Source organism: Capricornis sumatraensis, chromosome 11, assembly GCF_032405125.1.
Source record: "Capricornis sumatraensis isolate serow.1 chromosome 11, serow.2, whole genome shotgun sequence".
Taxonomy (NCBI): Eukaryota; Metazoa; Chordata; class Mammalia; order Artiodactyla; family Bovidae; genus Capricornis; species Capricornis sumatraensis.
Window position 1 is genome coordinate 47931017 of NC_091079.1, and position 72089 is coordinate 48003105.

The window sequence follows — 72089 nt, forward strand, 5'->3', positions numbered from 1 at the left end:
TTTTTGCATATCATAAATTTTCTTGAGTTTTGTTTGGGAATGTAGTTATGTTACTTGAAAATATTTTTATCCTTTAGATCTTGCTTTTATGATTCAGTATGGACACCCAGTGTGGAGTTCAGTCTAACTATTCTTTACTATCTAGACTTATCCTTCTGATAATTCTACTTGGTTTTCTGTGAATTATGTTTCTCCAGTCTTACTAATGTGAATGGGTAGATTCTCAGCCCTCCGTCAGCTTGAAGTTACTGTTCTCTCATTTCCCTTCAGCTGCCTCTTTCCCTAGCCTTGGGTAATATTCTTCGCAAACAAAGAGTCTGCTTTATTTGTTTGGGGAATTATATATAATTGATATCACATAACATATTTTTCTGGAAGACTTCTTTCACTCAACATTATGTTTGTGAGATTCAGCCATGTTATTGCATGTGGAAACAGTTCATCCATTTTGTTATTTTGCCCTATTCCATTGTATGAATATTTATCTATTCTACTAGTGGAGAACATTTGGTTGTATCCAGTATTCTCTTACCAGATATACTGCTGTGAAATTTTTGTACATATATCTTGGTAAACACGTTCACACATTTCCGTTACATATAAAACAAGGGTTGGATTTGCTGAGTTCTTAGGGTATGCATATATTAAACTTTACTGAATAATTTCAAAAGATTTTCCAAAGTTGTTATATCATTTCATATTTCCACTATAAGTGTATAAGAGCAACAACTCCCCCACATCTTCAACCAACTCTTTCTAGTATTAGTTTTCTAATTTTAGCTACTTTGGCAGATGTGTAGTAATACCTCATGTAGGCTCAATTTATACTTCCCCGATGGTGAATGTAGTTGAATGCTTTTTATATAGCAATTAATTGGTCATTTGGATAGCTTCTTTTGAGAAGTACCAGTTTAAGATTTTGCATATTATTTTATTGCATGCTCTTTTTATTAATTACTTGAAAGAGCTCCTTTATCTTGGCTATGAGCCTCTTATTATATGTATGAAAATATCTTCTACTTTGCTATTTGCTCTTCCACTCTCTTTTGAAGCACAGCCATTCTTAAGTTCATTTATATAGTTTTTCTTTTATGAATAATGTTCTCCTTAGGAAATTCTACTTCAGATTATGATGATATGGTCATATTCAAGATTATCTAGATACAAAGTCAAGTTTGTTTTGACTTTCAGGTAAAGAGGTACAGTCCAGCTGCAATTAATTTTTATGTTCAGTGTGATACAGGGATTAGAATTAATGCTTATTCTATATGGAAATCCAATTGGCCTGGTATCATTGAAAAAAATTATCCCACTACATTATAGTACTATCTCAGTGCTACCTTTTTAGATAGATATTTACCCCTAAGTGTTTGAAATATTGATAATGTTTTAAGTGATATTGTCCCTTAAATTTTGTTTCTTAGTTATTTCTTATATTTAAAAATGCAATTTATTTTTTAACCTAAATGATATCCAAAATCTTGCTAATTATAACAAATGTCAATTCTGGAGAAGTTTCAATGGGCTGATTATCTTCTTTATTATGGTCCGTGTTTTTATGTTTACTTGTATGCTTGGTAATCTACACCTGAATGACAAATATTGTGAATTTTACATTGATGCTAATTTTGTATCTCAATTTTCTTTGTATTTATACATATAGTTCTTCTGATTCTCTCTTTATGAGTGAGTAAGTGAGTGTGAAGTTGCTCAGTCATGTCCAACTCTTTGTGACCCCGTGGACTGTAGCCCACCAGGCTCCTCAGTCCATGGGATTCTCCAGGCAAGAATACTGGAGTGGGTTGCCATTTCCTTCTCTCTTTATATTGTTTACTAAATCTTACTTTGCATTTCTGTTTGCAAAATGACCTGCTTTTCAGTTTTGTGAATTTTCATTCATTTATTTATCCCCAGTTGTTTAAGGTCTCTTCTGTTTCTGTGTGTTTTCCACCTCAGACTCTTTGCCTTCCTAACCACCTTATATATAGCTGCTAGAACACATGCATGCATATTATATATAATGTGCTTACACACAGGATTACTCTAGTAATCATCATAGTCATAATCAGCAACTAGGCACTTAACACATATTATACGCCAGATGCTAAAAATATAGTATTTCTAACATTCACAAAATCTTTCAAAATGATTCTGTTCTCATTTTATGAGTGAGAAGACTGAGTCTCAAAAACCTCTCATTTGTGTAAGGTCTCAGTTCTCATATAAGGAAAACATGAATCTAACATCTCACATTAAGAGTTAAATATAAGACCTCAAGTACTGTATGTTTAGTGTGTCTGACTCTTTGTGAGCCTATGGACTGTAGTCCACCAGATTCCTCTATCCATGGGATTATCCCAGCAAGAATTGTTGACTGGGAGGCTACTTCCTCCTCCAGGGGATCTTCCTTACCCAGGGATAGAAGCTGTGTCTCTTGCATTGGCAGGCAGATTCTTTACCACTTGAGCCACCCAAGGAGCCCAACTTACATCTGCTTAGTCCCAAAGATTGTAGTCTTGAAGGTTCCATAGCTCACTTCTATAGGGTGTGTTTTATATTGTGAATGTTGTTATTTTTAAAGTCCTTTCGAATGGACTGTAAGCTTTGTGAGGTCTTTGAGTGCTTTTATATCATCCAAGCACAAATTGCCTCAGCAGCCAATAAATATTGAGCAACTGGTTGAATTTTTGTGACAGAATTCCTCAAAATAAGAATAAGCAGGTAGCAGAGGTGAGTTCAACCCAAGAGGCAATAAGGCTCTTTTGCTCCAAGATTGTACTCACTGGACAATGGCCCCTTGATGAGAGAAAATAGCTCTAGAAAAATGAGTTAGTAACAATGAGGTCATTTTCTCCTTGAAAAAATAAATGGCTTCAGTTCAGTAACACCTGGACATTATATTTTACTGATATCCTCTGAAAAGTCAGGGAATAGGAGACCATCTCCAAGGTTGTTTCACAACTAATTCAGTGAATTTTCAGCCTTCAGTCAAGGTTACAGTCACAATATGGGGCATCTATCAAATTACTGGACAATGCAGACTGAAAGAACTTCCCCTAACCCTATACACATCCACCCAAAAGAAAAAAACATGAAAACTTTGATTAAAGGAAAAGATTTACAACCTACTTTGTGCTCTCTACTCCATATATCTTCCATATATTCATTACAGAATTGTTCAGTTCTTTCCTTTACCTTGGTTAAGGTGATGTGATAGCTTCATTATGAAGTGTAAGCGTTTCCCTCTCTGGCTATTACTAGATTGAAGAGATTAGATAGAAATACAAGTAAAGTGGACATAAATACAGAAAAGGAATAGCTAACCTAGGGAAACCTATGTATCTTCCTGAATTTGACAAAAGATTTGGGGATTTACAAACAACTATTATTAAGCTATAAGTGGTTGTAAAAACATGTGTTTGGATGTTGCAGGAATGTTGTTGTTGTTTTTCAATCGCTCAGTTGTGTCCAACTCTTTGCAACCCCATGGACTGCAGCACACCAGGCTTCCCTGTCCTTCACTGTCTCTGGAATTTTCTCAAACTCCTATCTATTGAGTTGATGATGTCATCCAACCATCTCATCTTCTGTCATCCCCTTCTCCTCCTGCTTTCAATCTTTCCCAGCATTAGGGTCTTTCTCCAACACTTTGGCCATCAGGCTCTTCATATCAGGTGGCTAAATTATTGGAGCTTCAGCCTCAGTATCAGTCCTTCCAATTAATATTCAGGGCTGACTTCCTTTGGGATTGAGTCTTTGATCTCCTTGCTGTCCAAAGGAAGTTCAAGAGTCTTCTTCAATACTATAATTTGAAAGCATCAATTGTTTGGCACTCAGCTTTCTTGATGGAAGAAGGAATGGTGGAATGTAACCATTGAAATACATGAACAATGACTTTTAAATAGAGTCAGATTACTTCGTCGTGACTTTACTGATGAGTAAAATTTATTAAACTGTTGCTTTCTGAACACTCATTCTAAGAATAAAATGGGATTAGATTTGATATTTTAAGCTTTAGCTACTGTGACTAGTGGCATTTAATTGTGTGCAATATATTCAAGTAAGCAAAATTGCAAATAGAACTGAATGATCTCTTAATGTTAACTGCAGTTTTTATTGACTCATTTCCCTCTATGTTCCTTAAATATTTTATCATTCTGTTTCCCTGTTGCCTTTTATGCATATTTTCAAGCAAGAGTTTTCTTGTCCTACACTGTTTTAAATTAGATCACCCTGTTACTGTACCTATCAATATTGTAAGTAAACACTATTATCCCTGTTAATATAAATTGATCAGCATTTCATTTATGGTGTAAAATTCTATTACTGTCCATTAAATTCCCTGAAAAAGAAGACCTTAATCTGTGAGACATCTTTCTTTTATATGTAGCTAGAAAATACCACCAAATTCTCTTGGCAATTTAGGGTTTGTGTTTAGAAACTGGATGTGATTAAAGAAAAACACTAAATGGAAATGATTTGTAATAACAATTGACAGGGCTTTAGAAAACACTCATAAAATGGTATATAATAAATTCCCAAATAATGGAAAGATTTTCTTTTAAAGACTAATGCTAATTATTTTAAACTATTATAAAAATAGTTTATAATCAACAAAGTTCCTATTTTATATTTTTAAGCTGAAATCCGAGGATCAATTTTTTTTAAAAACTACATGGGCATTTTTCTGGCATTTATATAACCTATAAATCAAACTCTTTGAAAGTTCCTGTTATCTAGATTGATGCTGATCCCTGTAATACTGATCCTTTGTTTATTCTTAACATCATTTTATTTTTCTCAGATATAAAAGTCACTGGACAGCTCTTCTTATGTGGCTTTGTTCTTATAAGGAACGTGAAACTAAGAGACTCTCTGGATAAACCCAGGTGTGATAGGAAACTGATTTCTGTATCAGAGTGGCTTATTGGATCTGTTTCTATGTTTGTTTTCTGGATTCAGTGGCTAATTTGGTTTCTAATCATGCCTTTGACCCCATTTCCAGCCTGTTTGTGGTACGGGTAAAAGAGAGACCCTGCAGTAGGTAATTAAGTCTGCAAATGCAAGGCTGCTTACTTTTCATGGCAGCAGATAATCAGAGTGCTGCTGCTCAAGTGTAAAATGCAGAAATTAATGATCCTATATAATACAGATTAAGGCTTTCATTTTAAAAACTATCAGTGCAGAAGAACAAAGGTAGGAAGAACAGCATGATATTTGGAATTCCAATATATAGTAAAGCTTGCAAATTTTGAAAAAGCTTTTTAAGCATGAAACTAATCAAAATTCGCCTTGTGTTCTAAGGTGATTGATGAGTTCAGAACGCAAATATGTGACTGCCCCATTGCATCTTTGAAAAGGCACAATTAGACACATTTGTCCATGTCTTTTCACTTGTAAACATGCTCTATTGTTCACTCAGATCAAATGGTTTATGTGGAAGCATTTAGCATACTGAGTGCCACATAGTAGGTACTCAGTAAATATTAGTGTTTTTGAGTAAAAAAATTCATAAAGAAATAACAAAGCAATATCCAAGAGTCATGAAAATAACATGCACATGTTTAAAAAAACACATAATCTCATAAAAATGTTTATGTACTATTGTTTATCCCAGTCTAAGGGGCCACAAAGAGTCAGACATGACTGAGCACACACACACACACACCTTGTTACCCAGATATTTTTCACTGTTAGGGCTCGGTAAATCACAAAAGGACTCCTGCCATAGAAGGGTATAAGTTTACAGAGTATCCTTCATACAAAGAAAACTAATTTCCAACAAAATGCCAATATTTGTTGATACAAAGCTTACCTATGCCCCCAAAAAATGTATACATGGCACCACATGATCCAATGATTTAATTTTCACTGAGTCTAAGCATACTGATATAGCTGATATAGCAACATGATCAATTTAATCCAAGATTAAATCTATAGATTTTCCCTGTTCTTTCCTAAATTGTTAGATCATTATGATAATATGCTTCCCCATGATTCACTATTAACCATTTTGTCAATGATTTTTTTTCCTACAAAGTTATTTTTCATTTGTCACTGATAATAAACTGGTTAATCTGATAAATACTTCATTAAAGTAACAACAATGGTGCTATACTGTTTGTGTTCCATACTGAGAAATTTAGACACAGAGTAAAAACAGTAGAACTTTCTCAATGGTACAGTGGGTAAATAATCTACCTGTAATGCAAGAGACATAAGACACACAGATTTGATCCCTAGATTGGGAAGATCCTCTGGAGAAGGAAATGGCAATCCACTCCAGTATTCTTGCCTGGAAAAATCCCATGGACTGAGGAGCAAGGCAGACTACCGTCTTTGGGTTCGTGAGGATTCAGACATGACTGGGCGACTAAGTACAAAAACAGTGACAATTGTCATTTATAGGAACAGTCCTTATCAATAAAAATGTATCATTTTGTTCTCTAATTTATACAGATTCTCACCAGGTCATGCTCAGTGACACTTAAAGATTGGAAAATACATTCACAGTGCCTCTGAAATATTGCTTTAAAAGGTAGTCAACAAGAGAACTCCAAGCTAAGTGACTCATAAAGAGACAGCACCAGTCTCTTTCAGCAGTTGGGAAGACATTTGGTGTGTTGATCTGGCATGGTTCTAAGCTTGTATTAGAAAAATCATGAACACATGAAGAGCAGCATTTGTTGAATATTGGTAACCATTCTAATCTATTTATAAAATATGCTAGGCAGCATTGTTTTCTAAACAGAGAGAAGTGGATTTCTGGCATGTCTTCTCCATCAGATTTTAAATGGCAAGAACATGGTTTGAAGCAAGCCCAGAAGTTACAATAATGAACTCTGTAGTCAAGCCCTTGTACTTTGCAGTTCAACATTCACATTGGCCAGAACACACTCAAGGGTTTAGTGTTTATTCATTGTTTATTCAATAAATAGTCCATAGCAATACAAATTTGCTAATTTACGTTCAGTAACCGTAATGCTGTCACCACCAACAATAGGAGAAACCAGAGTCTCCTTGCACTAACATTGCAAGATCATGCAGATATTTACAGCCTAATTGATCTATTCCTTTTGCAACAAATTATGTAGATATGTGTTTCATCTTAGAATTTTCCTGAAAGCAAAAATTAAAATCACTGCTTGGTTATCTTGAACCAAAATGATGCTATTTAAAGTGGGATACTACAACTATTGAACAAGCTGGTTTCTCAGGAGGGTCTCTTATTGTGCTGCTGCCTGGAAGTGGATATCTGGCCTCTGACCCACCGAATAAAAGCCAATAGGGGGAACTCCAGTGCTGATGCTCTCATGATGAAGGGATGAGGACCCAGGGTCCTGACTGACTACTTCAACATTTTCTCTTTTTTGAAAGATTTTTTTGATGTGGGCCATTTTATAAGGTCTTTATTGAATTTATTGCAATATTGCTTCTGTTTTATGTTTTGCTTTTTGCTATGAAGCATGTGGAATCTTAGCTCCCTGACCAGGGATTGAACCTGCTCTCTCTGTAGTGGAAGATGAAGTCTTAACCTGCACTGCCAGGGAAGTCCCTCAACATTTTACTAGGCTCAGTTTCATGGTTTTGACATCTTTGAAAGATTTTTTATCCAAAAAAAGCCCCCAATTCACATGCAATGTGAACTGACAAAATCAGAGTGGGTACAGGAGATAACAGAGGACTACAAGCCAAAGATAAAGGATTGAGCAAGAAAAATCATTCCTATTTCCTTCTCTTTAAAGAATCAGTTTATTCACATCATTTGGTTTTAGATTCAGGCTTATTTATTTAGTTACCAAAAAATAAGAAATAAAAGCAAAAAAAGAAAACTGAACTATGATATTGGGGCTGTTGTTTTGTTTTTAATGTCCACTAGTCTTCCCAAGTAGTGCTAGTAGTAAAGAACCTGTTTGGCAATGCAGGAAACCCAAGAGACCCAGGTTCTATTCCTGGGTGGGGAAGATCCCCTGGAGAGGGTAGGGCAACCCACTCCAGTATTCTTGCCTGGAGAATCCCATGGACAGAGGAGCTTGGCTGGCTACAGTGTACATAGTCGCAAAAGAGTTGGACATGACTGAAGTGGCTTAGCACACACACACGTCAAGGTTTTGTGTTTCTTAGAGCTAAGAATCCTTACAGGTTGACTTTATATTGCTACCTTGCAGATGAGGATAAAAAGAATTAGAATAAAGGACTGGGGAATGTCATTCAACCATAAATAGAAAAGCTGAGGCTCAAATGCTCAGTTGGAAAACTGAACTAGTACAAATAAAACTGAACATCTTTAAAAGAAGCAGAATCTAGCTTAATTTAGCTTTGAAGCATATATATTACCATATGTAAAAGAGATAGCCAGTGGGAGTTTGCTGTGTCACACAGGGAACTCAAAGCTGGTGCTCTGTGACAATCTAGAGGGTTGGGATAGGGAGGGAGGTTCAAGAGACAGAGGACATATGTATATCTATGGCTGATTGATAATGATGTATGACAAAGACAATCACAATATTATAAAGTAATTATCCTCTAATTAAAAATAAAAAGAAGCAGCAGCATGGCAGAAGGGTAATGTCCAGTTTTGTTGGTATTTATAACCATTTCCCACTCTCCCATAATAAAGGCTACAAAAAGTATACTAAACTACTCTTTTTGACTCTTGCTATTTATCCTGAATATTCCTCTGATTCTTAGCCTTGAATCCTTTCCTTCTTTCTTATCAATTTGTCTGCTTTCCACATCTAACCCTATGAGTTTATGCCAAACTTGAATAGTTTTCCTTTTCTTTTCTGTCTCAATTCCAGATGAAGTTCCTCAGATTAACTGTTCTTTACTCCATGCAATTCAAATGAAAGTAAGAGGCTCCCTAGATTGGACCCAGAATCCAGAAGCCAGAAATGCAGAATTCTGTGTGAGATTCCTCAGGCTTAAACGTTTGTAATTCTACAATTCTAAAAATATGTACAGCCCCCAAACATCTGTAGACTGATCTAGCATTCTAGATCTAGTCTAATTCTTATGACTTCTGTACTGTAACAAAAAGACAAGGAAAGGGGAAATATGATAGAAACTTAAGAAAATTTATCACTCTAGAATGCCAATATATAACAAGAGGAATTCTAGAAAGAAATGATAGTTTTTCCAATTATGTAGATTACGACATATTTACCACATAGCCCTTAGGCATGATTTACAAGGGGAAAAAAAATGGAGCTATTCTAGTAGGGAAACTATTCCCAGAGAATATCAAAGACTTCTCAAGACTTTTTTTTCCAAAAAGAAAATAGATTTTATTCCAAATGTTTTGTGAAAAATAAGCTGGGAGATCTCCATAAGATGATAAAGAAAGCACATACTTTTCCTGTCAGTTAAAAAACTTGGATATTGGAAATGCCAGGGGAAAAGATTTGTTCCATAAAGCCGTGGTCCAAACATGAAGTGAATGAACTTCTGCCAGAATAATGGTGGTCAATAATAAATGACTGCATAGATTGCATGCTCAGTTGTATCTGACTCCTCACAACCCGTTGGACTGTAGCCCGCCAGGCTCTTCTGTCCATGGAATTTCTCAAGCAAGAATCCTGGAGTGGGTTGCCGTTTCCTTCTCCAGGGGATCTTCCTGATCCAGGGGATTGAATCTGAGTTTCTTGTGTCTCCTGCATTGGCAGGGGGATTCTATACCACTGCACCAAGGGAAATAGGTAATATGTATTTGAATATATATTATCTTTTAAAATAGAATTTAATTCAAATCAATTAATGTAATTGATTTAAGAATATAACTAGTTTTAATAATTGTCCTGTTTAACAATTAGCTCACAAAATTCATAAAAAATTAACAATTGGCTATTAAGGGGCATCCCAGGTGGCATTAGTGGTAAAGAACCTCCTGCCAGTGCAGGAGACATAAGAGACACAAGTTAGATCCCTGCGTTGGGAAGATCCCCTGGAGAATGAAATTGCTACCCACTCCAGTATTCCTGTCTGGAGAATCCCATGGACAGAGGAGCCTGGCAGGCTGCACTCCATGGGGTGGCAAAGAGTCAGACATGACTGAAGCGACTCAGCATGCATGCATCAAGAAGCCACCTGAGCTGGCTCCCAGGGCTCCTTTACGTCCTATTATTCAGTGTCTAGCTCCGGAAAGTACAAATCTATACTGAGCCTTCATCACTTTGGTGGAGGGGTTCCTTTATTTAAAATGATTAATTAATTGTTTTAATTGTGGTGAAATACAGATAGCATGGAAAAGGAAATGGCAACCCACTCCAGCATTCTTGCCTGGAAAATCCCATGGACAGAGGAGCCTGGGGGCAGGCGGCAGCTACAGGGGTCGCAAAGAGTCAGACACAACTGAGCAACTGAGCACAAGAACACAGATAACATAAATTTTACCATGTTAACCATTTTAAAGTGTACAGTTCACTGACACTAAGAACAACCATTGTCACCATCCATCCACATAACTCTTCATCTTGCAAAACGGAAACTCTGTACCCATTAGACAGTAATTCTCCATCCCCTTTCCTTACAGTCCCTGGTAGCCACAATTCTACTAGTCTGTGTGAATTTGGTTTCTCAAGGTACTTCATATAAGTGAAAGAATACAGTATTTGTCCTCTTGTAATTGGCTTACTTCACCTAGCAAAATGTCTTCAGAGTTAGTCCATGTCACGGTGTGAAGAGAGGTTTCTTTAAGGGTGACCAGTGGTCCTGGGAAAACGTCAGAAACACCAGGTATTCCCTCTGCAGGCTCCTCGTCCTGCTGGTCCTGCCTGCTAGAGGATCCTGTCAGACAGTTTTCTGCTGTGAGTCAGGGACCAGACATTGTGGAAAATATACATGCCAGGACTTCCCTGCCAGTCCAGTAGTTCAGACTCTGCGCTTTCAAGGAAGGAGGCACAAGATCAAATCCTGGTTGAGGAGCTAAGATCTCGCGTGTCCCTCACCAAAGCTAAAAGAGAAAGAAAGAAAGAAAATACACTTGCCAAGCTCTCCAAGTTCCCTTCACTTGGGTTAGGGTTACCCTCAAAGAAACCCTATATTGTCCAATATTTATATAATAAATACTCATCTTCTCCCATATGGTCTGGAAGGGGTTAATGAATGACAAAAATCCCTTTGGGATTATATTTGCTACAGGACTCTGGAAGCCCTAAAGCATCTACTCTTCTCACCTCTGATTGGTGTTTAGTCGCTTAGTCGTGTCCAGCTCTTTAGCGACCCCATGGACTGTAGCTCTGCCAGGCTCCTCTGTCATGGGATTTCCTAGGCAAGAATACTGGAGTGGGCTGCCATTTCCTTCTCCAGGGGACCTTCCCGACCAAGGGATCGAACCCACGACTCATGCATTGGCAGGCAGATTCTTTACTACTGAGCCACCTGGGAGGACCCTTTGTTCATTAGAATATTAAAATTAAAAGTGATTCTCATTTTCTCTCTTTCAAGCTCTTCTCTTCTTTCCTTTCTTTTTGTCAAATGTTCACATTTCTAACTATATATTTATATATAACTGTCTACTTTTTTTATTTTAAAAGACACATATTTACATATGATTCTGTTTTTATTCGTAGCATTTCTTTCACAAACACCTGGATATATAATCCTAAGTAACACTTTTTCATAAAGACAGATTAAAATTTACTAGAACAAATACTCTTCTAGTAAAACTGCACTAAGGTCAGGTGTGCTGGTATTTCCATCTCTTTCAGAATTTTCCACAGTTTATTGTGATATACACAGTCAAAGGCTTTGGCATAGTCAATAAAGCAGAAATAGATGTTTTTCTGGAACTCTCTTGCTTTTTCGATGATCCAGTGGATGTTCCTGACCTGCCTCTTGAGAAATCTGTATGCAGGTCAGGAAGCAACAGGTAGAACTGGACATGGAACAGACTGGCTCCAAATAGGAAAAGGAGTACATCAAGGCTGTATATTGTCACCCTGCTTATTTAACTTATATGCAGAGTACATCATGAGAAATGCTGGACTGGAAGAAACACAAGCTGGAATCAAGATTGCCGGGAGAAATATCAATAACCTCAGATATGCAGATGACACCACCCTTATAGCAGGAAGTAAAGAGGAACTAAAAAGCCTCTTGATGAAAGTGAAAGAGGAGAGTGAAAAAGCTGGCTTAAAGCTCAACATTCAGAAAACGAAGATCATGGTATCCGGTCCCATCACTTCATGGGAAATAAATGGGGAAACAGTGGAAACAGTGTCAGACTTTATTTTTTGGGGCTCCAAAATCACTGCAGATGGTGACTGCAGCCATGAAATTAAAAGACGCTTACTCCTTGGAAGAAAAGTTATGACCAACCTAGATAGCATATTCAAAAGCAGAGACATTACTTTGCTGACTAAGGTCTGTCTAGTCAAGGCTATGGTTTTTCCTGTGGTCATGTATGGATGTGAGAGTTGGACTGTGAAGAAGGCAGAGTGCTGAAGAATTGATGCTTTTGAACTGTGGTGTTAGAGAAGACTCTTGAGAGTCCCTTGGACTGCAAGGAGATCCAACCAATCCATTCTGAAGGAGATCAGCCCTGGGATTTCCTTGGAAGGAATGATGCTGAAGCTGAAACTCCAGTACTTTGGTCACCTCATGCGAAGAGTTGACTCATTGGAAAAGACTGGGATGCTCGGAGAGACTGGGGGCAGGAGGAGAAGGGGATGACAGAAGATGAGATGGCTGGATGGCATCATTGACTTGAGTCTGAGTGAACTCCAGGAGATGGTGATGGACAGGGAGGCCTGGCATGCTGCGATTCATGGGGTCGCAAAGAGTCGGACACGACTGAGCGACTTAACTGAACTGAACTGAACTCAGTTAAATCAGGTTATTGGTATCCCATCTCTGCTCCTAATGCTGTCCCCAGACTTTCCAAGGCATTGCCCACAACTAATTGTTCCTTTAAACTTTCTTTCCCATTATTTCTCATTTATCTCTTCCTACAATTTTTTTCAAAGCAGTTCTTCATTTTACAGTAACACATTCTCATAGCTCTTATGTAGTTTCACTAGTAGGCAATAAATTAAGAACATATTTGAGAGAAAACCAAATATCATATATTAAAGTATATATATATATATATATATGGAATCTAGAAAAATGGTACTGATGAACCTATCTGCAGGGCAGGAATAGAGACACAGATGTAGAAAATGTACTTGTGGACACAGTGGGGGAAGGAGAGGGTGGGATGAATTGAGAGAGTAACATTGAAACTATAATTACCTTGTGTAAAATAGAAGGCTAGTAGGAAGTTTTGCTATATAACACAGGGTGCTCAGCCTGGTGCTCTGTCATGATCTTGAGAGGTGGGGGTGAGAGGGAGGTTCAAGAGGAAGGGGATATATATGTATATATACAAACTTATGGCTGATTCACAATGTCATATGGCAGAAACCAACACAACACTGTAAAACAATTATCCTCCTCAGTTCAGTTCAGTTCAGTCGCTCAGTCGTGTCTGACTCTTTGCGACCCCATGAATTGCAGCACGCCAGGCCTCCCTATCCATCACCATCTCCTGGAGTTCACTCAAACTCATGTCCATCAAGTCCGTGATGCCACCCAGCCATCCCATCCTCGGTCGTCCCCTTCTCCTCCTGCCCCCAATCCCTCCGAGCATCAGAGTCTTTTCCAATGAGTCAACTCCCCGCATGAGGTGGCCAAAGGACTGGAGTTTCAGCTTCAGCATCAGTTCTTCCAAAGAAATCCCAGGGTTGATCTCCTTCAGAATGGACTGGTTGGATCTCCTGGCAGTCCAAGGGACTCTCAAGAGTCTTCTCCAACACCACAGTTCAAAAGCATCAATTCGTCGGCGCTCAGCCTTCTTCACAGTCCAACTCTCACATCCATACATGACCACAGGAAAAACCATAGCCTTGACTAGATGGACCTTGGTCGGCAAAGTAATGTCCCTGCTTTTGAATATGCTATCTAGGTTGGTCATAACTTTTCTCCCAAGGAGTAAGTGTCTTTTAATTTCATGGCTGCAGTCACCATCTGTGGTGATTTTGGAGCCCAGAAAAATAAAGTCTGACACTATTTCCACTGTTTCCCCATCTATTTCCCATGAAGTGATGGGACCGGATGCCATGATCTTCGTTTTCTGAATGTTGAGCTTTAAGCCAGCTTTTTCACTCTCCTCTTTCACTGTCATCAAGAGGCTTTTTAGTTCCTCTTCACTTTCTGCCATAAGGGTGGTGTCTTCTGCATATCTGAGGTTATTGATATTTCTCCCGGCAATCTTGATTCCAGCTTGTGTTTCTTCCAGTCCAGCATTTCTCATGATGTACTCTGCATATAAGTTAAATAAGCAGGGTGACAATATACAGCCTTGACATATTCCTTTTCCTATTTGGAACCAGTCTGTTGTTCCATGTCCAGTTCTAACTGTTGCTTCCTGACCTGCATACAGATTTCTCAAGAGGCAGGTTAGGTGATCTAAATATAAATTCAAAAAAAAAGAATATATTTAAATATCATGGTCAAACTGAGATCTCACACTTCATGCTCTCATTGATTGAATTTCTCCAGTCTCAGATAAAACTGCATGGGCAGAATTCCTTTCCTATCTGTAAAGATAGAGAATTGACTAGGACGCTCAGTAGTTCTAAACAGTGCCCTTCTATGCCCAGGTCATAATCAATTAAAAGACCAGAACATAGTTAGGCATCCTTACATCTTTGGTGTCTAGTACTTAGAACTTGAAAAATTAACATGTGTTGAGTGATGTAAGTCATCAATATAGAGTCACATCACAGCTTTGTAAGATGAAATGGACGAAACAGCCTCAATAAGAGAACAGCAGTTAGAAAAATAAAATTATCATGCTGTTTTGGTATTAACTTTTGGCAGAAAGGGAATGGAAGGTTAGAAGAAGCTAGTTGGACTGTACCTTTTTTTTCTCTTTCATCCCACACTGGACTATTACTCAGCCATAACTAAGGAACAAAATTGGGTCATCTCAAAGACATGGATGGACCAAAAGTATGTCATACAGAGTGAAGTAAATCAGAATAAAAAAAAACAAATATCACACATTAAGGCATAAATGTGCAATCTAGAAAAATGGTATAAGTGATCCTGTTTGAAAAGCAGACATAGAGATACAAACTTAGAGAAAAAACTATGGGCTCCAGAGGGGAATAGTAGAGGTAGGAGGAACTGAGAGATTGGGATTGACATATACACTATTGATATCATGCATAAAATGGACAACTAATGAGAACGTACTGTACAGTACAGAGAACTCTGCTTAATGCATGGTGGTGACCTGAATGGAAAGGAAGTCCAAAAGGGAGAGTATATATGTATGGCTGATTCATTTTGCTGTACAGTAGAAACTAACACATCATTGTAAAGCAATGATGCTCCAATAAAAATTAATTTTTAAAAAAGAAGATAGCTTTATGCTACACACTATTATTAATATATATATATTAATATATATATATTCCTTATATGCATATAATATTAGTGATTTAAAGAGTACACATTGGTGCCAAAATACTTAAATTTGAATCCTGACTCTGCCACTGTGTAACCGTGAGACTCTAGACAAGACATGTGGTACCTCTATCCCTCAGTTTCATCAACATAAACTGATATTAACAGACCAACCTGATAAAGTGGTTGTGAGAAGTGAATCAAATCATATAAAGCTTTAGCACAGAGACTAGAACATAGGTGTGATTTTTTTTTACTTTTTTTGTCATTAGTTGACCATTTTATCATCACTTAGAGGTGGGTATTAATGCCACCACTTTACAGCTAAGGAAATCTGAAACTAAATACAAAAAGTTGTCAAGTGTTACACAATAAAACAAATTTGAACTCAAGACAGAGATTTTTGCTCATGTATCACAAAAGATGCTTTTATAAAGCACTGTATTTTATTCTGGCTCATTATTATTTCTATCAGTTATTGTGCAGAGTTCTAATAGCCATGTTACCATGCTCTGAGGAGTTCTGAGTTCTGTAGAGACATTTGCTCCTTCTCTTCATGGCCCTACCTTGCCTGCCTGTTCCACTTCTTGTATCTGAGTTCTGAAGTTTGATGCTCTCCTCTTCCAGCCCATGTGGACAGCCCTTCACAGGTCTGGGCTGGCAGTATGCCTGCCAATAGTAATCCCCTCCTCCTGACGATTTTTACTCTAATCATTCTATGGAATTGATAGAAACAAGTACATACAACCAGACTGATCATAACCACCTCAAAATCAGAACAAGCAGAAACTGAGTGAAGATCTGAAAGGAATGATATGAGTAAAATCCAGAGAGTGTATGTATGAGCATTATAGAATCTATTTTGTCTCCCCAGAGAACTTTTGCTCACTCATTTGTGTTTCTCTGTAAGTTAGTAAGGGTATTTGTTAATGTACTTAGTTAATTCATTCAACTGTACCACAATGTTAACTTGGGACACTGATACCTCAAGATGGAGATTTATACAGAAAATTATTTTGAAGCAAGAGTATTGATACTTTAGTCTGAGTTGTCTGTGGTGCAGTATTCAGCAAAGTTAGGTACCAACAAGACACTGAATAGGTTAGTTATTAGGCGTATTTTCAGAAATTTTACTGGTATTTTTTCCATCTGCAACGTCTCATGAGGAAGATGACATAAATATTTCAGATAATCACTTATCTGAGAGTGATCTGTTTAAGGATGCTCAGTGCAATGCACTAAGCATGATACTTACAATAAAATGCTACAATTTTTCTTGCAATCCAATCTAATCCTTAATTAGAAGAGAAATGGTGACCTAATTTGTCTAAACTTGATTCCTAAATATTTGCATGCTAATTTCATTTTTCTTCTAGTTTTACTCCGATTGACACATAGCATTGTGTGAGTTTAAGAAGAACGGTATAATAATTTGTTTTATAAACATCATGAAATGATTGCCAAAATAAGCTAGTGAAGGTCCACTATCTTATATAAATACAAAATGAAATGAAAAGAAAAAAGTTATTCCTCGTGACGAGGACTCTTAGGATTTTCTTTCTTATTAACCTACACATTTAACATACGGCAGTGCCAATTATATTTATCATGTTGTACATTACATCCCTGGTGCTTATTTATATTATAACTGGAAATTTGTACTTTTGGCTACCTTCATCCAATGCTTAATTTCAACTTATTTGGTCATTAGAGTCTAAAATTTATAAAATTGTGAAGTATTTGAAACAATACTTCTTCTTTAACTTTATAGTAGTTTTATTTCATCTAATATGCTTTCCAAATTTTTGTATATTACTATTTCAGACATGCAGATGAAAAAACAATGCTGCCTAGTGAAACATCCTTAACTATAATTATCAATTTGTATTGTTTGATGGTCTTGCTGAATTTACTTTCAGTCTTGATGAATTTATTTTAAGCAATAATTTTCCTTTAAATTGTCCTCTTATTTCATCATGATTCTGCCCCAAAACAGTTATAAACATTAAACTTAAATTCTTCACCATAATCATTGTTAAGCTTTTTCATCAGTTTTTTCCTTCTATAAAACCCTAAAGTCATCATTCCAATACCTTAATCTTTTATACAAAATCTTTACTATAATATTGCTGATTTGCTTATTGTTCTGCTTATATTACTTATTCTTCTTAATTCTTGCCATTGTATATTAGTTATTTTTCTACGATATCTTTTTTCTATACTCCGTTAATCCAAATATCATATTTTCTTTGTATCCTTCAGCAAACTTTCTTGCTTTAACATGTCTAATTTTTGCATATTTTTAATATGGCTAAATTGAGCATGTGTGAATTATTTACATTATTTGTGCTGTTGAATATGTTTTCTTTTGCCTTCCACTTGAGAATATGACCCACTTTTCAAAACAGGTAAATCAATTGCTGACAAGAATCACATTTTATCAATTCATATTTATCTTCTTTGGTCAAGATGTATTGTCTAAATTGTACATTCTTAGCACATTTCATTGCCTGACTAATAATAGAGGAGCTTGGGGAAAAGTGAAACGGTAAAACTTTATTGTACATTTTATAAACTTTACTATTTTACTATGTCTTAGGTATTTGGCTGAAATTCATGAATGTGAACGCTGGAACAAGTGTCAGTGGTCGTCAAGTCTGATCTTATATTTTACCAGTAGGACTGTTAGGCCTCAGGTGGTGCTAATGGTAAAGAATCTGCCTGCCAAAGCAGGAGTCCCTGGGTCTGAAGATCTCCTGGAGGAGGAAACGGCACCCCACTCCAGTATTCTTGCTGGGAGAATCTCATGGACTGAGGAGCCTGGTGGGTTATAGTCCATGGGCTCTCAAAGAGTCAGACATGACGGAGTGCCTGCATAAGCCTAGAGAAGTTAAGGCGCACGTGCGTGCATGCATGCTAAATTATTTCCATTGTGTCCAACTCTGTGTTACCCTACAGACTTTAGCCTGCCAGGCTCCTCTGTCCATGGGATTCTCCAGGCAAGAATACTGGAGTGAGTTGCCATGTCCTCCTCCAAGGGATTTTCCAGACTCAGGAACTGAACCTGTGTCTCTTACATCTCCTGTGTTGGCATGTGGGTTCTTTACCACTGAGCCACCAGGAAAGCCAAGCACTATTTTAGCCTTCCATATACCATGCCTGAGCTCTGGGATACTAAGGGGCCATGGCTCTGTGCTGGAACAGAGGTGCTGGAACAAAGAGATGTTACGTGCTAACCATGGCAGCAGAATAAATCTACGAAGGAGTGAAAACAGAATACTCTTCTGTGTTCTGTTTCTTAGTGTTGTCAATGAAACTACTGTGCCTTTGTGAGAACAAATTCTGTCTTCCTCAGAGGCTACATAACTCCCTAATGGTAAATTAGTCACTTTGGAGGCACATTAACTCTTCCTGGCCACTGAGGTGTCATTATGAGGAAATCTTCTGTTTCTAGGCCATTGGTTGGAATGATAGTAAACTATGCTAAGTGGGACCCCAGCGGCCTGAAAGACCTAAGGTACCTTCCTTAGTGCTAAATTTGCTGCAAAACTTAGGGATATTCCCCCAAGCCCTACAGCTCCCAGACGCTTAAACATGTTTTAAGATTTTTTTTGGCCAAAGCTGGCACCATATCAAGTTGTCTTTATTTTAACTTCAGAGGTCTCAGGTCTGCTCTGCATTCATCCAGTATCTAATCCATCCAGGGGCCCAGAGTCCTCACACTGCCTCCAGGTGTTCATTTTTTTGTGCCATCAAGACTTGTGATTGAAAAAAAAAAAACAAATTTGTGATCCATCTTTATATTTTGCCCTCCTGGCTCCATACTCCTCCCTCTTCTACAATGAAATACATCAACATTCAATTCCATTCCCACAAGAGTCTACACCAGCCAGGGTTTGTTTTTTTTTTCTCAGTTGAAATATAGTTGACACATAAAATTATATTAGTTTCATATATACAACATAATGTTCAGATATTTGTATATACTGTAAAACAGAGGTAGTTTTTATTAAGGGGCAAAATAACACATATTATGCTGTTAGTAGTGTGAGTTGTTAAATAATGGCTTAATAGTTAATCATTAAATGATTCAATAAAGTTAAACTAATACTGACTTTCATAGATAATAGTGAATTTACATCTTCCCTCTAAGATATGCTTTAAAACTAAGTAATTTATCTCATTAGATCAAGAAGCACATTGATAGTATAAGAAATTTAAAAGGCACAAAAAGTTTTAAAGTAAGACATATCTCCTTCAGTCCTTGATCTGATCCTAAAAGTCTAGTCTCCCCCTTCTGTACGGCCACTTATCTTACAAGTTAACTGTGCATTTTCCTATGGGAAATCTATAAATATGTCCAGAAATACACAAATATATAGACAATTCTTTTATACAAATTTTAGCATGTAGACACTGTTATAAAACTTGCTTTATTCACTTAATTATATGGGCTTCCCTGGTGGCTCAGACCATAAAGAATCTGCCTACAATACAGAGACCCAGGTTTGTATATGGAAATATATAGACAATTCTTCTATTCAAATGCTAGCATTTAGACACATTGTTATACAAATTACTTTATTTGCTTAAATATATAAAGTGGGATGATTCTATTTTTATATATACTGAGTAGCAGCATTATTAACAGCTATATAATTTTCCTTCAGTTCAGTTTAGTTCAGTCGCTCAGTTATATCTGACTCTTTACAACCCCATGGACTGTAGTACCCCAGGCTTCCCTATCCATCACCAACTCCTAGAGCCTACTCAAACTCATACCATCCAGCCATCTCATCCTCTGTCATCCCCTTCTCAGGCCTTCAGTCTTTCCCAGCATCAGGATCTTTTCCAATGAGTCAGTTCTTCACATGAGGTGGCCATAGTACTGGAGTTTCAACTTAAGCATCAGTCCTTCCAAAGGATATTCATGACTGATTTCCTTTAAGATTGACTCATTTGGTCTCCTTGCAGTCCAAGGGACTCTCAAGAGTCTTCTCCCAACACCACAGTTCAAAAGCATCACTTTGGCACTCAGCTTTCTTTATAGTCCAATTCTCACATCATGTATGGATATACATGACTACTGGAAAAACCGTAGCTTTGATTAGATGGACTTTTGTTGGCAAAGTAATGTCTCTGCTTTTTAACATGCTAGGTTGGTCATAGCTTTTCTTCCAAGGAGCAAGTATCTTTTAATTTCATGGCTGCAGTCACCATCTGCAATGATTTTGGAGCCCAAGAAAATAAAGTCTCTCACTGTTTCCATTGTTTCCCCATGTATTTGCCATGAAGAGATGGGACGAGATGCCATGATCTTAGTTTTCTGAATATTGAGTTTTAAGTCAACTTTTTCACTCTCCTCTTTCATTTTCATCAAGAGGCTCTTTAGTTCTTCTCCACTTTCTGCATATCTGAGGTTATTGATACTTCTCCCAGCAATCTTGATTCTAGCTTGTGCTTCATCCAGCCTGGTATTTTGCCTGATGTACTCTGCATAGAAGTTAAATAACCAGCGTGACAATATACAGCTTTGACATACTCCTTTCCCGATTTGGAACCAGTCTGTTGTTCCGTGTTCAGTTCTAATTGTTGCTTCCTGACCTGCATACAGATTTCTCAGGAGGCAGGTCAAGGTGGTCTGGTATTCCCATCTCTTAAAGAATTTGCCACAGTTTGTTGTGATCCTCACAGTCAAAGGACATGGCATTATCAATAAAGCAAAAGTAGATATTTTTCTGGAACCTCTTGCTTCTTCAATGATCCAGCAGATGTTGGCAATTTGATCTCTGGTGCCTCTGCCTTTTCTAAATCCAGCTTGAACATCTGGAAGTTCACGGTTCACATACTGTTGAAGCTTGGCTTGTCGAATTTTGAGCATTACTTTGCCACCATGTGAGATGAGTTCGATTGTGCAGTAGTTTGAACATTATTTGGCCTTTCTTTAGGACTGGAATGAAAATAGTTTTCCTTAGAATGGAAATATCATGATTTATCCAACTAATCCCCAGTGCTGGATATTTAAGGGTTTTTCTTCCAAACTTCTGTTATTATAAACAATGCCACATGTGGTGTTTATTCATTTTTTTATTTTTGTCACACCATGTGGCTTGCAGTATCTTAGTTCCCTAACCAGGGACTGAACCCAGGTCCTTGGCAGTGAAAGCAGAATCCTAACTACTGGACCACCAGGGAACTCCCTACATATGGTATTTTTAAAAACAGGCTTTAAGCATAAGTGTGAATATATCTGCAAAATAAATCCCTAGAAATTGAATTGTTGAAACAAAAGTCCTATATATTTTTAATATTGATAGATAATATTAAAAGGCCACCTGCAGAATCTGGAATGATTCACATGACCTCGACATTATATTGTGTTATCATGTTTCAATGTTGGCCAATTTAATAAGCCAAAAAAATGATTTCACATGGAAGAAGCTAACACAGTTGGCTCACACTTAGGACACCTAAGCCAATGCTCTTTTTCTCATCTTAACCTAGTTACAGAGACACAGTTAGGAAAAAGGCTCCCTGTATAACCACAGAGATGACAGCACATTTGTAGACTCCAGCCTCCTCTAATCTGAGAAGTCAGGCAGGAAGGATGTGAAGTCTGGGTGAGCACAGATATAAGTGAACAGCCAAAATACAAAGAGAATAGGAAGAGGGGGATAGTAAGAGTCACCACTGACATAATCCAATGAGACCCTGGAGACACCAATAGGACACACTGAAAGAGGGCATGGTGAGGAGATATCAGTCACCCCAAAATGGAGCTCTGACTTGACTTAAACAACCAGTGTTACTTCTCCTCCATCAGCTCTCTAGAATCCTTATTCTTATTCTCACGATGGTATATTTGCAGGTTCTGTTTCTGAAACATTAATAACAGACTTTTCATCCTATGCAGTAGGATTTAGCAAGAACCATGTTTCTCTAGGACTTGTCTTTCTTTCTTCTCTCTTTCTCTCATCTTTCTTTCAAAATTTTTGAAATACTGTGTTTGAATCAATGGAACAAATGGTAAGTAAAAGCATCCCAAAGACTCTCCTTTCATTAAAAAAAAAAAAAAAAACTTAGATAAACCAATCTTTTCCAATAAGAAGAGAAAAAAGAAATAGCAGACCCAACATAATAGTCTTTATAGCCTCATAAACCACAGTACCACCCAAGATGTTAACAAGCTGGCATGTTTTGAGCATCAAAGATAGTGAGGAAACTGTGTTTACATGTTTGGCACAAAAACTAATGAGGAAAGTCAATTGGCCCTTTGTCTTGAGGGTCTGAAGCGCTGAGCTCTAATGTTTGGTTTCTTCGTTGGCACTTGTTCAAGTAATCGCTCGTGGCCTGACAAAGCCGCACTTGTGTTTTATTACTGGCCATGCTGAACTCTCCCGCGTGAGCTGTGTTGTCTCTCAATAGAGTGCTGCAGCCGAGGGCACACTTATTTGAAAACACTAAATCAGAGCATGATGATCTTTGCCCAAGCAGAGCAACTCAGAGAACAACAAAAAAACGCGCAGAGTACGCTGCCTTTTGTTTGCAGAGGGAGGGCAGTGAGGACAGGAGGAAGATAGCCCCAGAGCCTGTGACACAATGATTTGGAAATAGGAGCTATTAAACCTACTTTGTAAGAGAAATCTTTCCCCCTCCTAATCATGGAAGCGGTGTTAACATCAGAACCTGACTTAATGCATCACAGGGCAGGATCTGATCCGTGAGTCCTCAACTCAAGCCTGCAGGGGCAAGAGACGTCAAGGTGACCCCACAGGCCTTTTCTCCCTGGAATTCTAAGGTGCTGTGCAAGAGTATCATGTTACTCTGTGAGGAAGCTGACTTTAGCTTTGAAAATACAGTCTGGTAGGAAAGGAAGGCTTCAAAGTAGGTCAAGCACAGTGTTTGTAAGTTTTCTCATTAGCTCACTTTTTTTTTTTTAACCTTCTTTCCTGCTTTTTCTTCTTCCTTTTATCACTATTTATATTATTATTATTTTCCATTTAGAGTTAGAGATGCCTTGGACCATCCTGGAATTTTTATCTGCACCACTGAACAAGTATCCAAACATTTGGCTGCTATTTTCAAAGTTCTGAACCAGAAACGAGGACTCCAAAATCTGGTTGCAAACAACATTTTTTAAGTGACAGTTTTGGCAGTCTTACCTACAAATCCAGTAAAAATAAAACCTAGAACAGTTTGTTCTTATACTATTTCTAGTACCAGTACTGTGAAGAAAGTACTGAGCTACACATAATTAAATTTATTTTTCCTTTAAGTGACTGAAATTTTACATGTTCAAAACAGGAAAACTTGGGCTAGGTTAAGAGACGGCCTTGCCTTTGCCAAGTCCTTGAAGTTCTCTCTGGCTGTCTGCCTCCCCTCAGATTTTTTTCCTGAAGGGTGTAAGTGTACACTCAGCCCCGCCCCTGCCACTGAATGAACCTGAGCTATGCCTGTGCTGAGAACATGCTGAGAATTATCCCTGGGGAAGTCACATGATGTAAATTTAAACCTTTAGAATATTCAGATTTTATTTAACTAAATGTCATCTCTCTACCTTTAAATAAGCAATATTTTCTGCTAATTACTTCTTCAATATTTACTTGTAAAATGAAGAGGATGCTCATCCCAGGAATGCTTCTTCTGACAATTGTGTACCACTTTAAAAAAAAGAAAAAAACTTTTAATTTTATATTTGAGTAGAGGCAATTAACAATGTTGTGATAGTTTCAGGTGAAGGGCGAAGGGACTCAGCCATACATATACATGTATCCATTCTCCCCCAAACTCCCCTCGCATCCAGGCCATGACATGACATTGAGCAGAGTTCCCTGTACTATACAGTAGGATGTTGTTGGTCATCTGTTTTAAACATAGCAGTGTGTACATGCCAATCCCAGACTCTCTAACTATCCCATCCCCCCATTCTTTCCCTCTGGCAACCATAAATTCGTCCTCTAATTCTGTGAGTCTGTTTCTGTTTTGTAAATAAATTCATTTGTATCATTTCTGTTTTAGATCCCTCATATAAGGGATGCCATACAATATTTTTCTTTTTTATATATCTCAAGCTTTCACAGTTCCTGCAGAAAGGAAAGCATTAATTTTACATGCAAGTGAAGTCATTCCAAATTCCTATTCCTGTTGTTAGCAATATTTACTCTTGGGTAATGACCTGAGTGTGCCAGAAACACAAATGACCTGTTGGTGGTTGCAGAATAAGTAAACACGTAGAAGCTTCCTAGAATAAAACAATCCGTAAGGCGGGGGGAAGAAAAATGGTGGGCTCCTGGCCTTTGAAATCCACCTAAGGCGATACTAAGTGAAGTCTCCTACCTGAAGTCCACCGCCCTCGCCAGTGGAGGAAGGCAACGTGTTTAAACAGGATTTGCTTGTATTAATCGGCAGTTCTATTCTGGGCCTTGAGATCAAGGGAGATCTCCTGGGAAGGGATGAGCCCCCCTCCACGCCCCAGTTCCCTGTCTGCCTCAACTCCCTGCCACCCATCTCTCCTCCGCTCATCCTGTGTCTTCCCACCCCGCGCAGGCACCCAGTATTGCTTCTTCCCGCAGGCTTTGCTGCAAAAATGTCAGCCATCACATCGCAGCAGCTCACAGTCAGAGCTCAGATTGCGAAACGGAGCCAGGAGGTGGAGGGAGGGGATGGAAAACAGGAACTGCGCTCCTAAGCTACTTCTCCACGGAGGAGCTGTCCACAGCCTGCGCTCTGGATGGATGCACTCAGGCTGCGGAGATGCAGGTTCTGCGAACCGCGCTGAATCCTTATCCAGGGAAACGGGCTGCTCGGCACAGAGGGACCTGAGGGCCTCCTGACCTGCCCCCTCCAACTCCCACCTTCTGCGGATGATTCACTCAGTATCTATCGACGTGAATGTTAAAAGCTAACCACTATCACGGTCTTTTATGGCAAAAATTCTCCCCCCACCCGCATTGTGACAGGTATGCCCTGCCTATAAACCATTTGCAGTTTTAATGTACACAGGGCCTTTTTGTGAAACATAAGCTAAATAAATTTGTTTGCAACCTAGAGTGGTGTATATACATATCTATGAATACAGTCTATATATGTCATAATGTGTACTATATTTGCTATTTTTTACAACACATATTCATATGTATCATAATGTTTAGCAGTGGTGGCTCAAGTGGTAAAGAATCTGCCTGCCAGTGAAGAAGACACAGGTTCCATCCCTGGACTGGGAAGATTCCCTGAAGAAGGAAATGGCAACCCACTCCAGTATCCTTGCCTAGAGAATTGCAAGGGAGCCCGGCAGCCTACAGTGCATGGGGTCACAAAGAGTCAGACATGACTGAGCAACTGCATATATATACATATATCATAATGTCTACTTAAATGTATACTATCCATTCTTTGTGTAAATACATTAGGCTACAGAGTTAGCTTAGTCATGAAAGGACTTTTCTACCTTCAATACCTATAAGTCATGGGGGTATGGGATTCACTCACCAAATGTGGAAGAACCAAGGCCAACCAAGTATAATACTAACAACAATCTATGAACAAGTGTGAATTTCACAGTGGGAACCATACCTCATAGAATAAAGATGATAGCTTTGTGCTTTCGGGTCCCTCTGTTGGTGTGACCACCATGTGATCAGTCTTAGCATTCCCCAGGGATCATCATACCTAAGGCTGATGAATTAGACCACCTGGATGAAAGCTAGGCATTTAGACAGTGAGTCGGGTGACAGCGCAGTACCACCTGTTCAGGGAACTGGAGGTAGATCGAAAGGTAGGCATGGGGAAAGGGAAGAGAGGGAACCTTGAGTAATTTCCCTCTAGAAGTGAAATATTTTCAGACACTTGTTCAGATTACAAAAACAAAGTTGTTCAAAACCAAGCCCGCAAACTTTTGAGTAGAACCATTAAAATTGACACTGAATAGTAGTGAATTAGAAAACACCTTATCATCTCCTAAATATATTTTCACAAAATTGTGACAAAAAGAATCATCTTGTTTAAATAACTGTTTTTTATTAATTGGATGTTTATCATAGTTAAAAGAAAACCAGAAAGCACTGATGTATGCAATCACAAATAGTAGGTTCTGTGTATCACAGAAATCCAGAGGCTTCATAAACCAGTTTCACAGTCTATTTCCTTGGAGGACCATTGCTCTCTGGTTTTTCCATCACTTTAAAGAGACCAAGGCAAATAAATAGGCCCAAATCTTACGTGCTATTTAAGCACAGACTGAAGATGTTGATAGCATCATTTTTTTTGCTAATAAGTTTGTGCATTGATTTATAAAACATAATTTTATAAGCATTTAATAATAACATTTCATTCAACATTTTTCCAAATATTAACCAATAATGCCTATTGTTTCTTTTGCAAAAATTGTTAAATAATAGAATTGTCATTACTTTAGCTATGATGGACTTGAATATCACAAACAAGTTGGCTACATGGTGTTATTGATACTGGTATTTTTGTGCAAGTCTATAGGCTATTTTAGCACTGAAAAACATTAAACTTAAAAAATTTGAGACAGAGTTTTCATACAACCCCAGTTGTTTTAAAATCGTTGTGAAGATAATAAGTTAGCAGCTTGTAAAAAGTTAGAAATTTCTTGTAAAAAGTTAGAAATGTTTTTCATAACTAAGTTTGACATATTTATGAACTATCAGTAGTCTCAGTAGAAATTCAGAAACTATTGCCAGAGATTTTCATTAAAATTTAAAGTTTATAAACAACAAATTATGACATATTTTACTTTTTAGAAAATAAAAAAACTGATAAAGATAATTATCATCTCAGTTTGATGAATTCTGCCTAAGGTCATCAATATAATTGTATTATGATATCCAAATAGTAGCAGTAAATTTCCCTCTACTCTCCTGTGCTGTCAGATTGTTTCCAACTCTATTCTGAACTATTAATACATTTGTTAAAATCAACTTTTTTAAAATGTCAGGATATGGGGCTACTTTATAATTAGTTATATTCTTACCACTAACAGGATTCTTTTAATTTATGGATATATTGTACGGAGTGTCATTGCGTATATATGTCATTTTCTCCTGTCAGAGAGAGATGTTTGATTGCTAGGCTGGATATAAAACAGAAGACCTACTCAGTAAATGGTTATGGTTTTTACGCTTTTGGTTTTATAATAAAAAAACAGGTATAGTCATCCACCTATCAAAAAAATGTGAAAACCCGAATATTTCTGAAATGATTCCCAGAAATCACCCTACAGTCTTGTTCATAGCTCTTAGAAAATAAAAATATGGCTTTCAAGTGGTTGAGTCTTTCCCTTAATTTAAAAACTGATGTTTTAATATAGATGTTGATGACCTGATGCTGTTCTCTCTACATGGTACAATTTTTTGACCTTCAGAATTATTCATAAGCCTCAAACGTGGCCCTGTGTCTTAAGCATGCCTTTGAAGTCTTTGACTAGATTCAATGTTTACAAGGTTTCTCTCTGCATGAATTGGGTCCTGTTGTTACCATACCATGTCTGAAAACCAAGGAGAAATGGAATTATGTATCAACACATATATGATTCATCCTAGTTCTTAAGAATGAAAGGATAATTTGACTCAGCATTTTAAGAACTGTTGAACTATAGTTATAATTTAATTTCATTTATCTAGATTGACTTCTGGTAAGTATCTAATATAACATTTCTTTGGAAAACTGAAGGTCGTGCCTAAATATCCAAGAGGTCAATTTGATCATTTAAACCATGAGAATACAAGATAGCTTTTCCTGTCTCTCATTTTCAACCTTTCCAAGGGTTCCACTGAGTAGTGAGATAATGCAAATGGACCAAAGCTCCAAGCCAGGCTTCTGCAGAGAAAATCTGAGTCCTGCAAGTTCGATTAAGCTAGCTAATTTTCAGTCCAACAAGCTAATTTCCAGACAGACTCTTCTGATGTTTTCCCTCTGTTTGTAATTTGCATCATTAAATAGCTCGGTGTTTCAAAGCGAACCCAGTACTAAGGTCATAGGGCTTTGTGCTAAATAGCAACCACCTCGATTTTTTTTTTTTTTTAAGGAAGAAACAGAAAGCAGCTGATCCTGCTGTAGCATGGTTTTCTTCCTTTTTTTTATTAGCGAGAAGAGGCTGGAGTGTCTTGTGGATCACAGAAATTTCGCTTTGGTTGGAGAACAGCTTTCCTCAGTGTCTTTGTGCTCCAGAAAGCAGCCCAGGATCACAGGTGGCCTTGATTATCAAGATTTTTTTTTTAATGGTGTCCCCCTCCCTTTTCTGGAGCAGCAGGACATCTCTCTGACATGAATATCTCATTTTTCGTGGCACAAAATTAAAAAAATCTTAAAGAGATATGCAAAACCTAAATTTAAAACATATAAATCTACCGTTGAACTTCAAAAGGTAAAACTGGTCAACATCACTGGTGCTACAAAAGGGGTTATACAGGTGGATAGGTGGAGTTATGGCTTTTCATGGCCCATTTTCCCTAGAAGGTTTCCAAAGGACTGCTTCTTAACAACACGCCATATACAGAGAAAGCAGGAAAACACCTCTTCTCTCTTACCTATGCGCCTCAAGAATAAAATCATTTCTCTTTGTCTCGGTGGTCACAGGAATACGTCTCTTGGGCTCACTGGCACCCTGGAGCACTTTTTCTACCCTTCACGCAGAAAGTGGGTGCTAGTATTAAAAAATCTTCAATCATGTAACTCCAAGCCATTCATATTAATGTGCACAAGTGAAATGACCCTTTCTGTTCTGCAGTGGAAAAAAAAGGAAGACCATAAAATGCTCTCTGCGTCCATCAGGACAACGGCACAGGCACAGATGGGAATTTTTCTCTGAAGTGGGACAGCACTGCCTTCCTGCAACATGACCTACTGATTGCAAAGAGTTTCTTTGGAAACCCCATAATTTGTCATTGACCCACCTCTGCCATATCACACATTCCTGAGCCGTCCTATAGCAATGTTCCTGGGAAGTTAAGAGATGGCTCAGAAGAAAAACTGCCATCTCTAACAAAGAAATGCAATACATATTTGTCGCGGGGAAAGAACTAATTCAATCGACGGTATCTCTGGGTTTCTATTTTGACTCGAGTTGTTTTCAGTACATTCTCCATGCGTCCCACAAAGTTAGAAAGTATATTTGAAGAAATGCCACCATGTTTGATACTGACTGAAAATGGCACGCTCAGGGATTTGTTTTCCTGAAAAGATAGCCCAGAGAATTTAAAAACACACAATGCAGAAGAATTAGACACGTCCTAGGATGCCATGAAAATGTAGCTAAGCGTTTGCCAGACAATAATGAGATGTGACTGTTGTGAGGTATACATGTGAAAATGTCTATGTCCTTTCACTGACACTGGCTTTTACTGCCACAGGTAAACTTGGGGATTATAAAACATTCCACCGATAGAAGGAACACTTCCCCCGCCCCCCCTGCCCCCCCCCCCAACCTACAGTTCACTAATACTAATCTCTGTCAAGAGTAATACCGTTCTCTCTTGTCTGGTCCCTCGGTCATTGGCTTCAGGATTAAGTATAGCACTTACCCCTTCACATCGTACTCTTAAGAGTAGGATCATCTCGTGGGCAGGTACTGGTTTGAGCACAGTGCTGACACAATGTTTGGCACACTTGCTGAACCAATCACACATGGCATTCAAACACATTTCCTTTTTCTTTTTAGAACTGTGTTGTAGTATCTCATGATAACATTTCAGCTGTTTTGAAAAGTTTTAATTTATTGGGGTGAAGGGTGAGGGGAAACTATTCAAGGCCCTTCCAACAAAGACAGAATGTTAACAAGATCCATTAGCAGATTAAGTGTGAGGAAACACTTACCTCACACAAGAAACCAAGAATTTACCCATCAGCAAGGTATACAAATGTTTTGGTGTAAACACACCTATGATTATTTTTATTTTTTATATTTATTTATTTAGTGGCTATAGTGGGTCCCTATTTTGGCACCCAGGCTTCTCCATTTGTGGCTCCAGGGCTTAGTTGCCCAGCTCTACTTGGGATCTTAGTTCCCCAACCAGGAAAAGACCTTCATCCCCCTGCACTAGAAGGCAGATTCTTAAACCCTGGAGCACCAGGGAAGTCCTGACCTATGGTTATGTAGATGAGTGGTTTCTCACATGAATTTACTATCCATTCTACTCTAGGGATGTTAGGAGAATGGGTGCACACTTAGTTATCTATGGGCTTCCCTGAGGCTCAGCTGGTAAAGAATCTGCCTGCAATGCAGGGGACCTGGCTTCGATCCCTGGGTTGGGAAGATCCCCTGGAGAAGGGAAAGGCTACCCACTCCAGTATTCTGGCCTGGAGAATTCCATGGACTGCATAATCCATGGGGTCGCAGAGTCGGAAATGACTGAGTGACTTTCACTTCACTTTTACTTTAGTTATCTATCTTTATTTACTTGCCTACTGAGATCCCATGGGCGGGGGTGGGGGAAGGAATATGAAAATACTTCAATAAGTGATACAAGAAAGTTTCTTTTGAGTACATTCCAGTGTATGCAAACATGACATACTTAATTAGTATTACATTCCATTGTTTAAAAGACACCCAAGACTTGAGATATGATAATTACCCTGTAACAACTTATAACTGTTAACTTCTTAGGTAACCAATCATAACTGCTACTGGACGAGTCCGGCGATAACACAACCAGAACTGGAAACTTACTGTTTTCATACTTCTCCGTGGAAGCAAGCTAACAAGCCATGCACCTATGTTGTAAGTTCACGTGGCTTAAAGCAAAACAAGTCTGAACAGCTGCTTAAATAGATCATGAAAGGACTTGTGATAGGTGACAGATGTGTTATAAGGACGTTGTGTTTATCCATGGTACTTGGTTTGAAGAGAATCATCAAGCTTTTAATTTTGCTCTAGAAAAACTAGTCTTCAAAAAGCAACTCTGTGGCCCCCACTCTATTGGGTAGGCGCAGCATTTTCAAAGGAGCACCATGTTGTAAAAAAAAAAAAAAGAAAAGAAAAATGCCCTTTTAATCAGATTACCCTTGGCGAATGTCCCAAACCCAGGCTGGAGTGCCGTGCTTGTGGTTTTCTCAACAGCTTACACTAAGCCTGTACCATGGAAATAATCTACTTTTAAAACCCAGGAAACAAATCGACTGCACTAAGGACATAAGTCGCTGTCATTAGGGAGTGATTAGGCTAAACATTTTTATACATTCTACCAGTCCACTTTGAAATTCTGTATCTCTCGCCGGTAGGAAAAAAGGTACTTCAGGTGAGTGTTCAGAATGACCATGCAGAAAAGTTAATAAATCTGAATGAATAGAACAGCAAGAAGAAGAATGAAGAGATTTCTTGTTCCAACTTTAAACTGTTAATACCTAAATCAGGATTTTCTGAACCAAAAATGGAGCACTGGGTCCTGTATTACAGGAAAAATATTTTTCCTGTATTTTATTTTTCACACAAAAAAATATTTTCCTTTTTTGCATAGCATGTTTTCAAGGTTTAACACATCACATGCCCCTCTTATTTATTTTAGACAAGCATGTTTCCTGTTGCACACTTTATATAGGAAATTCTGTGAGGATTAGGGAAATATCATTTTTGGAATTTATTGTCAGACCATTCATTTTCTTTTCTTTTCTTTTTTAACAGGGAGCGTTAGGTTGGGGGATTTAGTGATCAGTCCTGATGTTATATTGTGGAAATTACAATAGAATCCTAAATACATCCACCCTCTCTCTTCCCATAAGCCCTCTTTCCACAGACACAGGAAAGTGCTCTGGAAATAGAAGATTTCGAATCCTACATTCTGTTAACACTTGGTGCTATTCTACCAGTTAACACGTTAATACGCACTAATGCAATCCTTAGCACTGAGTTTCTTGATTTTAAAGGCACTTTTGAGGTTGTTTTCCTTTTTATTGTGCATTTAGTTTGTCTTTGAGAAATAGAAATGAAAAATGTCAACCTGCCAAAAACATGTAGAAAATATAGATTTCTTTAAGGAAATAAACTGAATATACATTCTCAGCCAATGGATAGGGAGGTTTATTTTTTCCCCCACAAGATTGAAAGGGATTGGATTTAAGACCGGGCTATTCTACTGGCCCAAAGCTCTGGCTCAAACAATGTTTGAGTCCTACTTTGGACATTCTGCTGATAGTTTCATCTCTAATTTATGAAACATTTCATTAATCCCCAATCTGTCAGCTCTTTCTTTGACAACAATAGAGGCTGACAGACAAAAGATTAAAATTTATTAAATACTCTACACTTAAGAAGTGTTTGAGACACTCTGTCCATTTTTGTCTGCCTTTCACCTAATTTTAAACAAACTATGCTCTTCACAATTTCCTCAGAAACCAAGTAGACACATCAGCCAAACAGCATTTAAACACCAAAACATACAACACTGAACCCCAACATACGGAAAAAAAAATCAAAATACAGCTATTCTTGAGCAGAATTGCTGGCATTCACATTAAATGCATCTCCTATCCCAAGTATTTCAAGCCTATACATATATATTTATATGTTCTTCCTCATCCTCTCAGTACTCCCCCCTCCACTTTTCCAATCTCATAAATAATTCATGAACTGATAAATATGCAATTTCAAAAAGTGCAGACAAGGCAGCACTGCATTTTAAAAAAAAAAGCAAAAAGAAAGAGAAAGAGCTTGTGCTTTTTACACACAAGTCCTGCGCTGCACTTTACGGATGACAAATTTCCTAGTATTCAAGCCCTGTATTGTATATATGATAGTAGTGTGACTGCAATTCTGGTCAGATACCTTGCTAGACATGATATGAACTATGCAAAGAAGGCTGTAATACATAACATATAAACACTGAAGGAAATGAAGTTAGCAGTGTTTTAGAGCCAGGCACTCACTGTACAGAGGAATTTTTGAATGAATGGTTTAATTGTTGACTCTATCAAGTAAAGGAGAGCAGGGACGTAGGTACAGGTTTGACTCTGAGGATGTTTCCCTACTGATAGATAACACCACAATCTCAGGGTCCTAAGGTCTCTCCTAAGCCACAGTCATTTCTTTGACATTATAAGAATGTTCTACAGAGGTCAGTTTAACCAGATCAACAGTAAACTGTTCAGCCTGAGCTTGCAAACAGGTGAAGCCGCCCCATCAGAGAGCCAATATATAGAGCGGAGCCGAGAACCTCCATTTTGTGGCTAATTGCTTGATTACCAGCCTGAAACAAAATGGAGGCCAGACCTTTTTAAGGGAGCTCAGGGCTGATGTATCAGAGGGGAATAAATGTGTGGTGGGGGTAAAAACGTCCCCTAAAGACTATGAGTGATCCAAGCCGATAAATATTAAAGGTAATGCTGTCAATACAGACGGCATTGTACTTATATAATGCAAATAGAGATAATAGAAAGAAGGCACCCCTTGAAAGAGCTATTCTAGTATAGCAACAGTTAAGTTTTTTAAAAAAGAAACCTGATTTCTGCCTGAAATGTAACCTTTCAAATGAACACTTAAATTGGAAAACACCATGGGTAAGAAATAGACCACAGCATTTAATTTGGACCGGCTAGTTGGAAGCCTATATTTACTGTACTATAATTTCAAATTTAATTAAGTCATACTGCTGACGCCAGTAGCATCAACGCAGTAAAGATGATTAATTGCATGTGTAAATGAAATATAAACAGCCCTAAAAGTAACATTAATGCTGAAACTTGCACACAGAAATGGTATGATAAATTTAAAGATAAGCGCCTACCTGGTCTTTGAGGCACATGCCAAAATGGGGACGAGGGCCCCCGCATTTGAATGGAATCACTGTACCAAAAATATAACCTTTTACAGATCATTATTTTTCTAAGACATGTGTCCAGCCTCCCCTTTGCCTCTCCTCTTGCACCTCGACCCCCAACATGATTTGTTATCTTCTGGAAGACTTTTCACACAATTTGCATTGTCATCTTATGGACTGGCTACCGGTGCACAAACATGAGCTGACACACGGCAATGGTGGGACTGCGCTGTCACAAGCCAGCTGCACCGTTATATATTCCACTTTGCTCCCATTGTACTTCCATCCACAGCAGCAGTGGGACAAAGGGCCTGACGGAGCTGACCACGGATTGTCACCTTGATTTGTCCAGTCTAGGAGATATGCAGAAATGAATCACATTCTCCTGCTTTATGAACACAACCCAGAAGCAAATAAGCTTGCAAACAGAATCTTCCAAACCATATTATCTAAGAAACATCAAGCATCTCCATAGATTCTACATGCTGCCTGGCTCCGTACGTGAAGAAATGCAGAAAGAACCATCCGATTAGTGAAGACACAGAAAAGCTCTCCTCCCATAATATATTCTTGACATTAGAGCCCCCAACTCTCTCTGATTGAGAGATATGTAATTTGTATTCTACTTAGCTTTTATTTTTGATGAACGGGATCACAACGCTTCAAAACGCAAACTTAAATCATATATTTCAAAAAAAGATGTGCTATGGGAAATCTTGTAAATAAAGCTGTTTTCCTTTTGAGAAAAAAAAAAAAACTGAGTTAAACTGAAATATTTTTCTCAAAAATGAGAAAATAAGTGGCCCTCCATGTTTGTTATAATACACTTTTTGCTAATCCCAGAGCCCATCTTTTTAAAATTTTGCCAGTGTTAAAGCTCTAAGCCTGAAAACACCCAAAATAGTTGTCTGCTAATGAGGAAATTTACTGGAAGATTTTCTGGTTTTTGTTTTTTTTTTCTTTTAATGCCAGTCATTTAATTTACTACTTTATTGACAAGGTGTTTGTGTGTCTTTGAGATTCAGGCAGTTTTAGTAGCCACACATGGATAAATGGTAGACAGGGTCTAGTCATTTCTTTATGAAAAGATGCCTCTTCAAAACTGGAGAAAAGGGGAAAACTGTTTTTTTTTTTTTTTTTTTTTTTTTACCAGCTTTTTGAGGGAAGGATGATAAAGGAACATTTCTCTGTGACGCAAAGCAAGAAAAAAAAAAACTGTTATCCAGATTATTTCACACACTCTTATACATTCCCTTAGAAATTCTTTCCATTTTTTTTAGACAAAGCAGTGTGCTTGCTGATCCCCTCAAAGACACAAAACCAGAGTCTCATGTTTAAGAACTCTGCGCTACATAATGTGACATAGAGTTCATTTTATTATTATTTTTTAAAGCTACTCACCTTGACAGTATACATAGAGTGCCTGGCTCTGAAGAAAAGCCTCAAGAAGCATTTCATTTGTTTGTTTTTTTCTTTTTAATTTATGAGACAGAGCTAATCGGAAGATGAAGCATTTAAACACCAAATACTGCACTTTGTATCTGAGTATCTATTTAAAATACCCACAGCAAAAATATGTTCCATTCCAAAGGCCTATTAATTTTGAATTTTAAATTGCACTATTCTATTGTCTTCCGCTTATACATATGGATTCTGCTCACAAGGCAACACTGGGTACCTAGTGTTTTAAATGGTGACTAGCACGAACCAACATGATACATGTAGTAGACAGTATGTATGAAAAGAACATAAAACCCAGCCCCATACAGAAATGCAAATGATACTTGATCAAAGGGCTGCACGTTCCTAGGGAAGGATTCAGGCAAAAATAAAACCTCCACGTTAAGGAGAAAGCAGAAGTAAATCCTACACACTGTTTCCAACTGACTTAGGGAAAAAAATCTAAATGCATCAAAAAGTACTGTTGATTATTGTCCAGGGGAAGATGGCACAAATGTGCCTTTCCTCGGAATTCTCTGCAGACAATCATCAGCGCTCTGCCGCCGTGCACCTGACTGCAGCAGGATCAGGCTTGATGGTTACGGTGGGTGACAGAAAGGGGCCACTGCAAGTGCTATTATGCAGTTTGCACGGGGAGCTTTCAGCACACTTCAGCTTTATCTAGTTATGCTAGGTAGTTGTGTGTTTCTTTTCTTTTTTTTTTTCTTTTCTTTTACTAATAGTTGTGCCTAGCTTCCAATTCTGAAATCCAGTTTGGACTCTGTGACCACCATTTACAGAGCCCTGTGTTTTCAGATTTAGCATTATTTGACAGGTTTTCAAGTTGCTTTGGCATTTCAATCTGCTCTATAGTTGTAAATAAAATTCACATGTTCATGCCTTCGTGCCCGTGGTCCTCTTTGAAAGAGATGTAATGCCACTTTATCTCTTTATTTTAATGGTAAGTTCTGAAAATGAGATACAAAATACCAAGGTTTTCTCCTAACTTATAATAGAAATACATACTCAGTTTAAGGCTTTCATGAAATTTTTCGATCTTTAGGACTAAATGGATTCCTCAAAGCATGTCTTTTGTGTTTTTAAAATGTAACATGTATATTTTTCTTTAAAGTTAAGCATGTCTTATTACACACAATTCTGAAATTTGGAGTTATTTGCAATTATTTTATAATAAGTACAATTAAATCTCAACATGAAAGGTGGAGGAGCATTCTATAGTCATTAAAGAGGAAAAAGAACTGCCAAGGTTGAAATTTTAAAGGTTTAAGATAAACACATACAACCAGTTACTATCCTTTTAAATCAGTAATTAAACTTAAGGGAAAAAAAAATAAAGCATTTCTTATAGAACATAAATAAAATATTTGAAAACCGAAGATTTTGTCCCAGAAAATCTTAATTGGTCACTCTCTCTCCCCATTGCATTCTCACTCCACACCAGAATGTTCTTTAGGTTAAAAGAGGAGAGGAGGCGCACATTCAGCGTTGCCCTAAACTTTCATTACATTTAAGAGCAAGGCAAGCCACACAAGTCTGCTACCTGATATATTATGGAGTGGGCCGTCTAAGGTTCTATTTTCCACGTAGGGTCAAGACTGCTGACATGGGATTAATCAGCTACTCCTCCTAAACCATGAATCAGAACAATTGCTGTCAGTTTCATGTGGTACAACTGCCTGGAAATAGGAGAGTTGGAAAGTGAAAGAGCATATCAGGAATGTAGAAAAGAAAATGTTAGTGCATAGCTGTAACGACAGTTGGGCTCCTTGTGATTTGGGATAGTAATCAAATTAAAAGATGAAATTCATGTCCAAATGACTTGGGAACATCTTTCTCACCTTTGTCTTTTCCCATCTAGATCTCGTTCTTTACATCAGGGGTGACATTTGATAAAAACTTCCCACTCGTTGACTCTCTTTCTGTAGGCACCACTTATGTTCAAGTCCACGTTTAAACATGTCTGTTGACCCAGGGTTAAATTCAAGGAAGCCTGTGCAAAATGTGTGTGGCTCTTCTGCATACATATTGCAAAGCCAACACTGTATTTAACCTCTCTGTGAATGTTTACATTACAGAATTGGAAAATATTAGGTGCAAATGTCTGGGTAAAGGGAAACTGAAATCCTTAACTATTAGAGAGGAGTGTGACAAGCTTCTTTTCATACCAGGATCCACTTAGATTTAAATGGCCTTCTTCCTAAATAAGATTGCTTCTTTTACTAAAAATGATATGGAAATGGACACTTACCGATCACATTTGGAAAAAATAACTATCTCTTGCATCCTAAATGATATTCAGAGAAAATCAAGAATTATTTTTCTTGAGGATAAAGTATCATATGCAAAAGCGTTTTCTATTTGTTAGCATTCGAATTGGATTTTCTCAGGACAGCAAGTGTTAAGACTGTGTAATATAATATACAATCAGGCTACATGGGCAAAGGTGATGAATAATTGTGACATAAAAATGGACTAATATTTTATTAGGGGATAGAAAAATGTAGGGAATTTTTAAAAATGAAAATGTATTGTCAGTGATTAAATTTAATATTATTCAATAGCAATCTTTTGTTAAATTTTGAGATAGAGTTCTCTAGAAAATAGTCCTGCCATGATTAAAAAGTGAAAAGATGTCTTTATGTTGACAGGTTTTTTTTAAAGTTAAGAGAATATGTTATTCAAAATATTAGGAACAAAAATTATCTATAAATATAATAATGTGTCATTTATAAATGTAATTAGATCCTGTGTACACTGAGATCTGCTTTTACATAACTGAAGATAAAAATGTATTTTTGTGTTTTGTGATGTTACCAAAAAAGTGCTCATAGCATCACATATTACATAAAAAAATTTAAATTGAAAGTATAATATGCAAAAATTACATTCTATGAACCAAATTCACTCACCATCTACTAAAATTGTATTTTATCTTAGCCATATACATGGTACATATGGGCAACTAGAGGTTTGCTATTATTAAAACATACTGCAGAATTATTACGTTAAAAGAAATGAAATTATTCCAAAGAAAGATACATAATATTAAAATTATATAATTTTACTTTAGCAAGCAATAATAAGTATTCATTTTATACCACAAAATTTCTATAGTTATCTTAAATGTAATATTTAATCTATCTATATTAAAGTTCTCAAGAAGGCAGAATGACATAAGAAAGAAATGATAGTATAGGTAACCTTGTCAGAATTTATTCTTCTTCAAAAGAACTTGCCCTATTACTTTAAGACATTGCTTGGGAACAAATGTAAAGCTGTCATCACCACCTCTTTAAGATTAGAACAGTATTTAAAGTGTTTTTGTCAATATAAATGTTTATTTGAATAAATAGTATGGGGATTGAAATTAAAGCTATATTATTTCTTCAGTGAAAAATATTTTTGTTTGATAGAAAAAAGTGTAAAATGATGTGAACATAGATTAGCCCTGTAGAAGTGATTACAAGAAACACTGTGTTTGGAAATAGCTGGCTTATTTTTACCTAAATAAGATAAAAGATGAATGCATTTGATAATTGATGAAATATTTGATTATAAAAATAATTGGTTACAGTGTAATTCAAAATGACTGTTTAACAGAACCCTGACAGTGATTTATAAGATGTTTGATAAAATTACTGCCACGTTTTCAAATTGTACAAGGTGGTCTAAATAATTGCTAAAAGGTTATTTAGAATGATTTTAATTTTTATTCTGGTTTTTATTATTGCTTGCAAAATAAGTAAAAACATGATAAAAATATTTCCAAAGACTTCCATAAGTGTACCTAGGTTATATATATATATATTTTTTGTTTGTTTGTTTGTTTGTTTTTACCATTTCTGGGATTTATTCTAAGTTGGAGCATTTAGTGCTATTCTTTATATTTCAAAAGAAAATTCATAGTATCAATATAATTATCCTAATTCTTAAATGAAAGCATCATATGAAATTATTTATATAGCAAGTGATATTCTGCTTCTTTTTTGAGAATGAGAATATTCTGCTTATCCAAAAAAATTTTTTAATGTGCTATATATATATTTTAAAAGATTTGATAAAGGTGGTCAGAGATGAAAACACATGCATGAATCTCAGAGTAAAATCAGGGTAATCGAGTACAAATAAAGATGAACAGGTTTAAGGCTTAGCATTATACCTGAATACAATTCCTGCCAAAGTCAAGCTGCCGTAGAAATATAGAAGTGCTCCCAAAGAGAGTAAGGTGGGGGAGGCAGCAGAGGAGGAGAAAAGGGGGTCTTGATAACCTTTAGGACTCCTACCTTTCTCCACAGAATGGTTTGCACTGAGAAAGGCTGGACCCCCTGATCAAAGCCATGCTCAGCCTCTGGACTCTTGCTAATTTGTCCTCAATTATAGATGACCTTTAGGCAAAGAAGGAAAGAGAAATGATTCTGTATAATTTTAAATGGAATAAAATTAGTGCTTTAAAATTGCTGTGTATACCTATACAACTGGACCTCAGACCATTTTTACTTGTGTTTTCTTTACCTACGTTTTGTCTGCTTTCTGCATACAACTTGGGAGAAGAGTTTTAAATACCTATGTATACCTTTAGACAATATAATCAATACTTTATTATTCTCTACAAATTCCATTTTAAATCTACTTACAAAGATCAAGAAGCATTTGTGAAAATGATTTATAAAGCAGATTTTTTTTTTCTGTAAATAATTGGTGTAAAACCTTGATTTTTTTTCTAATGAAAATAATATCAAAAAGATTGCTAATTGTAGTAAAACCAAGCTATTCTTATCTCTACTTGGAAAAAAAAATCCCTTAAACGATTTGTTTACCAAATATATGGATACCTTGAAATTAGAAAACTGTCAAATATAATTTGAGGAAGAGAGAATTCTTCTGGCCAACTAGGAATGCTTTAAACATATATCTGAGAAAGACTTTAATATTATTAAAATTACCTTTAAGCTTTATGTAAGTTTTTTTATTCGAAAAACAAAAATATTTTTAGCTAAATGCTGCTCTAAAAATCCACAGGAAAGAAATAGAACTATCACTTGACAAATATATTGTCAAACAGGAAGAATTTTTAAATGTCAACACATTCCATATAGGTAGTATTTGGTTAATAAAATTCCTCTTATAACTGGGAACTTACTCTCAGAGATGCTAAATCACATAAATTATCCAGTCTCTATTCAAATCATTTTATATCTTTAAAAATTATTTCTTTCTTGCCTTATACCAGAGAAGTGACACTTTAAAAGCTTTCATAGAATTCTTTTGTTAAGAAAAAAAATCTTTATAGTTTTTTTTTTTCATTTTTTTAACTCCACTGTGTTAAATCTGAAAAAAATGCATAATAAGAAAATAAATAATCTACAATCCTAAGAGCCATAGGCAACTACTGAAAATATTTTGGAATATTTCCTTCCAGTCTGTTTTTTCCCTAGAATTTTGCTTTTCATATAAATTTAATATTATAAATTTTACATAACTTAGTATTCTGTACTTTTGTTCCAAAGTATATTAGAATTTTCCCACATCATTGAAAGCACTTTGTAAACAATTGTAAAGATTATGTGATAATCAATCATATAATAATGTTAGCTAAATCACTTTTAAGAAAATAGGGAAAGATAGTTGTTTGAATAATATTATGGTGGACACTTTTGTGAAGATTAAAAATCACCCTGAGTTCTTTTTTTTCTTCCTTATACAGTTTAGAATTTCTTCAGTTCTTTAAGACAAAAGAGAAAAATAAAAAACACTGAGTTATAGTGAAAATTGTTTATCAGATAAATAGCTCATCTTAAACAACACAATTTGCCTAAAAGCTTGCAAAGCGTCCCTCACTTGGGGGCATGTGAAAGGGCTGTAATAAGAATAGCTGAGATTTGCTGGAGTCAAAGCTTATGGAAAGAAGAATCTGCAGGTTTAAAAGGTAATGCTATAATCTTGCATTTATTCGGAGCAAACCACAGATGTGCAGTGTGACCATTTGCAAATGTCATTTAAAAAGGACACACAGCTATGAATTCCATATTTGTTTCAGATAACCTTGTTGTTTTGTATGCTGAGATAATATTTGGGTGTGTGATATATGTACATTCACCTTAAAATGTTGTAAAGAATGAAAGTCACAGGAACTGCTAAGTGAAATGATGAGGAAAGTGTGCAATCAGGTGTGTAAACAAGGTGTCCATTTGAGAATATTTAAGAATGTTTTCGGTGCATAAAGATCTTCTTTCTTTGCCACTTTCTCACTATAAAAAATTCACCAGGAGAAAGAAATGGCCTGTTTATATCAATAGGGTTTTTGGAGATATTAAGAAATATCTTGCCCCCCAAAAAAGAAAAAAAAAAAAAAACAGCAACAACAAAATCTCATCTTTATTAGGTGGTATTTGTGATATACAGGCAAGATTTTTTATTTGCTCTTTCACTGATCATTCTAACTGACTGAACTGACTTGATCTGACTTGATGCTAAAGATACAATGGAATATCTTAAAATAAATGTAATGATCAATTGAACAATTTGACAGAATTTTTGTTTAGTTGAACAGTTATTTTGCTTAATTGATCATCTTATTTTGTTTGGGGAATATATTGTCTTCATGCGTGTGTGTGTGTGTGTGTGTGTGTGTGTGTGTGTGTGTGTGTGTGTATGTGTGTATGTTGAGAGAGGGATGATGGCTAGGAAATTTCATGCCTAAGGAGAAGTAGAAATGATCACAGATGCAGGAAGTATTTAAAATAACACACACAGGAATCTCTGAAGCCTTGATTACAAGTGTCAAATATTTCTCACATGTTGCAACTATAAAATGATCCTGACTCTATTACTTCAGAGAGCCAAAATATATGGTATTTGCATGTTAAAGATCTAAATAGGGTATTAATTGTACTCTTTCTCATTGGAGTTTATTTTCAAAGCAAAGTGCACAGGATATATTTAGAAATATGATTTGATATATCCATGCTTGCAAAAGGGAACCTGGTTGACTGAAATGATTTTACAAAAATAAATATGTCCTAAGATGTGCCCTCTCAGTTGTTTTGCTGGTTTATTATAATTTGGAAAAAGTAATCTAATCTCTACTTGTTAAGAAGATTATTTAATGTATTAATTTGTTTAAAATTTGGATACTCTTGATATCATGTGAGTTCCAGACATGCAAAGCAGAGAGAGAATTATGAGCCCAAACACAAAGGAAGGGTTTAAGCTTCAGTATCTGTTTTATTGCAACCCTCATTTTGTAAAGTAACAAAAGTGTTCATTCTTGAGTTAATGAAAAAAGTAATAGTTTCCTTTTTTTTTTTCCCAGCAAATCATCAAATTGAAGGATGAGCCATACTAAATTTGAAGAAAAGTGAAAACTTAAGATGTTCTTTCTTGTTTTCCTTGGGGGTGTAAAGAGAGATTTTTTTTTCAATTTATTTTGTATCAGGAAGTTACATATTTTTGTGGATAATTTAATTACCTTCTATACCTTGTGGATTTAGAACATTTCAAGGAATGTTTCCACTTCCCTCCTCTCCACCCCATATCTCACATATGATATGCAATAGAAATCTTTGAAATGCTAGTGTTTTCACATGAGGCTAATTCCTAGAAATTGTATGCACATCCACCTACAAATTTGCAGTGAGGGTAAATTATTGTGTATTGAGAGGATCTGTAACATCATTCAGTGTCAATACTGGTGGACATGTAGGTAATCTAGCTTGTTTTAGGTGAAAAAGAAAAGAAACATTGTAAGAGGCTGGGTGATATAATCATGAGGTCAGTCTTATTTTTTTTTTAAGTATTTTGTTTTAATGTAGACCATTTTAAAAGCCTTTATGGGGGATTTGTTACAATATTGCTTCTGTTTTATGTTTTGCTGTTTTGGCTGCCAGACATGTGGGATCTAAGCTCCCTGACCTGGGATCGAACCTGAGCCCTTTGCATTGGAAGGTAAAGTCTTAATCACTGGAAGTCCAAGGAAGTCTCACAACAAATCTTATATGATTCGTGATCATATACAGAAGATAGTTCTCAAAGATGAGTTTCAAAACTAGTTACTAACAAAGACAGTAGAACTGGTGAACTGGATGTATGGGCCCCAAGATGGCTCATATAAAGGACAATACTCATTTGAATATATGCATACTAATTTGCTACTTTTAAATATATCTACTCATTACTCTATGGCAACACATTTTATAACTTTCACTGCATTTATATCTTGAAAGAGAAAAAAATCATGTGCAGTTGGAAACTGGAGCGACAGTATATTCTGTAGCTTGGGTTCCAGCCAGTTAACCATTTTCTCCCAGGACTGCTATTTATAAACAGTAATCTATTTGTAATGTATTTATAAACAGGAACAGCATTTTATTCCACCGCACTGGGTTTTGCTTACAGAGTCCTTTATTTGGTCATTTCATCCATTAGTCACACAAGAAAGTCAGTCTTATTACCTTTGCATCACAATTTCAGACCCCTAAAATGGCATTATCCAGTTTGGAATGCTCGGTTTATGTGGATGTGTCTTTGAATGAATTATCATTATTTCTCAAACCAAAATAATCCTCAAAGAGAAAAGGTTCTCAATCTTTGATGGGAGTGTGTAATTTGAAGAACATACATTTCCAAAATTCCCTTTCAATAATATTTTTATCAGTGCCCATTCATCAATTTAAGGTGACTTTTTGAAGGGGATAGAACCTTGAGTGTCCAATTCCTGATGTGTGTGTCTAAAACATTTTCAGAAAATTTTATTTTCACACATGTATTTATTGCAGAACATAGTTATGAAAATGGTATTAAGTCACATGATTACTTTGTCTCTATGAGTAATTCCTTACTTAGGATTTAAATTCAACTCAGAATAAAAACTAGATTAAAGAGCATATAAAAACTAACTTTAATTGTAAAGTAAAATAATTTTTAGATGTAATGTCTTAACTTTCACTTCCCCATTCCAGGAAAATGGCAACATCATTATTTTTGGGCTCCATTTTTATTTCTGATTACAAAAGTTTAGAACAGGAAAGAACTAATGTATTTCAGTGCACTGTTAGAGGAGTAATAAAAAGCACTTCAAACTTAGAAATATTTGATTTGTCAATTTATAATTATGAACATTGTATCCACTGGTTGACTTAAATTAGTTACATGTCCACGTATATGGGCTTCCCAGAAGGCACTCAGTTCAGTTCAGTCGCTCAGTCATGTCCGACTCTTTGCGACCCCGTGAACTGCAGCACGCCAGGCTTCCCTGTCCATCACCATCTCCCAGAGTTCACTCAGACTCACGTCCATCGAGTCCGTGATGCCATCCAGCCATCTCATCATCGGTCGTCCCCTTCTCCTCCTGCCCCCAATCCCTCCCAGCATCACAGTCTTTTCCAATGAGTCAACTCTTCGCATGAGGCGGCCAAAGTACTGGAGCTTCAGCTTTAGCATCATTCCTTCCAAAGAAATGCCAGGGCTGATCTCCTTCAGAATGGATTGGTTGGATCTCCTTGCAGTCCAAGGGACTCTCAAGAGTCTTCTCCAACACCACAGTTCAAAAGCATCAATTCTTCGGCACTCAGCCTTCTTCACAGTCCAACTCTCACATCCATACATGACCACAGGAAAAACCATAGCCTTGACTAGACGGACCTTAGTCCGCAAAGTAATGTCTCTGCTTTTTAATATACTATCTAGGTTGGTCATAACTTTTCTTCCAAGGAGTAAGCGTCTTTTAATTTCATGGCTGCAGTCACCATCTGCAGTGATTTTGGAGCCCCAAAAAATAAAGTCTGACACTGTTTCCACTGTTTCCCCATCTATTTCCCATGAAGTGATGGGACTGGATGCCATGATCTTTGTTTTCTGAATGTTGAGCTTTAAGCTAACTTTTTCACTCTCCTCTTTCACTTTCATCAAGAGGCTTTTTAGTTCCTCTTTACTTCCTGCAATAAGGGTGGTGTCATCTGCATATCTGAGGTTATTGATATTTCTCCCGGCAGTCTTGATTCCAGCTTGTGTTTCTTCCAGGCCAGTGTTTCTCTGCATGTAAGTTAAATAAGCAGGGTGACAATATACAGCCTTGACGTACTCCTTTTCCTATTTGGAACCCGTCTGTTGTTCCATGTCCAGTTCTAACTGTTGCTTCCTGACCTGCATACAGATTTCTCAAGAGGCAGGTCAGGTGGTCTGGTATTCCCATCTCTTTCAGAATTTTCCACAGTTTATTTTGATCCTCACAGTCAAAGGCTTTGGCATAGTCAATAAAGCAGAAATAGATGTTTTTCTGGAACTCTCTTGCTTTTTCCATGATCCAGCGGATGTTGGCAATTTGATCTCAGGTTCCCCTGTCTTTTCTAAAACCAGCTTGAACATCAGGGAGTTCACGGTTCACGTATTGCTGAAGCCTGGCTTGGAGAATTTTGAGCATTACTTTACTAGCATGTGAGATGAGGGCAATTGTGCGGTAGTTTGAGCATTCTTTGGCATTGCCTTTCTTTGGAATTAGAATGAAAACTGACCTTTTCCAGTCCTGTGGCCACCACTGAGTTTTCCAAATTTGCTGGCATATTGAGTGCAGCACTTTCACAGCATCATCTTTCAGGATTTGAAATAGCTCAACTGGAATTCCATCACCTCCATTAGCTTTGTTTGTAGTGATGCTTTCTAAGGCCCACTTGACTTCACATTCCAAGATGTCTGGCTCTAGATTAGTGACCACAACATCATGATTATCTTGGTCGTGAAGATCTTTTTTGTACAGTTCTTCCAGAAGGCACTAGTGGTAAAGAATTCACCTGCCAATGCAGGAATCGTAAGAGATGTGGGTTCCATCCCTGAGTCTGGAAGATCTCCTGGAGGAGGCAATGGCAAATCACTCCAGTATTCTTGCCTGGAGAAGAGAATACCATGGACAGAGGAGCCTGGTGGGCTATAGTCCATAGGTCACAAAGAGTTGGACATGACTGCACCGGCTTAGCACACAGGCACACATGCAGGTCCATGTATATAAGATATGTCTGGACAGGAAGTCATCAAATCCTTTAATGTATTTCCCTGAGCCAATTTCTTTTGTGTAAGTTTGGATATTTCAAAATGTAAATGTGAGAATTGTTTTAATCCTTTAAAATTTTCTCTTGCTTTATTTTACTTAGATGGAGAAATCTACAGATTTCATTGGAAAAAAATTGCTGTGAAAATTCTTGTTAATATGCTATTCCATTTCCTAACCATTAAGACTTAAAAGCCAACTTCAAGAGACACTTCCTCTATGTATGGGGCTCCAGAATTATCTGAACATTTATAACAAAGTTTCTCTCTCATCCATATGCCTCCTACTCCTTGACCACCCACTCTCCAAATTTCTTATACATTTCCTATAACACCAAACATTATCAGGGAAAGTTCTAAAAATATGACTGATGGGTAGATTATTTTCAGAACCAGAAAAATTTAGTCTAATTCTATATTCTGTACCTGAGGAAACCAAGACCTAGAAATGAAAGAGGTGATTTGCTCAAGATCATTCAATCGGTATCTTTCAAGTGTGAAGAACTTTTCCAGACTCTCAGGACACACCACAGTGCTCCATGATAGCAGAAAGAGAAATATAATCTCTCTCTCAATCTTTTTTTGGTCTCTTTGTGTTTAGCGGATCCGACGCTGTTTATTATCTAAAGAGATTTAGAACTCATTTTGGCTTCCCCCACCCCGCCCCTGATAGTGCAAAAATACATTTTTCTTAAGGGAATAAGAAAAAAGTCAAGGCTAAAATAGGTCAAGCTTTGAAACCACCAAAGTGGAGCTGATTTGAAACTTTTCCAAAGCAGTCAGTGTCCCCTCACTATAAGAGGTGATGGTCGCCAGGAGCAACTTGTCTCTGGAGCCTCCATCAGCTCTGTAGCAACACACGGGGAAGTGGGGAGGGGGGCTGTGGTGGAGAGGGGTTGGGAGGGTGGCGCTGCTGCAGAGATGAACTGAGCAGTAAATCCTTGAAGGAGACCACAGGGCTTTTTAGGATGTTCATTGTGTTCTTCCTTATTTGGAATTCTGTTTATGCTGCTAACATTAGCATAGATTTTCCTTAATGAATGCTTTCCAGCTGAAAGATGGTGAAAGATATACTATGTGAATCTTTTTAATATTAGTTCATTAAATTAAAACAGTTCTGACTTACAATAAGGGCTTTTCCTTTTGATGTGCTGTGCTCGAGTTTGCAGATAATGTCCATGACAATACATGTGTGTCCCCCAAAGATGATCTTTTTAATCAAAGTCATTTAGTGTTAGCACTCTTGTATAATAATTCAAGAGTTTTTCTGTCAGATAACATGAAAGTGATAACATGAAAATGTGGCTTTTTTATAATGCGGATCCATGCATTTAGTTGAAATCATTTCTTTCCCTCAAACTCAGGCACCGACCGCCAAAATATACATATACATATTTTACTCCTTACCATCCTTAGGTTAGGCTACTTCTTCCATTTTCTTATAAATTACAGGGAGTGGGGGGAGGGAGACTTCTTCAAAATCCACCTATGCAAAACCAAAGGGCAAACATCCCCACATTCTTGATGGCTGCATTTACTAAATCACTCCCAAATTAGATGCTTCAGAAACAACAGGCTACACAAATAGTAAATATCCTGTTCATGCATTGCCTGAAGGCGATGGGCTGCATTACCCTACATACCCATCACAGAAACAATAGAATAAAATGATCCTTCAAGGTTAGAGAAATCAAACTCACTCAGCCACTTTTCACAAGGAATATTTGGATAACCAAAGCTTGATGCAAGTATTTGTTACCATCCATTGTGACAAGCTGGGGACATTCCATGATCTTATTAGTATCTAGTCATTCACAGTTTGCTTTTTTCTGTATCAAAACATGCACACAGATAAAAGGAATAAATTGTTTATTTCCCATGCTACTAGGCAATTATAAATATTTCAGCAAAAGGGTTATACAGTGCCAAGGTTAGAATCTAATAGAATAATTCAAGATGCAAATAGCATTGTCTAGTTATGGAATGCCGATGCCCCAAATTGTCCTCAGTTGATTGACTTCTAGAGAAAAGACTTAGAATAATGTAGACAGTAGCTTTTAAAAAGCTGCTAGCCTATCACTTGTCACTTCCGTGGAATCTCTTTCATTTGTTCTTCTCTGGATTGTATTCATAGGAAATTGTACTATACACTGCCCACAGCTATTAACAGTTGAGAACTACTTATTTCAATTCTAGAACATTTTTAAAGAATATTTTAAAAGTCAACAATAGAGTATTTATTGTAACAAATATTGAATTTGTTAAAATATTGCTTCTATTTTGGTATTTTGGCCTCCAGGCATGCAGGATCCTACCCCCCATGACCAGGGAGAGAAACCACACCCCCTGCCTTGGAAGGTAGTCCTAACTACTGGACCACCAGGGAAATCCATCAATTCTAGTATATCTCTTATATATATATATATATATATATATATATATATATATATATATATATATAGAGAGAGAGAGAGAGAGAGAGAGAGAGAGAGAGAGAGTATAGTGGCTTCCCAGGTGGCACTAGTAGTAAAGAATCAGCCTGCCAATACAAGAAACAAGAGATGTGGGTTTGATCCCTGGGTTGGGAAGATCCCTAGAGGAGGGAGTGGCAATTCACTCCAGTATTCTTGCCTGGGGAATCCCATGGACAGAGGAGCCTGGAGGGCTACAGTCTATAGGGTCGCAAAGAGTCGGACCCAACTGAGAGACTGAGCACACACATAGCTGACATGTTTCAGGTACACAGTTACACATGTACACATATGTTATTTTTGAGATTATTTTCCATTACAGGTTATTACAAGATATTGTAGTCTCTGCCCTGTACATAACACCTTTGTTGCTTGTTGCATATCCATTTAAAAAAAAAAATAGAAATCTATCATTCTATTCATACTAAGTCAAACAAGTGGAATCAAAATCTAGAATAGCCCACCAGGCTATTCTAGATTATCCCACCAGGCTCCTCTGTCCATGGGGATTCTCCAGCCAAGAATACTGGAGTGGGTTGCCATGCCATCCACCAGGGAAGCTTCCTAACCCAGGGATTGAACCCAGGTTTCCTGCATTGCAGGTGGATTCTTTATGGTCTGAGCCACCAGGGAAGCCCAAGAATACTGGAGTGGTTAGCTATCCCTTCTCCAGGGAACTTCCTGACCCAGGAATTGAACCAGGCTCTCCTTTATTGCAGGTGGATTCTTTACCAGCTGAGCTACCCGGGAAACTCCCCAAATTAGAAATCTAGCATTCTACTCATACTAAGTCAAACAAGTAGAATAAAAATCCAGAATATTTTAAACATAGAATTAAAAAGAGTTACCAGGCTACTTGGTTATCTCACCACTTCTCTTTTATAAGAATTTCAGGGAACTCTGCCAAATTTAACATGCTAGACAACTTTTGCTAGTATTGTTTTTCATAACTTATGGAATGGTTTGCAATATCAAACATGTAAGTATTTATTCACAGGTTGGATAGTCTCTGACAAATAAAAATATGATTATAGATTCATGGAAGTAGAAGGGCTTGAGGACTTACTGGAGCCAACCATCTCATACTACAGGTCAAAGACAACATGCTGGTGAAATAAAGCAATTTGTCCTCAGCTGAAGTAAATCTTTAGTGGCAGAGGCAAGACCAGTACCAAGATCACACAACACACTGGTTGATGTAGTGCTTCTTATACCATATTAGTTTTGCCCTTTCCTTTCCAGAACTAGTGTTTATGTATTTGTTTGTTTGTTTGTTACAGGAAGGGTGAATAAGGAGAGGCTACTTAAGTGTCTACCTACCCTGTTTGCATCTTCCTGTGTTTCTCATAATCCTCTATTGCTATGGAAATTCTCAACTCTTCTATGAGCCAAAATCACTGCCTTCATTTTCTACCCTTCTCATGACATTTCCCTTGGTGTTCTTTCCATTGCACAGATTATAAAGGATTCTTAAAATGCTGTGGTTCTTTTTTAGAGGTTCTGGGATACACAGGAAGGATTTAGGATATTTCAAAACAGGAATCTTTCTTCCACTTTTAAAAGATGAAGCAGATGGGACATCCCGCTCCACAGTCACTGGGGTTTACTTTGGGGAAGAAAATCAGGGGTGGAGTTTTCCAAAAGTTTTAGGCTCTTTTGTGATTAAATTTTAATCATCTGACTCTTTGTCAGTTAAAAATAGTCTGTCTTGTGTCCATTATGATAGAGGAGTGGTAACAGATGAAGAACAAAACAAACTCTCTCCTTTGTTGAGGGAAACAAAATAAAATAAAGGACCAGGCTACTTGTCTGAAATTTTAAATCTAAGAAGGATGGACAGAAACAAAGAGTCTATTTGTGCTGCGTTAGTATTCATGTGCATTAACTAATAACACACTCAGACAGTAAAGAATCCACCTGCAATAGGGAAGACCAGGGTTCGATCCCTAGGCTGGGAAGATCCCCTGGAGAAGGGAAAGGCTACCCACTGCAGTATTCTGGCCTGGAGAATTGCATGGACAGAGGAGCCTGACAGTTCAAGGGGTCGCAAAGCATCCGACATGACTGAGCGACTTTTACTTTCTTTATTATACTTTCTATATTAGTTCTATATTACTTCCTATATTAGTTCAGTTGGGGGTTTTCTTGGTGTGTGTACATGTGTGTGTGTCTACGTGTTCCATGGACAGAAGAGCCTGGCAGGCTACAGTCCATGGGGTCGCGAAGAGTTGGACGTGACTGAGCGACTTGCACATTCTTTCACTTTCTATATTAGTTCAGTTGGGGTTTTCTTGGTGTGTGTGTGTGTCTAAGTGTCAGTGTGTGTCTGTGTGTTGATAGAAGTGAGTATCTCATGTGTGTATCATTTAGATTCTTTCCAAAATATTATTCTGAAACATGAAGGAGGCAAATATTTCACTAACATGCCATTGTCAAAATAAAGAAAAATCCAGTTAACTGGTGAAGGTTGTTCAGCTCAATGCTGTGAGATCCCATATGGGAATACAACCTTTTGGAACGCATCCTTTAAGGGAATGCATCCAAAATATTAATTAAAGCAGTTCATCCTTTGAAATTCACATGTTTTTTGCATTTTTACATAGTTTGTTTATTAGTATTATATGTTTTCTGGGCATATCAGAATATATGTATATACATATTTAAATATGTAAAACATGCTATAAATACAAACACAATTGTTAATCAACATAAGATGCAAGAGTTAAAACATTATAGAACTTTACCTACTCCTCCTCAAAATAAATAAAAAGCACAGACTAGGCTAAAAACACAAATAGTGGGGAGGAAAAAAAAGGCTACTATGGAACATTCAGAAACTGAGCCTGAGGCCCATTGTATTTCACATTTCCCTTTAGAATGGCAAAAGTACTTTAGTAGGGTTGTTTCTTATTTTTAAAGGCACACAAGGGTGGGGACACACAATCTTTATGCACAATAAATAAAAGGGCAATTTTCCAAGAGCTCTAAGCTGCAGCTAATTAGCATATTAATTTATATAAATAAAATTCTCTTTGCTGTTCCTCAGTGTTCTGCCTGAGAAATGCAACAAGATGAATGAACATGACAAATCAAAGTGAAATTTACCGGCCTAAAAAAAGAATAGATACAGAAATAATCCTTTGACCTTACTCCAACTTTTCTGACCCTCTTTTATCAGTGACATTTTTCCACGGAGCCCCTAAACATGAACTTCTCATTCTTCCAGACTTAAATTCTAAAGGCAAGTTTACAAAGACGAGAACACCCATCTGTTTATTTCTGGACTTGGGCTCCTGGCTGGAAGAGCCATGATCACAATGCAGGGGAGTGACTTTCATTTATTCTTGCATCTACTTTTAAGTTTTTATCACACACATGTTCTTAACAGAAATAAAAACTTGTATTTGCATCTTTAAAAAAACTTTTTCTTTCATACCAAATATTTTAACAATTTTTACCTTTTGCTAATTTTTATGTTTAACCCAATTTAAAATAAATGAATCTTTTCTCAAAGCAAAGTCCATATTTCAAAAGAAATTACTGGTTGAAAAGAAAAACAAGGCCCTAATTTCCAGGAAATATTTCACTCAACTAATGTTTTCTTATAAGCCTGTTACTCTGAAATTAAATTTGATATAATAAGTACTTATAGATATGTGTGTATGTACCCACCCATCTTTCTCATTTTTATGTAGATACATACATATCTATATATATCTGGCTATAATCCCTTTGGCAGGATACAGCCTGCAAAACCATAAGTGGCAACCCTGGTTATTAACTGCTACTAAGTGGTAAAATTAGTTCTATGAAAAATAGAGTAAGACAGAAAATTCATTTCATATAGTAAAGATAAATAAGGTTCTGTAAGATGTTTTATCAGACATGTGTCTGTCTCAGTGTGTATATTGTAATGTAGTATGTATTCGTTGCAGTAAATTATAGTCACAACAGTAGGGAAGATCTTCCAATAAAGCAGCATATAGGAACATAGAAAAAAATAGAGTCTAGACTATGAAATGCATTACTTAATGTATACGTTCAATAAATGTTTATCACTAGTACAACAGAGAACAAGACAAAGTCTATGGAATGATGGAACTTATGTTATAGTAGAAAAAAATATATGGTAAACAAAATGCATTTTCGATATAATCTCTAGTGATAAGTGCTATAAAGAAAGGAAAGATAAAGAGGATTAGAGAAAGAAACCAAGGGTAGGAGGGGAACTCTTACAATAAATATGACTGTAAAAGCGACCCACGAAGGGGTTGACATCTGATCAGGAATTTGAACAGTGTGAAGAAGAGCATTTGAAACGAGGACTCAACAAAGGCAAAGTCTCCAAGGTAGAAACAAGAGCGGCGTGTATTGAGGAACTGCAAGAAAATCAGTTTGAGTGGGCTGGAGTGACTAAAGTGAGCAGTGGTTGAAATGACACACACAGAGATGCAGCTGCCAGCTCTGTGGAGGCTTGCCATCTTTGCAAAAACCTCTGGACTTCATCCTAAGTATGATGGTGAAGTTGCATGGAGGATTAAGACAGGATTCCATCTCTTATAGATATCTCTAGGTACTCTGCGAAGTATAGACTAATGTGAAAATGGTAGAGTAAAAGGAGAGAGGAAGAAAGGCTAGTATGAAGCCAATCGAAGTAGAGAGAAATAATATGACAAGAGCTTGCCATAGGAGGGCAGGGATGGAAGGACGAGAACACGTGTGAGTCAGGATACATTTTGCCCAACAGGATCTGCCAATAGAATAAGTGATGAATATGAAGGAAAAAGAAGCAACAAGAATGAATCTTTGACGTTTGATCCTAACAACTCTGTACATAGTGGGGGTCTTGTACTGATAGGTACAAGTCTTGAGGAAGAGAGGATTGGGGGTGGGTGATTGAAAAATTAGGCACTTTTGCTTTTTTCCTCCTCTTAATATACTATCATTATTATAGCTTTCAAATAAATATTAAGAAATTTCTAGGATCCAGACTCTGTGATAAGCGTTGGGAACATAAAATAAAACCTTTACTTATGCAAAGAAAACAAAAACCAAACTAGAAATTGTAATGTAGATATAATTTGTACTATCATAAGTGTATGAAGAGGATATTTGAGCAGCAGAGAGTAAAGAATCTATATGAGTTTGAGAGATTATTAAGTATTTCCAGTAAGGATGAAACTGGAGCTGTGTTTTAAAAGGTGAGTTGAAATTAGCAAGAATAACAATCGATAGGAGATACAGAGGATAGTGTGCATGCCCAGGGACTTCCCTGGTGGTCCAGTGGTTAAGACTTTGCCATCTAATGCAGGGGGTGTGGGTTCAGTCCCTGGTCAGGGAGCTAAGATCCTACATGCCTCATGACCAAAAAACCAAAACATAAAACAGAAGCAATGTTGTAGCAAATTCAATAAAGACTTTAAAAATGGTCCACGTTAAAAAAAAATTTCTTTAAAGAAGTTCGTGGGCAAATGCATAGAGAAATAAAGCACAAATTTTTGGAAAGATAGAAGCTCATAGAATAAAGGGTCTACATTGGATAGTGACAAATGAAAAGCTGAGATGCTCAGCAGAGACAAAATCATAAAGTTTTGTCTAGAGAGCTAGGCGTTTGATTTTTAACGAAATATATGAAAGGACATAACAGGATTTAAATATGGGGGAACATTGAGAGTGTTAGACTCTTTGTGACCCCATGAACTGTAGTCCGCCAGACTCCTCTGTCCATTGAATTATCCAGGCAAGAATACTGGAGTGGGTTGCCATTCCCTTCTCCAGGGGATCTTCCCAACCCAGACACTAAACCCGGGTCTTTTGCATTGTAGACGGATTCTTTACTATGAGGCACCAGGGAATAGTATGATTAGATAAATTAGATGAGGGTGAGACTGAAGGCAGAAAATACAAACAGAATGCTTTTACATGAATCAAGGATAGAAATGGTGAGATCCTAAATAAGGCACTGATAACAGGGATTGGGAAAAAGGAAATTAAGTTCCACTATGTTAAGGAATACAGGCACTGTAAGCTGAGTGCTCTATGAGAGACTACCAATTCCATGGGCACTGAGAGTGCAAGCAGATTACTCTTCAGACACATTTTATCCCTGCTCGGGAAATACTTAAAGCAATCCAGTCATAACAACTTAAACAGTTCACTTGCCCAGCTCTAGACTACTCTAACTTAGGTCCTTCCTGAGTCCCAGACACTTTACACTTCAGGCTGTCAGGTCTCGATTTCTGCTATAATAAGCTGTCTAATCTTCACTTTCCCCTTTGACCTGTACACTCCCCATTGTTCTATTATTACAAGCAGTGTGTGTGAAAGTGTCAAGTGCGTTGGCAGAGGAAAGAACAGTGGTGTAGACCTCACACCTGGTGCAGCATTAGCCACTAACCAGCTATTTGGCCTTCAATAAGGTTCCTTTCCAGAATATAAGGGTTTTCATCACAAGGCTATTTGTCACTGTGAGGAATTAGAAATATTCAGAATGGCCAATAATATGTGATCAAGTAAACAGAATTTTTTTAAATCTCAAAATATAATGTTGCATTCAAAGTCATGCCTTTGGAATATTTAATAATACAGAAAATGTGCATGAGATAGTCTTACATAAACAGAAAGTATATTTTGTTTTAAGTGATGAAAAACTGGATGTATATTATAGAAAAAACTTTGAAAAGATATTTAACAAAAAGATATTCACACTTATATCTATGAAAAGTGACTGTGGGTAATTTCTATTTTCCTCTCTGTAATTTGTCTGTACTTTTAATGTGTTCTCTAACAAAAAAATAAACTAACTTTATAATCACCAGAAATGTAATTAAAATAATCCATGATTTTCTCATCCCAAAGAACAATTTCAAATACAGTGTAGATTTGATTAGGGTATATTCAGCAGCTACTCCAGAAAACTCAGTTAAAAGTACCTTATATTCCACTTCCATTCAGGATAAAAACAGTTGCAGGATAATGCTGCTTCCATCCTAGTAATGAGAATAACCCAGACAACCTGTACAACCATAACTTTGTTTTATGTTTGTCTGTTTTTAATCATCACAGACCTCAGGATGCAAAGAAATCTAAATAACTGATATCTAGAGAGAAGGTTGAGTGCTGAAGAATTGATGCTTTTGAACTGTGGTGCTGGAGAAGACTCTTGAGAGTCCCTTGGACTGCAAGGAGATCCAACCAGTCTATCCTAAAGGAGATCAGTCCTGGGTGTTCACTGGAAGGACTGATACTGAAGCTGAAGCTCCAATATTTTGGCCACTTGATGCGAAGAACTGACTCATTGTAAAAGACCCTGATGCTGGGAAAGATTGAAGGCAGGAGGAGAAGGGGACAACAGAGGATGAGATGGTCAGGTCTCAAAGGACCTGAGTTTGAGCAAAATCTGGGAGATAGTGATGGACAGGGAAGCCTGGCGTGCTGCAGTCGAGGGGGTCGAAAAGACTGAGACATGACTGAGCTACTAAACAATAAGAGATCCCAGAAAAGCAAATAAACCCAAGTGTAGGCTTTCAGGGTGAAGTTTAGGGCTGGGAGATGAAAATGTGAAAGAACACCACTAAGGTGTTAGACTCTATTCTCTAGATGCTGCTGCTGCTAAGTCTCTTCAGTCGTGTGAACTCTGTGCGACCCCATAGACGGGGGCTCACAAGGCTCCTCTGTCCCTGGGATTCTCCAGGCAAGAACACTGGAGTGGGTTGCCATGTCCTCCAATGCATGAAAGTGAAAAGTGAAAGTGAAGTTACTCAGTCATGTTGGACTCTTAGCGACCCCAAGGACTGCAGCCCAGCAGGCTCCTCTGTCCGTGGGCGTTTCCAGGCAAGACTACTGGAGTGGGTTGCCGTTGCCTTCTCTGAGGGAATCATTAGAGGCTTTTGTTTTTATTTTTTTAATGTAATAACAACAGATGCCACTTCCAAAGATCATTATGGCAATAGTAAGATAAGATGGACCCCAGGAAAGAGAGAGATCTGGGAGATACAGTGTGCCAGAAAAACCCTATGACACAGAAAACTTGCAATGATCCACTTGCGAAATCAGGAAGGTGTAAACTAAGGCTGTTAGAAAAGGATGGAAAACAGGGAGCTGGTAGGTTACATGTTTGGGGAAAGTTTAATTTTTAGAAGAAAGGTCAGTTTTAGTGCTAGCTATAACATTTGAAATTGATGAGAAAAAAATATAAAGTTTATTGAATGACTTTTATTTATAGACAGTCACATAAAAGTACCAGCAAATAAAGTGTTGTGAAGTAGAATTCTGCAAAATGTTCGGATTATTAGAACAAACATTTAAAAAGTTACTATTTGTAGCCAGTAGGTACTGTTAAGCTACTTAAAACCAGACTGAATGTTTAAGCAAGATAAGTATTTCTTTCTAGAGGAACAGAGCAATTTTCTTTTTTTTAACTTAATTAAGACATCTTTTTTTTTTTTTTTAAGACACATATCACATTAAAGCTCAATCCATTTCTGGTTGAATTGTTGTAAATTATAAATTAGCAGATTGTGAAGTAACAGGATTTAAAAATATCTAATCAATCTCTATTGCTTAGATTTAAATTTCTTTCGTACTTATTTGTTTTTGTAGATAAAAGAAAACTGATTTATACCTATATTTAGGATGTTGGTCTAATGTAGAGCACATGTAAGGGTCTCCTGGATTCACTGCATAAGTTATAAGCAAATTAACATTTCCTCCTGGACAAATCTCTTTCCCCTTTAATCCTAGTGATTTGACAATACCCTGAATCCCTTTTCCAATCATTTTAGAGCAGTCTTCAGTGTTATTCATTAATCCTTATTCTCTACGAAGCAAAGCAGTCATAAGCTTTATTCCCATTTCACAGATAATTTATTTGAGCAAAATTCTTGAATACATAACACCATTCAATAGTAATTTTTGCACAAAACTTATCACAGTTATTCTTAGCTGTCGGTTGTAAAAATGGAAAAATTTCTGCTTTTTGTGCTTTCCTATAACTCCATTAAAAACACCTGCGGCCATAACTTGAAATTTAGTATTTTGTTGGTGATTTAGCAACATTTATGAAGTATTGGTCAGTTCAGTCACTCAGTCGTGTCCGACTCTTTGCGACCCCATGAACTGCAGCACGCCAGGCCTCCCTGTCCATCACCATCTCCCGGAGTTCACTCAGACTCACGTCCACTGAGTCTGTGATGCCATCCAGCCATCTCATCCTCTGTCGTCCCCTTCTCCTCCTGCCCCCAATCCCTCCCAGCATCACAGTCTTTACCAATGAGTCAACTCTTTGCATGAGGTGGCCAAAGTACTGGAGTTTTAGCTTTAGCATCATTCCTTTCAAAGAAATCCCAGGGCTGATCTCCTTTAGAATGGACTGGTTGGATCTCCTTGCAGTCCAAGGGACTCTCAAGAGTCTTCTCCAACACCACAGTTCAAAAGCATCAATTCTTCGGCAATCCGCCTTCTTCACAGTCCAACTCTCACATCCATACATGATCACTGGAAAAACCATAGCCTTGACTAGATGGACCTTTGTTGGCAAAGTAATGTCTCTGCTTTTGAATATGCTATCTAGGTTGGTCATAACTTTTCTTCCAAGGAGTAAGCGTCTTTTAATTTCATGGCTGCAGTCACCATCTGCAGTGATTTTGGAGCCCAAAAAAATAAAGTCTGACACTGTTTCCACTGTTTCCCCATCTATTTCCCATGAAGTGATGGGACCAGATGCCATGATCTTCGTTCTCTGAATGTTGAGCTTTAAGCCAACTTTTTCACTCTCTTCTTTCACTTTCATCAAGAGGCTTTTTAGTTCCTCTTTACTTCCTGCCATAAGGGTGGTGTCATCTGCATATCTGAGGTTATTGATATTTCTCCCAGCAATCTTGATTCCAGCTTGTGTTTCTTCCAGGCCAGCGTTTCTCATGATTTACTCTGCATATAAGTTAAATAAGCAGGGTGACAATATACAGCCTTGATGCACTCCCTTTCCTATTTGGAACCAGTCTGTTGTTCCATGTCCAGTTCTAACTGTTGCTTCCTGACCTGCATACAGATTTCTCAAGAGGCAGGTCAGGTGGTCTGGTATTCCCATCTCTTGAAGAATTTTCCACAGTTGATTGTGATCCACACAGTCAACGGCTTTGGCATAGTCAATAAAGCAGAAATAGAAGTTTCTCTGGAACTCTCTTGCTTTTTCCATGATCCAGTGGATGTCGGCAATTTGATCTCTGGTTCCTCTGCCTTTTCTAAAACCAGCTTGAACATCTGGAAGTTCACGGTTCATGTATTGCTTGAAACCTGGCTTGGAGAATTTTGAGCATTACTTAACTAGCATGTGAGATGAGTGCAATTGTGTGGTAGTTTGAGCATTCTTTGGCATTGCCTTTCTTTGGGATTGGAATAAAAACTGACCTTTTCCAGTCCTGTGGCCACTGCTGAGTTTTCCAAATTTGCTGGCATATTGAGTGCAGCACTTTCACAGCATCATCTTTCAGGATTTGAAATAGCTCAACTGGAATTCCATCACCTCCATTTGTTTGTAGTGATGCTTTCTAAGGCCCACTTGACTTCACACTGGCTCTAGGTGAGTGATCACACCATCGTGATTATCCAGGTCCTGAAGATCTTTTTTGTACAGTTCTTCCGTGTATTCTTGCCACCTCTTCTTAATATCTTCTGCTTCTGTTAGGTCCATACCATTTCTGTCCTTTATCGAGCCCATCTTTGCATGAAATGTTCCCTTGGTATCTCTAATTTTCTTAAAGAGCTCTCTAGTCTTTCCCATTCTGTTGTTTTCCTCTATTTCTTTGCATTGATCGTGGAGGAAGGCTTTCTTATTTCTTCTTGCTATTCTTTGGAACTCTGCATTCAGATGCTTATATCTTTCCTTTTTCCTTTGCTTTTCGCCTCTCTTCTTTTCACAGCTATTTGTAAGTCCTCCCCAGACAGCCATTTTGCTTTTTTGCATTTCTTTTCCATGGGGATGGTCTTGATCCCTGTCACCTGTACAATGTCACGAACCTCTGTCCATAGTTCATCAGGCACTCTATGTATCAGATCTAGGCCCCTAAATCGATTTCTCACTTGCACTGTATAATCATAAGGGATTTGATATAGGTCATACCTCAATGGTCTAGCGGTTTCCCCTACTTTCTTCAATTTAAGTCTGAATTTGGCAATAAGGAGTTCATGATCTGAGCCACAGTCAGCTCCCGGTCTTGTTTTTGTTGACTGTATAGAGCTTCTCCATCTTTGGCTGCAAAGAATATAATCAATCTGATTTTGGTGTTGACCATCTGGTGATGTCCATGTGTAGTCTTCTCTTGTGTTGTTGGAAGAGAGTGTTTGCTATGAGCAGTGCATTTTCTTGGCAAAACTCTATTAGTCTTTGCCCTGCTTCATTCCACATTCCAAAGCCAAATTTGCCTGTTACTCCAGGTGTTTCTTGACTTCCTACTTTTGCATTCCAGTCCCCTATAATGAAAAGGACATCTTTTTTGGGTGTTACTTCTAAAAGGTCTTGTAGGTCTTCATAGAACCATTCAACTACAGCTTCTTCAGCGTTACTGGTTGGGGCATAGACTTGGATAACTGTGATATTGAATGGTTTGCCTTGGAAACGAACAGAGATCATTCTGTCGTTTTTGAGATTGCATCCAAGTACTGCATTTTGGACTGTTTTGCTGACCATGATGGCTACTCCATTTCTTCTGAGGGATTCCTGCCCACAGTAGTAGATATAATGGTCATCTGAGTTAAATTCACCCATTCCAGTCCATTTTAGTTCGCTGATTCTTAGAATGTTAATGTTCACTCTTGCCATCTCTTGTTTGACCACTTCCAATTTGCCTTGATTCATGGACCTGACATTCCAGGTTCCTATGCAATATTGCTCTTTACAGCATCGGACTTTGTTTCTATCACCAGTCACATCCACAGCTGGGTATTGTTTTTGCTTTGGCTCCATCCCTTCTTTCTTTCTGGAATTATTTCTCCGCTGATCTCTAGTAGCATATTGGACACCTACTGACCTGGGGAGTTCCTCATTCAGTATCCTATTATTTTGCCTTTTCATACTGTTCATATGAAGTATTGATAAATCTCATATATTTTTAATATTGTAATAGTTCAATCTCTGTATTATAGGGTTTTGTTCAAGTGACCACTTTGGCTTTAAGAACCTAAGGAATATAAAAGACAGCATAGACCAGTTAAAAAGATGTTTAGACCAGTAGCAGGGCTTCAGTCTCACCTCTGACCCAGCTGGATTTCTTTGGATCATTCTTGGAGATCTTTCTGCAGGCATGTGCACGTCCCTAAACTGAAGACCGTGGTCCCTGGATCAACTTTATTCAAGGATGCAGTGTGAATGAATGCAACAATGTCTGCCGAAAATAAATGAAAGGAAAACGACTCCTATTTCATAACCACAACACAGAGGACTTCCTGGATATCCTCTACTGGTTTTTATAATATATAAAGAGAAATTTCTGAATCTCTGTTTTTCACAATACCTTATAATTCTTATTCCTTTGATTGACTGCTTTCTGATCCTCATAAAATGCTTGGATTAACCAGTTTCTAATCTCTGCAAAATGTTTTAGGTGGCCCCAGAATTTCTTTCAGCAGCTGTAATTTCCCCTTTATTTTGTGTTCATACACAGCAAAGTTAAGGCTTATCCACTTGAAATGAAGTAACTAAATGTGTCTGCTAGGTACTTGGATCTGAGGTACAGGTAAACTCCAATTACTTCCCTCTGACAATCACAGTCTTTTAGAATTCTCAGCTCTCCATTAGAAAGTCCACTCCACTCTTCAAAAATAACTATATAAAATACAGAAAGAAATTATTTTGGTGGAATCCTCTGCTCTAAATTAAACACTGTTTATAACAGTAAAAATAAGAGCACATTGCAGGATGAATATATATGTTTATTTTTACATATTGGTGATGGTTTAGTTGCTCAGTCATGTCTGACTCTTACGACCCCATGGACTGTAATCCACCAGGCTCTTCTGACCATGGAATTCTCCAGGCAAGACCACTGGAAACTATTAGTATGTAAATTGATATTTACATATCAATAGCTTCAAAATAGTGAAATAACTTTGGAACTTCAGTAAGAACGCTTAGATATTTCAGAATTCTGATTTCTGCATTCTAATTTGAAGTTAAGTTGGGTTTATACCATTGGTACTTTCAGAGATGCTGCCATGGCTGTAACAGGAGCCTGGTGTCTGCATGCTAGAACTTACTTTAAAAGCTTGAAACTCTGGATATTTATTACCTAAGCTACAAACCCATACATATCTTTATTTGAAAGACATCAACAGTGTATTGATTTGTAGCCTGCTTTTCTTTCCTGTGTGAATACTGCATCTTCCATCATTCAGGCTGGATCCCAGGAATCTGGCACATTAGTTATACCAGAGCAGAAATGCCCATTTGGCTAAAGCAGAGCTGCCCTTGGAATCACATCTCTGGCCCCAGTTGTGTTTATCCTTAGTATCTGGTTTCAGTTATTTTTTTGTTCTATTTTGGACTGTGATCTATTTGTTTCATTGACTAAGCTCCCCATTATAGACTGTTGAACAGGCCAGGGTGAGGTGCACAATATGGCCAGGCTCAGCCTCATTCCTCGTCCCATGGCTCTTAATTACTACACTTTGCTTGCCAACTATTTCTTGGCAACTAATTTAATTCGGGGACTTGCTTAAGTATTTAATTGAACTTGGAGAACTCTTTTCGAATGTTTATCCCCACTTTGTCTTTCACTTCCTGCCCCATCATTTCTGTACATTTTAGATCAGATCTATTTTCATTTTTTCCAAAATACTGGCCATTCCATTTTTTCTGCTGGGTATAGTGGCTCACATCCCAAATCCTAATAAGACCTTATTTTTTAAAAAACATAGCTTGCCTTTCTTTTCTTCTACATCTCTTCTTGCCTCACTATAGCAGAAGAATTTTACATTTTCTCTGTCCACAAGGTTTTTATCTACCTTGCATCTCAACCCTTAGATAATTTGCTTGTATAAAAATAGGCAGCTGGACAGAAATACAAATGGGTTCCTTATACCTGAAGCCACATAAACTTCAAATTTTCATATCTGACCACAACTCTACCACTTGGTTCTTTCACTCTCTAAGTCTCTTATATTTAAAAGGCTCTTCAATTTCATCAGTATCTACAATTTCAAGATCACTCTTGCTTCTCTTCTGAGTCTATCTGTGTTCTCCTGGTTTATGTCCTTCTTTCTGTCCTCAGCCTCATTTCCCATCATTTTATCTAGGCTTTTGTTGTCATCTGCAAGCCCATGTCAGTCAGTCCTGTTACTGTTATTGCTGATTAGTCACTAAGTTGTGTCTGACTCTTTGCGAGCCCATGGACTGCAGCACACCAGGCTTCTCTGTCCTCTACTATCTCCTGGAGTTTGTTCAAATTCATGCCCATTGAGCTGGTGATGCTATCTAACCATCTCATCCTCTATAGAACCAATACTTCCAATTATACTTTGAGCTGGAGTTTTTTCTTATTAACCTCCAAATCCTTGTGTTTGCAATTCATAAATAATGGTTTTACCCACAATATTGGTAGCATGTTTAAAACTGTGGTACCAGTGCAAACTTTAGCAAACCAAACAAATGTAACAGATAATCTAGAAATAAATTCAGTACTAATAAAAAAATATACAAATTAATGGAAAAATAGATTATTCAATGACAATATTAGAACAACTGGTTAGTCATTTGGGAAAAAATAAAATGAGATCTCTACCTCATTTCTAACATCCAACAACAATAAAAAGAATATAAATAGTAATAATTATTTTTGCATCACAGCAATTATGAATTTATTCATAGAAAGTAATGCTTAAAATACCTATAAACTGGCTTTAGGGGAAGCCTTTCTAACCATGTCATAAAAAACTAGAAACAATAGAGCAAAAGCGGTCAAATTTAATTACATCAAAATCCTGTTGTGCACAACCCAACCAAAAAGGGGGCAGAAGACACAAATAGACATTTCTCTGAAGAAACTATACAAATGGCCAAGAGACACATGAAAAGATGTTCAAAATTGCAAATTATTAGAGAGATGCAAATCACAACTATAATGAGGTATCACCTCACACCAGTCAGAATGGCTATCATCAAAAATCTACAAATAATAAATGCTGGAGAGGGTACGGAGAAAAGAGAACCCTACTCAGTTGAGTTCAGTTCAGTTCAGTTGCTCAGCCGTGTCCGACTCTTTGCGATCCCATGAATTGCAGCATGCCAGGCCTCCCTGTCCATCACCAACTCCCAGAGTTCAACCAAACTCATGTCCATCCAGTCAGTGATGCCATCCAGCCCTCTCATCCTCGGTCGTCCCCTTCTCCTCCTGCCTCCAATCCCTCCCAGCATCAAGGTCTTTTACAATGAGTCAACTCTTCACATGAAGTGACCAAAGTACTGGAGTTTCAGCTTTAGCATCATTCCTTCCAAAGAAATCCCAGGGCTGATCTCCTTCAGAATGGACTGGTTGGATCTCCTTGCAGTCCAAGGGACTCTCAAGAGTCTTCTCCAACACCACAGTTCAAAAGAATCAATTCTTCGGCACTCAGCCTTCTTCACAGTCCAACTTTCACATCCATACATGACCACTGGAAAAACCATAGCCTTGACTAGATGGACCTTTGTTGGCAAAGTAATGTCTCTGCTTTTGAATATGCTATCTAGGTTGGTCATAACTTTCCTTCCAAGGAGTAAGGGTCTTTTAATTTCATGGCTGCAATCACCATCTGCAGCGATTTTGGAGCCCCCAAGAGTAAAGTCTGACACTGTTTCCCCATCTATTTCCCATGAAGTGATGGGACCGGATGCCATGATCTTCGTTTTCTGAATGTTGAGCTTTAAGCCAACTTTTTCACTCTCCTCTTTCACTTTCATCAAGAGGCTTTTTAGTTCCTCTTTTCTGCCATAAGGGTGGTGTCGTCTGCATATCTGAGGTTATTGAGATTTCTCCCGGCAATCTTGATTCCAGCTTGTGCTTCTTCCAGCCCAGCGTTTCTCATGATGTACTCTGCATATAAGTTAAATAAGCAGGGTGATAATACACAGCCTTGACGTACTCCTTTTCCTATTTGGAACCAGTCTGTTGTTCCATGTCCAGTTCTAACTGTTGCTTCCTGACCTGCATATAGGTTTCTCAAGAGGCAGGTCAGGTGGTCTGGTATTCCCATCTCTTGAAGAATTTTCGACAGTTTATTGTGATCCACACAGTCAAAGGCTTTGGCGTAGTCAATAAAGCAGTAATAGATGTTTTACTGGAACTCTCTTGCTTTCTCGATGATCCAGCGGATGTTGGCAATTTGATCTCTGGTTCCTCTGCCTTTCCTAAAGCCAGCTTGAACATCTGGAAGTTCACGGTTCCCGTACTGCTGAAGCCTGGCTTGGAGAATTTTGAGCATTATGTTACTAGCGTGTGAGATGGGTGCAATTGTGTAGTAGTTTGAGCATTCTTTGGCATTGCCTTTCTTTGGGATTGGAATGAAAACTGACCTTTTCCAGTCCTGTGGCCACTGCTGAGTTTTCCAAATTTGCTGGCATATTGAGTGCAGCACTTTCACAGCATCATCTTTCAGGATTTGAAATAGCTCAACTGGAATTCCATCACCTCCACTAGCTTTGCTCATAGTGATGCTTCCTAAGGCCCACTTGACTTCACATTCCAGGATGTCTGGCTCTAGGTGAGTGATCACACCATTGTGATTATCTGGGTTGTGAAGATCTTTTTTGTACAGTTCTTCTGTGTATTCTTGCCACCTCTTCTTAATATCTTCTGATTCTGTTAGGTCCATACCATTTCTGTCCTTTATTGAGCCCATCTTTGTATGAAATGTTCCCTTGGTATCTCTAATTTTCTTGAAGAGATCTCTAGTCTTTCCCATTCTGCTGTTTTCCTCCGTTTTGCCTTGTTGTTTTCCTCTATTTTGCATGGAGTCTCACAAATGTTGAAGCAGCTCAGGTTATTTTGCTGCAGCTTCATTACCACTGTGAGCTGCATAGGTCGTGTGAGTCTAAGGAATGACACAGGAGAACCCCAGAAGGCGTGAAGTGGCTTTTTATAGACAGCGCAGGAGCGGCCAAGAGGGGCTACCTCACATCCGAGGTCAGGGGTGGTGGCCGAGAGCAGTAACCCCACGCCCCAGGCAAGGGGTGGTGGCCAAGAGGAGCAACCCCACGTCCAAGGAGCAGTGGCTGCATGGTGCACAAGGGCCGAGAGGAACTACTCCATGTTCAAGGCCAGGAGGGGTGACTCGTCCAAAGTAAGGAACAGCCGTGAAGGGATACCCCATGTCCAAGATAAGACGAACCCAAGTAAGAGGGTAGGTGTTGCCAGAGGGTGTCAGAGGGCAGACACACTGAAACCATAATCACAGAACACTAGCCAGTCTGATCACATGGACCACAGCCTTGTCTAACTCAATGAAACTAAGCCATGCAGCGTGGGGCCACCCAAGACTGCAGGTCATATACATATATTACTGCCATTGGAATCCTCACAATAGAGTTTACCTGACCAGAAACCTATACAGGTAAGAAGCCAGCTTGTAATATCTAAGAACAAAAATTGCCAAACTACCTAACTCTGTTTCATGACTAACTTCCTGGGGGATTATATAGAAAATCTTGGCAAAAACAAGGTATCTAGGTCAACTTCCTCAACTCTGTGATAGTTCATTCTGTTAAGTAATGACACTGATTCTTCTCTGCTGATGAGTCTTTTTTGGGTTTGCTACCCTTCTTCAACTAAAGCGGTCTGCAATTTCAAACTCTAGTTGATAAACGGCACTTTTACATGATGATTTAGATAAACAGTGAAAGTAAGAAAAAGGTAAATGTGGCAGTCCATTAGGCATGAATTCTTCAAGCATGTAAGGTTAGCTGTGTTATTTTGTAGACTGGGATGGCTTCAGTGCAGAAATGCTTCCTTTTTTGCAACACATCATATACTACTGAAGTAGGTCTATTAAAGTAACATGTTTTTGAGATGATACTTATTAAAATACATGATAGTTGAAATATAGCCAAGACTCGAGGTTGAAGTCACCACTGTAGATGCTTAAATCAATTATTTAAATAAATTGATTGTCAATTGTTAAAGTATTCAAGAATTCCCATAGCCTGCTCTTTCTTCATATTTGATGATCAGTTTTAATGTTCATATTAGAAAACAACTGTACTGATTAAGATATTTGAAACAGTAGATTTAAATCTTTCAGATTAAACACCAACTGGGCACAATAAATATTCAAAATATGTTTTGACCATCCAGGCTAGAATTTTTCTTAAAAGAAAGTCATTCATCATAAGAATAATTTCCTAAAATTCCAAAATTCTATATAGATTAAATATGTAATAAATGTATAATTATTCTTGAACTATCAGTATCAAAATTCCCTAAATTCCCTTTTTTCTATAATTTTTATTTTCTTTAGTGTGGGATCATCTCTAGCCCATGCTAACTGTGTATAATGAAATATGAACACATCTCTTACCACACTGTTAACTTGGGTCATTTCTTTTCAGAAATTGAGGAACAATGTATGCTTGTCTAAGCATGTTATGCAGATTATTGGCATAAAGGGATTTTTAACATCTAGGTAGTGGAAAACATGTCATAGTGACAATTCTTGCATTAAGTATTCATTTTTCCCGACGATTACCATGTTTATAATGCCTTTCTACATGTAGCCATTTTATATGCATCTTAAAGAGCAAGGCATGTGCTTGTGCCTGCAAAATACTAGCATTATATCCCAAACACTTTATCTCCAAGTTGGGACTGGGACTCTGTTCTTCTCTGTTTATAAAATCACATACATGAGATACTCCACCAAGGTGAGTTAGTCTGTGCAGAAAGTTTGAAGCAGAAGTACATTAACACAGAATGAATTTTCCCTTTGCTCATTTTAGACTCTGTCACATGGTCTGAAGCTGAAATTTACACCAGACATTCTCAGAAGTCTTCTGGTAGCCATGTTATCGCTCTCTTCAAATGACAACGACACATTGTGCATTTTCCAGCTGCCTCTGCAACACCGTACAGCTCATGGCACACAATCCCCAATTTTAAAATGTACTTTACTAAACAAGTTTTATGTTATAAAACAGAACAATATGAGTACCATTATGCAATCTGCTGTTCTGTGTTGTGAGATATGTCTTTTAAAAGAAAAACTCTATAGCAATCAATCACGTGACATGGTGAGGTCTCTTCTTTTTTTCAAGAAAAGAATACCATATTTCATCTATGAAGGAGGCAATATAAAAATGCTACTAAAATATCAGTATGGCTTTTTAGTCATTTGCAAATGCACAGTGTCTCACATTTGCTGGAATAAGGTCTCAGAATATAGCTTGTCACTTTGAACAATTGTGTGGGGTTGAGACAGATGGGCAGCTGCTGCTTTTTATAATCCCAGATTTTGTTCTTTTACTTTAAATAAGGTTGAAATTTTTTTTCAATTGTGGGAAAAAATTGACTTTTTTAGAAAAGAAGAAAAAATGGTAGATATTGAACAGTAATGAAAGAAAGATAGTTCCTGTTACTGGGATTAAAAATCTCTAGCTTCATTTTACTGAACACAATAGATTTTACTGGTTGTACTGTGCCAATGCTGATCATTATTTATACCATAATTGATATGACCAAACTGTCTTTTCAGTTTTATAGGAATAGACAAAAATACTGATTAAGTCAAATTTGAATAATCAACTGGGCATCATTATTTCTCTGTTTAGTGCTTATGGATTTTCTCCATTTTGGTCCCAAATGTAAACGTCTTTCTTAACTGTACACTGCAATATGAATTAATCCAAATTAAAACTATTTTTAAAACCCTTTTCTTCATATAAAAAACATGATAAGAATGCCTGTATTTTTAAATTGGCATTTCTTTCTTCTATCATAATTACTTCCCCATATTATGAAAGAATGAAGATTTAACTAATGCCCTAAGTAAATTGGCCAAAGATTATAAATAATAACTTTTCAGTAGGCACAAATCTTCTGTAATTAGAAAGGGTGGAAAATAATCTGTAATGAATGAACTATATTTAATATGTAAGTACTGAATATTGAACACAGATGCTTCTGTACTAGTGCTCTACTGATTAAAAAAACACATTTATATTCTGTCCTGGGTAGAAACGCCATACTCTGGGAGGGTAAACACTAGACTCAGAAAAAATACCACCAAAAAAAGTAGAATTTTAATTGGTTGAAAACCAAACATTCTCTTAACAGAAAAATTTTTACTAACAAAATGATCATTATCCCATTGTATTACTTGAGAGTATTCCTATAATACGGCTAACCAGAAACTACTTCTGGATCCTACTCAGAAATCTGATTTTTTTTTTTTACTTTCAATTAAGAAAAAATACCATTTTGTTGGCCAGTTCCATACTACACAGCAATGCTGACATGATAATCTTATGTAGAAAATATGGTTCTATTGAATGCTTTTAATGGATTGGATCTGTTCATAAAACAGTGCTTGATTAAAGAATCTACTTTACTATCTTAACTTTAAACAGACTAGAATGCTTTATAACTCTAAATTGTTAGAACCCATTTTTAATATCTGTAAAACTGATAAGCTTTCCTGCCCTTCCCTAATTTCACATTTAATTAAATCCACAATACAACCACACTGAAAGGAAAGGCCAGCTTTATTTACATAACATAACAATAGAAATAACAATGAATGAATTGCATGGAACCAACATCAGTCTTAACACAGAATATTACTCTTGACCTCTTAGATGAGTCACCTTTTTTCTACCCAGCCAGGAATAACATTCAATTTTGTGTGAAAATAACTCCTGTGATGGAACTCACAAATGAACAAACATATTTTTGGAAGTAAATCAGGGCATTCAGCATGAAAATCATCACTATTAATATTCTTTTTCAATAAACGGAGGAATCCTTCATCTTAACCCACAATATCAGCGGTGCTTAAATTTTATCTTTTATAGATACTATAAAAATTACCCATGTCTTAAGCTCTTAGGGTGGGCAATGAGGAAATTAAGGTGCTGATTACAAAAATCTGGGGCACCAAGAGGTTAAGGGGGCAAGATCAGAGAAAGAAAAATGGTAGAACCAGGTTTTTAAAGCAGTTCCTTTTCTTCCAGGTTGTATTCAGACCTGAGGCCTGCCCCAGGCAGAGTCAAAGGAGGAATTTGCCTGGAGCAGCTCGCCTAGAGGGAGAGCCCCTTCATTAACCAAGCCCCAGTTGTTAACATCTACTCAGTCAGAGCTTTCAGTCTTTGCATTGCATGCACACTGGCCACAGTATCACTGCATGTGCTTACAGATTCGAACACATGCATTGGCTATTTGGGAGTCAGAGCTACCAAATCTCTGGGCTATTGTTTAGTCGCAAAGTCCTGTCCAACTCTTTGACACCCCATGATCGGTAGTCCACCAGGCTCTTCTGTCCATGGGATTTCTCAGGCAAGAATACTGGATTGGATTGCCGTTTTCCTCCAGGGGATGTTCCAGAGGCTTCCACAAAAGTAGAAAAGGCAATGCACAATATCAGTTTCATCTGTTACTTGAAACTGTGTTCTCCCTATAGTGAATTTTCACATCATCCTAAGAGTAGCAGCCTAAGAGTTCAGTATGTTCACTTGAAGCCAGCAATCCCCTTCTTGCCATTCTTTTTAAGTCATATACACACAAAGCCTACTCAGAGTAAAACCTGACCTCCTTTGTTTCTGATGTGGTCCATTCTTCCAAAGAGCCCATGTTCTAATGGTAGTGCCTCTAATGCTATTTTCTAGGAACAGTAGTTGTTCTTTCTTTAACTCTTTCATTTCTTCTTGAATTATGTTTGATTTTTGAAAATCTTAAAAATTCTTCTTCTTTGAAACCACTATTTCATTTTAATCACTCTCCTATCATTTGACATTATCTTACAGCTAAGCTCCTCAGACAAGCAACATGCCTGCACACTCCACTGCTCTCACAAGCAGCCACCCCTTACTTTCTTGCTGCTGCTGCTGCTAAGTCACTTCAGTCATGCCGTGTCCAACTCTGCACAACCACATAGACAGCAGCCCACTAGGCTCCCCCATCTCTGGGATTCTCCAGGCGAGAACACTGGAGTGGGTTGCCATTTCCTTCTCCAATGCATGAAAGTGGAAAGTGAAAGTGAAGTCACTCAGTCGTGTCCGACTCTTAGTGACCCCATGGACTGCAGCCTACCAGGCTCCTCCGCCTATGGGATTTTCCAGGCAAGAGTACTAGAGTGGGGTGCCATCGCCTTTGAACTACAGCCTTCCATGGTGGCTTGGATAGTAAAGAATCTGCTTGCAATGTGGGAGATCTGGGTTCAATCCCTGGGTCGGGAAGATACCCTGGAGAAAGGGATGCAACCCACTTCAGTATTCTGGCCTGGAGAATTCAATGGACAGAGGAGCCTGATGGGCTCTACTCCATGGGATCTCAGAGTCAGAGACGACTGAGCAACTAACAGAATCTGATCTATGCAGTCATCAATGTCCTGAAACAGCTCAATTAAAACATTTTCCGAATAGAATTGGATTTCTTTATCCTGAAGTGCCAAAATCTCCACTGTACTTCATATAGCTTATCTCATTTATAGTTTCCAAGCTAATGTCTGTGATTTCTTTCTCTCTCATTAACTGAGTGTTCTTTCTTTCTATCCCATCCAGTTCAGTAATTCTCTTTGTTGCTGATCTGCTGATTCTCCTCTAAACTTACAGAATTTATACATTCAAATGTCTTAATCATCTCCATAATCATGATTCAAAAATTCTTATTTTCTTGGACATCCCATCTTTTACTTTCCCTCCTGTCCCATTTCCCCAAATTAT